The sequence below is a fragment of the Loxodonta africana genome, chromosome X (assembly GCF_030014295.1).
Source record: "Loxodonta africana isolate mLoxAfr1 chromosome X, mLoxAfr1.hap2, whole genome shotgun sequence".
Taxonomy (NCBI): Eukaryota; Metazoa; Chordata; class Mammalia; order Proboscidea; family Elephantidae; genus Loxodonta; species Loxodonta africana.
The window spans coordinates 93,400,018-93,472,106 of record NC_087369.1 but is presented as its reverse complement, the minus strand read 5'-3'; the positions used below and the strand labels follow the sequence as shown (position 1 = coordinate 93,472,106).

General features: G+C 37.3%; 1 long non-coding RNA gene across 1 annotated transcript; it reads right to left on the bottom strand.

The window, feature by feature from the left end:
• Positions 1–22,676: 22,676 nt before the first annotated feature.
• LOC111751385 (uncharacterized) lies at positions 22,677–46,071 on the bottom strand. Its single transcript, XR_002786443.2, has 3 exons — positions 45,953–46,071; positions 27,489–27,587; positions 22,677–23,509 (listed from the first exon to the last, which is right to left on the bottom strand). It is a non-coding gene; the product is annotated as an uncharacterized LOC111751385 (long non-coding RNA).
• Positions 46,072–72,089: the final 26,018 nt, after the last annotated feature.

Here is a 72,089-nt window from a genome sequence, read left to right as displayed (position 1 = left end):
GCCAGACTGATCAGGAAACAAAGAGAAAAGACACACAAATTACTGTTATCAGGAATGAGAAAGGTGACATCAGAATATACAGATATTACAAGAATAATGAGGGAATTCTGTTTAAAAAGAGACCACTTTAAATTTTTAAGAAGCAAAGATGACTAAGGTGCATCTGACACAAGCCATGGTGTTTTCAATAGCTTCATATGCAGGTGAAAGGTGAACAATGGAAAAAGACAAAGAGTTGATGCATTTGAACTGTGGTGTTGGTGAAGAATATTGAATATACAGTGGACTGCCAGAAGAATGAATAAATCTGTCTTGGAGGAAGTAAGGCCAGTGTGCTTCTTAGAAGGAAGGATGGCAAGGCTTCTTCTCATTTATTTTGGACACATCACCAGGAAAGATCAATCTCTAGAAAAGGATGTCATGCTTGATAAAGCAGAGGGTCATCAAAAATGAGGGAAACCCTCAACTGAGATCTATTGACATTATAATCAAAGCAATGGATTCAAACATGGCAGCAATAATGAAGATGGCAGAGAACCAGGCAACATTTCGTTCTGCCATAGCTAAAGTTGCTTAGTCAGAACTAATTCGACAGCACCTAACAAGAAAAACATGAAAAAATTATGCCAACAAATTTTGCAAGTCAATGAAATTAAAAAATTTCTTGCAAGGTACATACTACTAATACTCACTCAAGAAAAAATAGCCTGAAAAGCTTACGTTTATTAAAGAAACTGAATTTCTACATAAAAATCTTCCCATAAAGAAAACTCTTGGCCCAGGTGGCTTCACTGGTTAGTTTTATGAAACATTTAAGGAATAAATAATGCTAGTTTTACACAAACTCTTCCAGAAAATTAAAGAACAGGAAGTGCTTACCAACTCATTCTATAAGACTTGGCATTCCGCTGATACCAAAACCAGACAAAGAATACAAGAAAAAAAGACAAAGAGTACAAGAACAAAAAGCTACAGAAAAGTATTCCTCATAAACATAAAAGAAATAATTCTAAACAATATTTTAGCAAATCAAACCCAACAATATATAAAAAGGGTAAAACATAAAACCAAGCAGGATCCATCTTAAGAATGCAAAGTTGTTTAATATTCAAAAATCAAATGATGTAATTCATATTAACAAACTAAAAAAGAAAAGCTATATGATCATTCCAATAGATATAGAAAAGGCATTCGAAAAACTGCAAAACTGACTGAAGATAAAAATTCTCAGGATGTAGGAAAGGGAAATTCTTCAACGTGATAAAGAGCATCTACCAAAAATCTAAAGTTAACATCATACTGAAAAACTGAACATTTTCCCCCTAAGATCAGAAACTAGACAAGAACATCTGCTCTCCTCACTTTTACTCAACACTAGAAGTTCTAATCAGTGCACTGAGGGAAAAAAGAAATAAAAGACATCAAAATTGGAGAATAAGAATTTGATCTGTCTTCATTTATATGTGGCATGATTGTATATGGAGAAAATGCTATGGAATCAACAAAAAAGCTACAGGAACTAATTAGAGAGTTTTGCAAGATTGCAGGACATTAGATCAATATACAAAATCATGCATAGCCATAAACAAATGAAAGATGAAACTATAAAAAAAAAGCCCTTCATAATAGTAACAAAAACATAATATGTTGTTGTTAGATGTCGTTGAATCAGTTCCAACTCATGGCAACCCTATGTACAACAACACGAAACACTGTCCAGTCCTGAGCTATCCTCACAATCATTGTTATGCTGAAGCCCATTGTTGCAGCCACTGTGCCAATCCATCACTGAGGGCCTTCCTCTTTTTCTCTGACCCTCTACTTTACCAAGCATGATGTCCTTCTCCAGGGACTGGTCCCTCCTGATACCACGCCCAAAGTACGTGAGACAAAGTCTTGCCATGCTTACTTCTATCGAATATTCTGGCTGTACTTCTTCAGGGCAGATTTGTTTGTTCTTCTGGAAATCCATGGTATATTCAATATTCTTCACCAACACCATAATTCAAAGCCTTCAATTCTTCCGTCCTCCCTATTCGTTGTTCAACTTTTGCATGCATACCAGGTGACTGAAAACACCATGGCTTGGGTCAGGCACACCTTAGCCCTTAAAATGAAATATTTGCTTTTTAATACTTTAAAGACATCTTTTGTAGCAGATTTGTCCAATGCAATGTGTTTGCTTTCTTGACTGCTGCTTCCATGGGCATTGAATGTGGATTCAAGTAAAACGAAACCCTTGACAACTTCAATCTTTTCTCTGTTTATCATGATGTTGCTTATTGGTCCAGTTGTGAGGATTTTTGTTTTCTTTATGTTGAGGTGTAATCCATACTGAAGGCTGTACTCTTTGATCTTCATCAGTAAGTGCTTTAAGTCCTCTTCAATTTCAGCAAGCAAGGTTGTGTCATCTGCATAACACAGGTTGATAATGAGTCTTCCTCCAATCCTGATGCCCCGTTCTTCATAGAGTCCAGCTTCTCAGATTATCTGTTCAGCATACAGAATGAATAAATACAGTGAGAGGATATAACTCTGAGGCACACCTTTCCTGACTTTAAACCACACAGTATATCCTCATTTTGTTCAAATGACTGCCTCTTGGTCTATGTGTAGGTTCCTCATATGCACAATTAAGTGTTCTGGAATTCCTATTCTTTGCAATGTTATCCATAATTTGTTATGATCCACACAGTCCAATGCCTTTGCATAGTGAATAAAACACAGGTGAACATCCTTCTGGCATTCTCTGCTTTCAGCCAAGATCCACCTGCCATCAGCAATGATATCCCTGGTTCCACATCCTCTTCTGAATCCAGCTTGGATTTCTAGCAGTTTCCTGTTGATGTACTGTTGCAACTGCTTTTGAATGATCTTCAGCAAAATTTTACTTGTGTATGATACTAATGATATTGTTGGATAATTTCTGCACTCATCTGTCAATTTGTCGTACTGTAGAGGCTTGCGTATTGCTGTGATGGTGGAAGCTATGTCGCTAGTATTTCAAATACCAGCAAGGTCACCCACGGTGGACAGTCTAGGAAGAAGGATCTGACAGTATACTGTTGAAAAAATTAGCCAGTGAAAATCTTATGAATAGCAGTGGAACAAAAACATAATATATTGGGGTAAATTTGACAGAATATGTGCAAGACATGTGCACAGAAAACACTGGAACATTGCTGAGGGAAATTAAAGATATGAATAAATGAAGATATATGTCTTATTCATTATTCATAAGGCTCAGTATGATAAAGATGTCAATTCTGACTAAATTAATGTGTAGATTCAATCCAATGCCAAACAAAATCCCAGCAGACTTTTTTGAGTGGACGTTGACATGACCATTCTAAACTTCACAGGGAAATGCAAAGGACCTAGAACTTCCAAAATGACTTTGAAAAAGAACAAAGTTTAAGTTTTATCACTACCTGATTTCAAGACTTATTGTAAAGGTACAGTTAAAAAGACAATGTGATATTGGTATCAAGACAGCCAAATAGATCAATGGGACAGAATAGAGAGTACAGAAATAGACCTACATATGTGGTGAATTTGTTTTTGACAAAAGTTTAAGGCAATTCAATGGAGAAAGAATAATATTTTTTTAAAAGTTGTGCTGGAATAATTGGTTATCCTTATGCAATTATAATAATAATAAATGACAACCTTTATCCATACCTTGCACCAAATACAAAAATGAACTAAAAATGGGTCATAAACCTAAATATGCAATCAAAAACTACAAAACTTCTATTTTAAAAAAATGAGTATTTTTATGAGCTTGTGTTAAGCAAAAATTTATTTAATTCAACACCAAAAGCATGATCTGTTTTAAAAATATAATAAATTAAACATCAGCAAAATTAAAAACATTTTCTTCTAAGGACAATATTAAGAGAATGAAAACACAAGACACAGACTGAGAGAAAATATTTACAAAGCATATATCTGATAAAGGTCTTGTATATGGAATATATAAAGCACTCTAAAAACTAAATGATAAGGAAAAGCATATAAATAAGAATGACTTACGGGTTTGCACAGACACTTTGCCAAAGAAGGTATAATTAAATATAAAAGATTGACCATACCTGGACCTCTCATTCATGGATGGTGCAATTGTAAAATGGTAGAATCATTTTTAAGAGACAGTTTAGCAGTTTCCTAAACAGTTAAATGTACATCTGCCATTTGATCCAGTCATTCTACTCCTAGATATTTACCAATAGAATTGAAACTATAAAGACTTGTACACAAGTGTTCATTGCAGTTTTATGTGTAATAGCCCCAAATTAGAAACAACCCAAATGTTCATCAATATGTGAATGGATGAATAAATTGCCAAATATTTGTACAGTGGAATATCATGTACCCATCAATAAAAAGAATAAACTACTGTTACAACATGCCTGAATCTTAAAATAATTATGCTGAGTGAAAGAAACAAGACAACAAAGAGTGCATAAATTACAATTCCATTTATTTAAAATGGGGAGAGGGGCAGGGAGAGGCAGGAAGAAGCGATTACAAAGGGGGATTAAAAACCTTCTGCTTGGTGATATTTTCACAGGCGCATACACATGTCAAAACTTACCAAATTGTACATATTTAGTAAGTGCAGTTTATTGTATGTCAAACATACCTCAATAAAGCTTTTTTTAAATGTAAAAAAAAAATTGTATTTGTTACTGAGTTGGCTCCTAATTATTTGTTCCAATGTAAAGAAATGTGTTTAATATGATAAGCTTTCAGATGTCTCATTTTTTTTACTGCGGACTTACCAGTGAACAGAAAACTAACAACAGTGTAAATTATGCATGAAAGGAAAGAGCCTAAAAGGAAATATTCAAATTCTAATTGTAGAAGTAGTATGATGATTAAGAAAAAAAACAATACTAATTGTTTTTTCTTTATCGATACTTTCTTAATTTTCTCCAATGTGATTGTATCAGTTTTATTAATTTATAAAATTGGATACTTTCCAATTAATCTGTAATTTCTTAGTACCCAATAATATATACCAGAATCTAGGAGGAAGGAGAACAAGAAGGATTAGTTTGGGATTATGAACAGCTCCAAAAGTAAATAATTCACGTACTTCTAACCAATTCTTGACTACAATTCTTCTGTTGTTACAGATAGTCCCCAGAGTATAAATGAGTTCCGTTCCTAAATCTGTCTTTAGGTCGAGTTTGTACATAACATCAGTTTGTCAAATGTCTGTCTTGGTATATAGTATATAGTGTACATTTCTATGCATAAAAAAGTTAAAGAAACATTTCAGATACACTAAAACATATTTAACATAATAATACAGTAATAATAATGTTTTGATGCACATTGCAAAGTAGCACCCATTTGTTATTATGAACGACTTTATGTATCTCAAATTTTTAATATAACAGTTTTTACTGGGGTTAGTTCATAACTACAGGTTGTACGTAAGTCAGATATTTGTAACATGGGGACTGTCTGTATTTTAAAAACTGACAAGATTTCCTTTACAAATTATGTATAGATTAACTTCACATATCTTTTTTTTTTAAGATCTGAATGAAGATCTGACACCTTATACAAAATTTTAGAAGTTTACATAATCCATGTTTTTTAAGTGTCTACTGTGGTCCAGATGATTCATATATTCTCTTATAGTTTAAAAATGTTGGCTATAATCTTGGTAGTCTTCAGTCTACAGAACTAACACTAGGTTGAAAATAATGAAACCTGGTTTACAGTTTCTGCTTTTATGTTCTACCTGTATTCACTTAACAAATATTGATTAAATGCCAACCTTATGCCAGGCACTATGTTAGGTGCTTGGGGTACACCTTTGAACAAAACAATGATCTCTGCCCTCACAGAGCTTACAATCTGCTGGGAGGAAGACAAACAAGAAATGATAAACATCGCATTTCAGAATTTCTTGTGCATCACTTCTAAATCCCCTCAACCCGGGCTTTTATTCCAGCCACTACAGCAACAAACAGTTCCATGCAGACTTTGACCTGCTTCCTGCAGCTCATGAAGGCTTTGCCTCAGGCTTGGGCTTTATACCTCCTGATTCCTGCTCTGAGGCGTCTCTTAGGAATCTACCTATATCATGCGTGTATAACACACAAGGGCAAGGAAGTAAATAACTGGAGTCACCTTTACTAATATGCAACAGGAGCCAGTGAATAAATGTTCCCTGTGTTTATTTCATAATCTCATATAGAAAAGTTGAGCACAAGTTTTCTGTAATGATCTGATTCCATTTTTTGATGTTTGACTTGCAGACATTTTTAAATCTTCACCCCTCCCTTACCCTCTTTTGCTCTACATCTGGACAAGCTGATAAGAAAGCCCACGTCCTCCCTCCTTTGGCTCCAGCAGGAATTTCAAACCCTGGCGCTTCTGAGGGAACCCTCACCCAAGCCTCACCCTCAAATCATAAAAACCTCAAAACTTTCACTGCTCTTTTAGCCATTTTGGACATGCTTGGGGCACTGCCTGATTTCTACAGAAAGCCTCATTGTGATTAATAAACCCTTTTGTACTTTCATGACGCATGTGTGGCATCATCTGTCTCAATATCCAAACCACATTTTCTGTGTGTGTGTGTGGGAGGGGGCTCCATTCTGTCTCTGTAGAGTGACTGCAACATAGCCAATCTGATAAAACATCCTTTTATTGGCTTTCCCTCTTTTCCCACTTCAGTCCCTTTATCTTGTACTCCTGGTCCCTGAAATCACATTCCCATAAAACACAGGTAAACAACTAGAGAAAAGACACTAGGGGAGGAGCATGTCTAGCATGTTCATGAACAGTAGGGTGGACAGTGCAGCTGTTGTAAAATGAGCAAGAGTGCTAGCAGTACGACAGGAGGACAGAGAGGTGAGGGAATGGAGGTGGACCATATAGAACATAAGCTTTTCTTCTAGATGAAATTATGAGACTTTGTAAGCTTCTGAACAGAGGAATACCCTCATCTTCCTATGTGAGGGTATGGCAAGTGTAGAGGAAAGAAGACAGCTAGAAAGCTATTACAGTAATTCATCCTAGAGAAGAGAGGGTAATTTGGACCAGGGAGGTCTTACTTTGCTTCTCAAAAACTAAGTTTTCTCATCTATAAAGTGTCCAGTTCAAATTTTTTCATACAGATTTTTGTGGAATAGAAAAATGAAATAGGACTTGTAAAACTATGACAAGATAGAAAAGTAAAAATAACTAACTTACTGGGTGCTTGCTACGTACCGAATAACTTCTACGTGCTTTGATCATATTTACTGTAGTTACTACTGTGGTCCCAATATTATAAATAAGGAAACTGGGGCAATTTGCCCAATTACATAACCAGTGTCTTAGTTACCTAGTGCAGCTATAACACAAATACCACAAGTGGGTAGCTTTAAAGAACAGAAATTTATTTTCTTATACTTTTGAAGGTTAAAAGACCAAATCAGAGACTCAGTCATGTCAATTTTTTCCCTGTAGGTAGCCCCAATTGTTCCTTGATTCCTTGGCAATCCTCACATGGCATCTGTCTTCCCCAGGTTGTGCTTACCTCTGTGTCCAATCTACTCTTTTTGTAACTCAGAAGTGATCAGGTTTTGGAAACACCTACATTTATATGGCCTTATTAACATAACCAAGAAAACCCAATTTCTAAGCAGGATTACATCCACAGGTATAGAGATTAGGATTCCAACCATTATTTTGAGGGCAACCAATTCAATCCATAACAGCTAGTGAGAAAGAGAGCTGGAATTTGAACTTGATTGTCAGGCACCAAAGCCCATATTTTTCAACACCGTACTGAACTGCTTAGAATGTAAATGAAAATTATGCCTCCTAGTCACAAAGATAGATCATGTGATCATGGTGTTCCACGGATTTATAGGTTCATTCCTCACCTTTGTCAGCTACCATTCTTTCAGAACCTATAAACTGAACTTTATCTGGCTTATAATAAATCTGTTTTTATTGATAGATAAATCTTGTTTAAATGCATAGCTCATTATAATAATACAATATCAAGATAGATATCAATGACAAGTATTTCTGCTTCTGAATTGTTTAAGCCCATCAAAATTTGAGATACAGAATATAATGACAGTCCTTTATATTTGTAGAATAAAGTTTACACTTGCTGTTGTTGGGTGCCATCATGTTGGTTCCGACTCCTAGCTACCCTATGTACAATAGAATTAAACACTGCCCAGTCCTGCGCCATCCTCACAATCGTTATGCTTGAGCCCATAATGGAAGCTTGCGTTGGAAACATGGAAACAAAATTGAAGTTTACACTGTACATGTGTAATTTTATCCTTATGAAAAATAACCCTTGGGGATAGAGTAGAGATGTGATCCTCGCTTTTATTATCAATGAAACTACTATCAGAATAATTTATTTAAATGCATTAAATGCCAATTTTTTTTTATTATAGACCAGTCCAGTTTTCTCCAATTTCAAAATGCATTCCTATCATAAGATTCTTGCTTTCCCCTAGAACTCTCTAAAAAGAAATGTTGCCATTCTATTCTGTTTGTTTCCTTTTCTAGAAGAAGCCATATGCAACTAAGGGTTAAATGCCAGTAGCTAAGGGGTTAAATGTTATCTTCCCCAAAACACATATGTCTATTATAACATGGGCTGTTACTTTAAATTAAAGGTCACAAGTAATTTATTTTTAGTATACAGTTGTATGCTTAAAATATCAATTAATATAAAAAAGTTGTATTTATAAATTAACAGCCTCCCATTCTTCAGAAAATACAATATATTGATAAGAATGTAATTAAGCCTTTAATCATGTAATTTAAAATTAAATTAATTGGATGGCTAGTGAACCTCATTAAGCACTCATCATACAATCAATTTATATTTCATTATCACACAATACCTACCTTAATACCCCTAAATGAAACGTTAGTCCTTTGGGGCATAGCACAAAGATATAATTTTAAAATATTTTTGGGACTCTGGAAGCAGCGAGACATTTGTTCAATGTTTAGGCTCAATTTTCAGGAGAAATTTCCTTCTTTTCATTATTCAGTGGTTAAAAGAAAGTGGCACTGGGAAATCCCTGACTGAGTTCCAATGGGTCAGGAAAGAAATCAAATCCAGCCCTAACAAGGAGATAAGTAAATAACAAAATGGGAGGGATGGTCACTGATTCATTAACAGACAGGAGAGTCCCCTGTTCAACAATCATTTTTTGTTGAGAAGCTATTTTGATTTATTCAAAGTGTTCGGATTGCCTATGGGAGTGGCTATGCGATGCTGTGAACACCTAGTTCTCAAAAAGAGTAGGTATTAAGGAAGGAGAGTGCTGTTGCAAAGGGGTAATGGTGTTCACTAACCCTTTCAAGGAAATCCTGGTGATATAGTGGTTAAGAGCTACAGCTGCTAACCAGAAGGTTGGCAGTTTGAATCCACCAGCCACTGCAGTTCTACTCTGTCCTATAGGGTTGCAATGAGTCAGGATTGACGGCAATGTTGTTTTTTTTTTTTTTTTAACCCTTTCAAACCTCTGAAAAGTGGCCATTTCCCATGTGCAATAGAATACTAAGATAGCCTCAAGATTTCCATCCCCTCATGGACATACCTTATACAATCCCATCCCCTTGTGTGTGGTCAGATCGTGTAAATAAAATGGAATATCACCCCATGATTAAGTTATCTCGTATAACAAAGGTAAAAGGATTTTGCAGGTGCAATTAAGATTTCTATTCAGTTGACTTTGAGTTAACCAAAAGAGTCATCTGGGTGAACTTAATCTAATTATATGTGTCCTTAAAAGTGACTTGAACCATAAAGTTCTTGAAAGAAAATATAGGAGAAAAGCTATGGGACCTAATTTTCTCCAATGATAGATTATCAAGCACAACAAACGCATGAGTAGCAGAAAACAAAGAATGAACTGACTCCTCATAAAAACTAAATACTTATGTTCATCAAAAGAATTGATCAAAGGAGTAAAAAGGCAACCTAAAGACTTGGAAAAATCTTCAGGAACAATGTAACCAATAACGATCTAATATCTAAAATATGTATCAAACTTTTACAACTTAACAAAAAATAGACAAATAACACAACCAGAAATGGGCAAAGGACATGATCAGAGACTTCACTAAAGAGAATAATCAAATGGCCAACAAACACATGAAAAGATGCCCAACAACATTAGCCATTGGAGAAATGCAAGTAAAAACCACAATGAGATACGATTTTACTCCCAGCACAAAGGCTAAGATTTAAAAAAAGAAAAAAAAGAAAAACTGGAGAATAACAAATATAGGCAATGATGTGGGGAAACTGGAACACTTATCCGTTGCTGGTGGGAATGGAAAATGGAAGGGCCATTGTGGAAAACAGTGTGGCAATGCCTCAAAAAACTAAAAATATAACTACCATGTTATTGCCATTGTTAGGTGACATCAAGTTATCAAGTCAGTTCCAACTCATAGCAACCTTATGTACAACAGAACGAAATGCTGCCCATTCCTGCGCCATCCTCACAATCATTGCTATGTTTGAGCCCATTGTGGCAGCTACCATATCAATCCATCTCTTGAGGGCCTTCCTCTTTTTAGCAGACCCTCTACTTTACCAAGCATGATGTCCTTCTCTGGAGACTGGTCTCTCCTGATAAACATGTCCAAAGTACATGGAATGAAGTCCCACCATCCTCACATCTAAGGTGCATTCCAGTTGTACTTCTTCCAAGACAAATATGTTTGTTCTTTTGGAAGTCCATGGTATATTCAATATTATTTGACAAAGTCATAATTCAAGTACATCAGTTCTTCTTCAGTCTTCCTTATTCATGGTCCAGCTTACACAAGCATATGATACAATGGAAGATACCATGGCTTGGGTCAGGCCCTCAAAGTGATCTTTGCTTTTTAACAGTTTAAAGAGATCATTTGCAGCAGATTTGAACAATGCAATAGGGCGTTTGATTTCTTGACTACGGCTTCCATGGGTGTTGATTGTGGATACAAGTAAAATAAAATCCTTAACAACTTCAAAATTTTCTCTGTTTGTCATAATGTTGCTTATTGGTCCAGTCGTGAGGATTTCTGTTTTGTTTATGTTGAGATGTAATCCATACTGAAGACTATGGTCTTTGATCTTCATCACTAAGTGCTTCAAGTTCACTTTATTCTTAGCAAGCTAGGTTGAGTCATCTGCATGTCACACATTGTTAATGAGTCTTCCTCCAATCCTGATGCTCCGTTCTTCTTCATATAGTGCAGCTTCTCAGATTATTTGCTCAGTATACAGATTTAATAAATATGGTGAAAGGATAAAACCCTGTCACACACCTTTTCTCATTTTAAACTACACACTATCCACTTGTTCTGTTCAAACAACTGCCCCTTGGTCTATGTACAGGTTCTGCATGAGCACAATCTGGAATTCCTATTCTTTGCAATGGTATCCATAATTTGTTAGGATCCATACAGTTGAACGCTGAGTTGAAAACTCAGCTAAACACCTTTCTGTTATTCTCTGCTTTCAACCAAGATTCATCTAACATCAACTGACATCCTCTTCTGAATACAGCTTAAATTTCTGCATATGATATTAATGATATTGTTGGATAATTTTCACATTCTTTTGGATCCCTTTTTGTATGGATTGGGCACATATATGTATATCTCTTCTAGTCAGTTGTCCAGGTAGCTGTCTTCCAAATTTCTTGGCATAGATGAATAAACACTTCCAGCATTGCATCCATTTGTTGAAGCACCTCAATGGTATATTGTCAATTCCTGAAGCCTTGTTTTTCATCAACGCCTTCAGGGCAGTTTGGAATTTTTCCTTCATACCATTGGTTCATGATCACATGCTACCTCCTGAAATGGTTGAGCGTCAACCAATTTGTTTTGGTACAGTGACTCTGTGTATTTCTTCCATCTTCTTTTGATGTTTCCTGTGTCATTCAATATTATGCTCTTAGAATCTTTCAATATTGCAACTTGAGGCTTGAATTTTTTCTTCAGTTCTCTCAGCTGGAGATATGCCAAGTGTGTTCTTCTCTTTTGATTTTCTAACTCCAGGTCTTTGCACATTTCGTAATAATAATTTACTTTGTCTTATTGGGCCTCCCTTTGAAATCTTCTGTTCAGCTCTTTTACTTCATCATTTCTTCCATTCACTTTTGCTCTTATTATTTCAAAAGAAAGTTTCAGAGTCTTTTCTGACATCCACTTTGGTCTTTCCTTTCTTTCCTGTCTTTTTGATGACCTTTTGCTTTTCATGTATGATGTCCTTGATGTCCTCCTGCAACTCACCTGCTCTTTGGTCATTAGTGTTCAATGCATCAAATCTATTCTTGAGATGGTCTCTGTATTCAGATAGGATATACTCAAGGTTGTACTTTGGCTCTTGTTGACTTGTTTTAATTTTCTTCTGCTTCATCTCGAAGTTGCATACAAGCAACTGATGGTCTGTTCAATAGTTTGCCCTTGGCCTTGTTCTGACTGATTAATATTGAGTTTCTCCATAGTCTCTTTCTACAGATGTAGTCAATTTGATTCCTGTGTATTCCATCTGGCTAGGTCCACATGTATAGTTGCAGTTTGTGTTGCTTAGAAAAGGTACTTCCAATGAATATGTCATTTTTCTTTTAAAATTCTATCATGCAATCCCTGGCATCGTTTCTATCACCAAGGCCATATTTTCCGGCTACTGATCCTTCTTCCTTGTTTCTAACATTTGCATTCCAACCACCAGTAATTATCAATGCATCTTGATCACATGTTTGATCAATTTTCAGAGTCCAGAAATTGGTCGAATTCTTCAATTTCTTCATCTTTGGCATTACTGTTTGGTGCATACATTTGAATAATAGTCATATTAACTGGTCTTCCTTCTAGGTGTATGGATCTTATCCTATTACTGAAAGTGTTGTACTTCAGGATAGATCTTAAATTTTCTTTTTGAAAATGAATGCGACGCTGTTCCTCTTCAGTTTATCATTCCCAGCATAGTAGATCATATGTTTGTTTGATTCAAAACGGCCAATATCACCCCATTTTGGCTCACTGATGACCAGGATATCTAACTTCAAGCATTCTGTTTAATTTTTGACAACTTCTGTTTTCATACTTTGTACATTCCATGTTCCAATTATTAGTGTCTGGAGCCGTTTCTTCTCATTTTGTTTCATGTCACATCATCAAATGAAGATTCTGAAAGCTTGACTCTATTCACATTAGTAAGGTCAACTCTATTTTGAGGAAACAGCTCTTCTCCAGTCTTATTTTGAGTGCCTTTTCAACCTGAGGGCTCATCTTCCAGCACTATATCAGACAACGTTCCACTACTATTCCTAAAGTTTTCACTGGTTAATAACTTTTAGGAGTAGATTGCCATTGCCAGGACCTTCTTCCTAGTCTGTCTTAGTCTGGAGGCTCCACTGAAACCTTTCCACCATGGGTGACTGTGCCGGTATTTGAAATACCAGTGGTATAGCTTCCAGCATCACAGTAACATGTAAGCGACCACAGTATGACAAACTGACAGACAAGTGGTGGGCCTATATTTTTACAACAATAATAAAAAAGTTCATTGCAAGCCATTGTGATAACAGCTGGGTATATTTGGTGCTCTTCAAGTTGACAACAGGAACTAGTTCAGAATAATCTGATAGGAAAAAGGAATTAATAGAACAGTGGAAGAAAATACTAGGTTAAATAGCTTGAGAAGATGAGAACCAGAAAGCAGTAAAATGTGCAAAAGAGATGGCTGCTGCAGTCAGGATGAGATGACTGAAGCAAGAAAAAATAGCAGCTTCAGTGATATGTAGAGAAAAGCAGGGAGCTTACTTACAGTGGAGATGGAAAAAATAAGCCTAAAATGTCTCTACATATACATTTCTGCCTTACTAGGGAAATAAATGAGATTTTATTGAGCCACTGATAAGTACTGTGCTAGGAACCAAGAAATTTTTGGTATGGTCCTTGTCCACAGTTAAGTTTGTTTTGAAAGGCAGGACATGCTGATGAAACAGTTAGTGAATGAGATATCACACAACTTTAATTTAGGAAGGTGGGGAGCTAACTTTGTACCAAAGTCAGTTTAATCTCAATTAGATAGAGTCATGGGGTTGAAATGATGATACTGAGAAGTAACCAACCAAACACCTACCACAACAGTATGTCAGAAAACTGAAGCATAGGGAAAGTGTTTTACTTAATGGATTTATAGAGAGAAAAAAAAATTTAGCTTGGTGTTTTGAATATTGTGGTCTAAAGATGATAACAATCAGAAATCAACATGATGACTATGACCCTTTGATACACCATTACATCAAAAACTAACCAGACTTTCAAACATGATTTTTAAAAACCTCTAATAATTTAAAGTTCCTGGATAGCACAAATAGTTAAGTGCTCGAGTACTGGCTTAAAGGTTGTCAGTTTGAACCCACCCACAGGTGCCTTGGAAGACAGGCCTGATAATCTGCTTCTAAAACAGCACAGCCTTAAAAGCCCTATGGAGCAGTAGTACTCTACACATATGGGGTTGCTATGAGTTGGAACTGACTCCAAGGCAACTAACAGAAACAACAATAATTTAAAAGATTAGTGACAATTTTGCAGCCAAGTTCTTACCCACATTCAAAATTTAATAGTCAGATCTCTAAAACTGAGCTATTGCTAATATTTTCTGCCATTATCGTGGCTTGTCTTTTCATTTTCTTAACAGTGTCTGTTGCAGAGCATACATTTCTCATTTTAAAAAAGTCCAACTTATCAATTATTTCTTTTATGGATTGTGCTTTTGGTGTTGTATCTAAAAAGTCATCACCAAACCCACAGTCATCTAGATTTTCTCCTATGTTATCTTCTAATGGTTGTATAGATTTACTTCTTACATTTAGGTGTATGATTCATTTTGGTTTAACTTTTTTTAGAGAAGTAAACTCTGTAACTAGATTTTTTTTGCGTGTGTATGTATGTTCAGTTGTTCCAGAATCATTTGTTCAAAATACTTCCATTTCTCCAGTTAATTGCCTTTGCTCCTTTGTCAAAGATCAGTTGACTATATTTGTGTATGACTATATTTTTAAGATAGAACCTGTAAGGTTTCCTGACAGATTGGACATGAGTTGTGAGAGAATGAAGGGCGGTAAGGATGAGCTCACGGTTACATCTAAGCAACTGAAAAGATGTAATCGACATCAATGGAGATGGGGAAGGGTGTGGGTGAAGCATGTTTGGGGACAGAATAAGTGCTCAGTTTTGGACATGTTGATTTTGAGAAGTCTCTTAGATATCCAAGTAGGCAATTGTATATATGAATCCAGAGATCAAGGAAGTGGTCCTAGCTAGACAGATAATTTTAGGAAACATCAGAACATAGATGATATTTAAATCCATGAGACATGATAAGATCACGAAGGGAGTGAGAGTACCTGGAGAAAATGCCCAAGGATGGACTATGGAGCACGTCAACATTAAGAGGTGTTGGAGAAGAGGAAAAACCATTAAATGGCAAGGGACTTTTCTATAGTTTATCCATTACATTCTTAAATCAAATGTATAGGGTCAACAGATAATGACAAAATAAGGGTCAACAGATAATAACAAAATATGGACTCATTCTCTTGCTCCAAAGAATTTGTGAAGCTGATAGTGGCCTCATTTTTTCCTATCCTTATCAAAATTCTCCTGGTTTTGGGGACAATAAAAAAAAATACACACACATATATCATATATACATGATAATTACATTGACGATAATTTGAAAAATGACTTTTCCTTGTGGGTTGGCATTATGAAACTCCTTTACATAGGTATGATGGGTTGAACTGTGTCCCCCAAAAAAGATATGCTGAAGTCCTAACCACTGTTGCCCTTGAATGTAACCTTGTTTGGAAATAGGGTCTTTAATGATGTTATCAGTTAACACGAGGTCATACAGAGTAGGTGGTCCTAATCCCATCTGAGTGCTGTTTTTATGAAAGAAAACAGACAGAGGTACAGACAAAGGAAGGGTACTATTGATGCTGCAGCTGCAGACCAGTAGATGCCTGGCGTTATCAGAAGCTAGGAGAGAGTCACGGAGAAGATTCTTCCTAAAAATTTCAGAAGGAATCAACAAGGTAATCTCGGACTCTCAGTCTCCAAAACCATGAGGTAAAAAAATTCTATTGTTTAAAGACACCAACTTTGTGGTATTTTGTTATGAGAGCCCTAGGAAACTGATACAGTGCGTCTGACGAGGGGAAGTATACTTTCGATTCAAGAGGATTCCTTAATAAATGGTTAACTATTCCCCATATGTATAAGGCCCAGTCTAGATAATTTCATCATATATGCAAATAGAATAACCACTACACTAATTTAGAATTTATGATAAAACAAAGAGTTAGAGCAATGAAACTTGTGGGGAGGCTTCATCTGGGTTATAGCCCCAGGAACTACAACAAGCCACAAGGAAGACACGTTGAACCAAGACTGTGAGTACAAAACAAAATGGGCTTAATGTCAGGGATGTATTTGAAGACAGCCTCAGAAAGCAAGGTACTATCAGAAATATCAAGTCCAAAAGGGTAGTTGGAGAGCAAGAACTGAATCCAAAATAAAGAATCAACAACATTGATCAATCAATAGAAAATCGATGTAAGATTGCTTTTTTTCTATGCTTTCTGCATAAAAATAGGATTTATTAAGCAAATCTCACAGTATATGAAGGTATATCTAACCTCCTTAAGAGAACAAAGTTATTTAAGCTCACATTTTTTGGGGAAATAACTATCATGCCAATTACACGTTTATCTATCCATTAAAGCATCTTTTCTGAATGGAAATGTTATATTGTCCCACTAATGTAATAAGTGTAAAACTGTCTTTCTTCTAAAAACATTTTGCCGTCTAGGTCTGCATTAATCTCAAATTAAATTAATGAGGTTTATCTATCAATTCAACTTAGTCTTGCTCAAATAATATCACCCAAATCTTCTGAAGTGAGAAAACAGCATAGTTGTAGAGGAACTCAATTGAATTTCTCCTGTTCAGTTCCCTCAACACACCACTTTCAGTGCTACTCTCTTTCTATTTGTTCGAGTTGTAGGGTTAGGAACTGAATTCATTTCACATAATTTGCTATTGATACACACTCAGATGACTGGCTATTAGGTACCCATTCTTTCTTGAAATTTGTTTCCTGTTAATAGACATTAAGAGTAAGGTTATATATGGTTTCTATAGACATTTTATTATTAAAGGAAAGAAAATCATTCCATAGATACTATAATTATCAAGTGACTTTTCATGTTGGACAGAAAACAAAAGGTCTGTAATTGTGATTCCTTTTGTTAGATACATGGTGTATTTTACTCTTATTTTATCATATGCTTTTAAAATTTTTTTCTCAGGGACAAAATGGCAGAATAGACAGACACTTCCAGCAAGCCCTCTTACAAAAAAGACCCGAAAAAAAAAAAAGTGAAATGAGTACGTTTAGGACAAGCTAGGAGCCCTGAACATCAAAGGCAAAGTTAGAAAATGAAAAGAGTGGCAAAGGGAGGAAGAGATGGTTCACAAGTGCAGAGGACGTACCAGACCTGAATCATCAGGAGCACTCAGGCACCATTCCCGGGACAGGCTGCAGTGGGCTGGTACTAGCTTTCAGCCGCAGTTTCCTCAGATAGAAGCAACCAGCCACACAGCCTACTTACACCTCCAGAACCAAAGAAGAATGGTGTTCTCAGCAAAAGCTAAGTAGTTGTATCCCACCTTCGGCCCCCAAGCTGGGTTTAGCGACTGTTGATTTCCCTGGGCCTGAGATAGGCCCTGCTGAGTGCCTACAGACATCCTCCCAGCCTTGAAGAAGGAATAAATTCACAGTTGGGGAAAAAGATAATCTTCCAGCTCCACTAACATGTGAGGCTCAGGACAGAAGCACCTCCTGTCCAGACATAAAGGGTCCACAGACTTTGAGTACCTTTCCCCCCTGCATGGACTTGTGTGGGCCTATATCAGGAGAATAGGCCCCTGTTGTCAGACTACAACTGTTTCAGCTGTGCAGTGGAGAGGTGGGTGTTTGATGTTTGACACTGCTTTGCCTATTAAACAGGGTCCTCAACTACCTACATCAGGGGCCTAAAGACTTGTGGCTCCACTCAGTTCACCCAGTCACCAGAGACAGAGTTCCAAAGATAACTGGTACCTCCCAATCCTTACAACCAAAAACTTCGGGTGCCCATGGTCCATCTGCAGAATCCACCCACATGTACACTTTAGGGAATAGGGATGCACTTTCCTCAGAGAGACCTGGGGGACAATTCTCACCCCCCTGCCTTGTTAAGAGCCTGACCCCCTACTGCAACCAGATACCAATACCTACACCAATCACCCCTGCATCTCTAAGACTGTAGGACAGAGCCTGTACCACACACTTGATGACCAGCTACGTGGACACCTAAGCTGATCCATACAAGAAAAGTAAAAGGACTCCTAACTGATATACCTGATAAGAGCTCTAACCATCCAGTGACAGGACATCATATCTTCAAAGGTGAAAATAATCAACCTACCTCACTCAAGCAACCCATTTGGGCTTATAAAAACAAAGCAAGAACCTACAAAACACTAAGCAAACATAAAATAAACTAATACAATAACTTATAGATGGTTTGGAGACAACAGTCAGTATAAAATCACACAAAGAAACAGACCACGATTGCTTCAAAAATCTCTCAAAACAAAGAACCGAGGGATCTTCTAGACGACAGTGCCTTCCTGGAATTACTGGAAGCAGAACGCAAAAGATTAATATACAGAACCCTTCAAGACATCAGGAAGAAAATCAGGCAGTACGCAGAACAAGTCAAGGAAAACACAGATAAAGCAGTTGAAGAAATTAAAAAGATTATTCAAGAACATAATGAAAAATTTAATAAGCTGGAAAAATCCATAGACAGACAACAATCAGAAATTCAGAAGATTAACAATAAAATTACAGAATTAGAAAACTCAATAGAAAGTCAGAGGAGCAGAATTGTGCAAGTGGAAGGCAGGATTGGGGACTTGAAGATAAAGCACTTGGCACCAATATATGTGAAGAAAAATCAGATAAAAGTATTTTGAAAAGATGAAGCAAACTTAAGAATCCTGTGGGATTCTATCAAGAGAAATAATCTGAGTGATTGGAGTACCAGAACAGGGAGGGATAACAGAAAATACAGAGAGAATTCTTGAAAATCTGTTGGCAGAAAACTTCCCTGAAAGATAAGAAGATATCTATCCAAGATGCTCATCGACCTCCACATAAGGTAGATTTTAAAAGAAAGTCACCAAGACATATTATAATCAAGCTTGCCAAAATCAAAGATAAGAGCAGCTAGGGATAAATGAAAAGTCGTGTACAAAGGAGAGAAAATAAGAATAAGCTCAGACTACTCAGCAGAAACCATGCAGGCAAGTAGGCAATGGGATGACTTATATCAAGCATTGAGGGAAAAGGATTGCCAGCCAAGAATCATATATCCAGCAAAATTGTCTCTCAAGTATGAAGGTGAAATTAGGACATTTCCAGATAAACAGAAGTTTAGGAAATTCGTAAAAACCAAACCAAAACTACAAGAAATACTAAAGGAAATTCTTTGGTTAGAAAATCAATAATATTACTTAACAACCAAAGACCAGAACACTGGACAGAACAATCAGGTGTCAACCCAGACAGGGAAATCACAAAAATAAATCAAGATAAAAAAAAACAAAAACACTCAAAATGTATGTCAAAGAAGACAACATTAAAACAATAAAGAGGGACTAAGAAATGTAGTCATAGATCTTTCATATGAAGAGGAAGACAAGGCGATATAAAGAAATAAAAGTTAAGTTTAAATTTAGAAAAATAGGGGTAAATATTAAGGCAACCACAAAGGAGACAAACTATCCTACACATCAAAATAAAATACGAGATAAAAATAGAAACTCAGCAGAAACAAAATCAACAACAACAAATAAGAGGAAAAGACTATAAAGACAAACTATCCAGAACAAAAAATTAACTGGGAAAAAGAAACTGTCAACAACACACACAAAAAAGACATCAAAATGATGGCACTAAATTCACACCTATCCATAATTACACTGAGTGTAAGTGGACTAAATGCACCATTAAAGAGACGCAGAGTGGCAGAATGGAAAAAAAAAAAAACATGATCCACCTATATGCTCCCTACAAGAGACACACCTTAAACTTAGAGACACAAACAAACTAAAACTCAAAGGATGGAAAAAACTGTATCAAGCAAACAACAACCAAAAAAGAGCACGAGTGGGCAATATTAATTTCTGACAAAACAGACTTTAGAGTTAAATCCATCATAAAAGATAAGGAAGGACACTATATAATGATTAAAGGTAAAATACACCAGGAGGATATAACCATATTATTTATGCACCCAATGACAGGGCTGCAAGATACATGAAACAAACTCTAACAGCATTGAAAAGTGAGGTAGACAGCTCCACAATTACAGTAGGAGACTTCGACACACCACTTTTGGTGAAGGACAGGCCACCCAGAGAGTGCTCAATAAAGGCACGGAAGATCAAAATGCCACAATCAACCAACCTGACTTTATAGACATATACGGAACACTCCACCCAAAAACAGTAAAATATACTTTCTTTTGTAGTGCATATGGAGCATTCTCTAAATAGACCACATATTAGGTCATACAGCAAGCCTTAGCAGAGTCCAAAATTTCAAAATATTACAAAGCATCTTCTCTGTCCATAAGGCCATAAAAGTAGAACTCAAAAACACAAAAAGCAGGGAAAAGAAATCAAACTCTTGGAAACTGAACAATGCCCTGCCCAAAAAGGACTGGGTTATAGAATACATTAAGGATGGAATAAATAATTCATGGAATCCAATGAGAATGAAAACACATCCTATCAGAACCTTTGGGACACAGCAAAAGCAGTGCTCAGAGGTCAATTTATAACAATAAATGCACACGAAGAAAAAGAAGAAAGGGCTAAAATCAAAGAATTATCCCTAAAACTTGAACAAATAGAAACAGAGTAACAAAAGAAACCCTCAGGCACCAGGAAAAAGCAAATAATAAAAAATTAGAGCCGAATTAAATGAAATAGAAAACAGAAAAACGATTGAAAGAATTAACAAGACCAAAAGCTGGTTCTTTGAAAAAATTCACAAAATTGAAAAACCATTGGCCAAACTGACAAAAGAAAAACAGGAGAGGAAGCAAATAATGCAAATATGAAAAGAGATGGGCAATATTACAACAGACCCAACTGAAATTAAAAGAATCATAACAGATTATTATGAAAAACTGAACTCTAACAAATTTGAAAATATAGAAGAAACGGATGAATTCCTAGACACACACTACCTACCTAAACTAACACAAACAGAGGTAGAACAACTAAATAGACCCGTAACAAAAGAAAAGATTGAAAAGGTAATCAAACCCCTCCCTCCAAAAAAAAGAAGCCCTGGCTCAGACTGCTTCCCTGGAGAGTTTACCAAACTTTCAGAGAAGAGTTAACACTACTACACTAAAGGTATTTCAGAGCATAGAAAAGGTTGGAATACCCCCAAGCTCATTCTACAAAGCCAGCATATCCCTGATATCAAAACCAGGTAAAGACACCACAAAAAAGAAACACCGTATGATCCAGCAATCCCATTCCTATGTATATATCCCAGAGAAATAAGAGCTGTCACACAAGTACACATATGCACACCCATGTTCATTGCAGCATTATTCACAATAGCAAAAAGATGGAAACAATTTAAGTGCCCGTTAATAGATGAATTAAACAAACTATGGTACATACACACAATGGAATACTATGAAACAATAAAGAACAGTGATGAACCTTTGAAACATCTCACAAGGTGGATGAATCTGCAGGGCATTATGCTGAGTGAAATAAGTCAATCACAAAAGGACAAATATTCTTTGAGACCACTATTAAAAAACTCATGTAAAGTTCACACACAAAAAGAAACCATCTTTGATGGTTATGAGGGAGAGGCGTGGTAGGGAGGGAAAAACACTAAGTAGACAATAGATATGTGGTAACTTTGGTGATGGGTAAGACAGAACACAATACTGAGGAAGCTAGCACAACTTGACGAAGACAAGGTCATGGAAGATCCACAGAGACATCCAAATTCTCTGAGGGACCAAATTACTGGGCCGAGTGCTGGGGACCATAGTCTTGTGGAACATCTAGCTCAATTGGCATAACACAGTTTATAAAGAAAATGTTCTACATCCTACTTTGGGTATTAGCATCTGGGGTCTTAAAAGTTTGTGAGGGGCCATCTAAGATACTCTACTGGTCTCACCCTGTCTGGACCAAGAGAGAATGAAGAAAACCAAAGACACAAGGGAAACATTAGACCAAAGGACTAAATGGATCACAACTACCGCAGCCTCCACCAGACTGAGTCCAGCACAACTATACGGTGCCTGGCTACCACCACTGACTGCTCTGACAGGGATCGCAATAGAGGGTCCAGGACAGAGCTGGAGAAAAATGTAGAACAAAATTCTAACTCACACACACACAAAAAAAAGACCAGACTTACTGCTCTGACAGAGACTGGAGAAACCCGGGAGTATTGCCCCTGGACACACTTACAGCTCTGTAATGAAGTCACTCCTGATGACTCTTCAGTCAAAGATTAGACAGGCCCATAAAAAACAAGACTAAATGGGCACACCAGCCCTGGGGCAAGGACGAGAATGCAGGCGGGGACAGGAAAGCTGGTAATAGAGAACCCAAGGTCGAGAAGGGAAAAGTGTTGACATGTCATGGGGTGGCAACCAATGTCACAAAACAATATGTGTATTAATTGTTTAATGAGAAACTAATTTTCTCTGTAAACCCTCATCTAAAATACAATTTAAAAAATCCAACTCTCACATGCAGAGAAGGCCTGCCAATTAAAAAAAAAAAAGGGAGGCTATAAATGTTTATATCTGTGACCTAACCATTAAGAGATAAAGATAAATGATCAACACTACCAAGATTTTGGAAATAAATGTATACGTCGTTATATATGATCTTTCTAACACCCATCTGAGGGAAAAGTTCACATAAAAAACCATACAAAAAAGCAGGAGTTTATACAAATATGGATAAACGGCATATGCCCAATTCCCCAGTACTTTCCTTTATATTTTTTATTGTTGTAAATATAAAGGAAACAAAACATTTGTCATTTCAACATTCTTCACGTGTACAATTCAGTAACACTAATTATGTTTGCCTTCTTTTCAGTACAGTTTCTCGCATATAAATGTTGTATAAACACACGCATACACTCAGCTCTCTATTTACTAGTTTTTCCCCACATGATGATATGACAACTTACCCGATATCATCAGGAAGCCACCTCCAACTTTATAACTTCTGGCACTGGCAAAGGGTACACCACACACCAGCAGAAATGCCCCAGCTAGACCAGAACCAACACCTAATATAATAAAGATCGTCCAGAAGCCTCTATATACTAAAGAGTGAGAAGAAAAATACATATATTACAAAGTACAGTCAGTAAAATGCACTGAACTGCTGAAAGAAATCTAGCATTAGCAGTGGGCACTAAGTTTATTTGGGTTTCCAGCTTTACAGTTATTTAAATAATTGTCTAAAACACCCTTCTTCATTTCTTCACTTGGCTCTCTCCTACACATCTTATAAAATACAACTTATATGACCTCTCTTACTGGAAACCTTCCCTTACTACTATAGTCTCTCATAGCTAGCCTTATAAAGGAAATCTATTTATCATACTAGACTATAATCCCCTGTTTTCTTTCCTGCATTTTCAATAGGTAGAGTGCTCCTTGAGGGCGAAAGTCATTTTGAGTTTCTAACCGGTGCTGAACATGTATTAGACCTCAAGAGATATTTGTTACATTGAATCATATGCATTCACTCAGCCTCAGCCCTGGGGAGATAAAGGTAGGATTATTCTCATTTGTAGCAGGCTTCCTACCTCTAAATTCTCTGTGAACATTCATGACTTTAACTGACGGTGTGTGCAAAAAACTGTAAAGGAGAATTCCAAATAGAGTGATTAAAAAAACAACATTCCCGATTCTTAATCCTTGGACCATGCCTTGCCTCTCACTCCTTCCCACACAAAATTTACCAGCATCTGCCAGAATGTTTGTTTAACTTAAACCTGTACTGTTCCTCCTCCTGACATACAATTGTTCTTTTCCTTCCTCTAGCCTTTCTAAGTGGTTGAGTTCCTATATAGCAGGAGTGTGTGAGCAGACTAAATTTTCCTCACAAGTACTCTGTATAAGTATGTGAACTATAAAAATACAAATGAGCTCGCGCTTGCTTCCCTGAAAACCAAAAGCAAAGGATAATGGAGCTCAGCGTTGCATTTATCTAGCTCTTGTTACAGGGGTCCCATCTGAGAGAAAAATACTACATGGATATTCCTAATATATACAAAGTGAAGAGGAGCATTGAAAGAAATTATCTAGACTGTGAAGCACATCAAATAACAATTTCCATTTAAGGGTCTGGACTTTCATACAAAAGTAGAATATGGAGCCTAAGTTCTCCAGAAAATCTTTCAGTGCATTGTGTAAATTTTAGCTCTAATTTTTAAAATGCATTCTTCTGTCTCATTTTTTAGTGTTTTACCCTAGATCTGAAATAGCTTAAAGATGCTCCTTTATCCTTACAAAGCCTAGTAACTGGAAAGGGTATTTTAAATTAAGAGCTTCTAGCCTGGGAGAGCTATTTTGGGGCAGAGCAAGGAGTTGGATTGGCATGTGAAAACGACACTAATCACTCTACCTTGCACCTGTTCAGAACCTTAATCTCTTTCAAAGAATTTGCACAGTCCAATATCAACTATTTTGAAAATAAATGTTTTGAAGTGCCTGATGTTATGGAACCCAGGTCCATATTAAAGGCTGTACTCAACTATTTACTTGACTGTCAGTGATAGCAGCCTCTCCACATTAGAGTATACCCTTCTCCCTGAGGTAGAAATATCATCAGCAACAGAAAGGGACGGGAGAGGAGGGGACAATAGCAAATGTACTCCAAATGTTGTGATTAAGAAATGGATATTTCTTTTATCAATTTCCCATGAAAAGGTAACGTTAAATCCCAAGGACAAGGTCAGTATGTTTTTTCATTTCCCTCACTAAGCCTCCCAGAGTAAAATACAAGTTAAATTCACCAGTTGCTATGAAACAAACATCCAATCCATTCAAATATCAGTCAGTCCCAAAAACGGAACACTGAGCGAGAACGAACACTCTGTACATTGCTAGTATATGGGTATATAATCCCCCAACAATATTATTTACATGTGTTTCTTTTATTGGCAGTCATGATGCCTTTTGTGAATTTTCTGATCATCATCTGAAACTGCAATTTTCTCTAAAGCTGAGAGACCTGTGATAACTTATTTAACTTTTCTGAGTCTCAGTGTTTCCAGAAATAAAATAGAGACAATAATAACTCATAGAGTAATTGCGACAATGGAATAATAATGAACATGTAAAAACACATGGTGTTTAATAAATGTTGGCTAATTATCATTATTATTATCTTTATTATTGTAATCATAATACCATTTGATGGTGTTCTCTTTGAGGTTTAAAGTATAAGAATTCTGCAAAAACACAATTAAGCCAAAATGTTCCTTTAATTTTTCTTTAACTGAGGCTGCTAAAGAAATGAGCAATGGGAAGAGCACTGTGCTAGCCACCAGTAGGCCTGAATGCTTGTGCTGGCTCTGACCTATACTTGCCTTGTGGCCTTGAGCAAACCCCTGCATACCTCTAAGCCTCCATTTCCAACCCTATAAATTGTGTATAATAAGTTTTTCTTATCCCTTATCTCACAGGGAAATACAGGACAGTTTGTTGCAGGTGGTTTTATGGTAATTTCCTTAGCATGCAAATTAAATGCATTTATACATGTATCATTTAACTCAATGTCTGTCTCACAGTAAGTGTTCAATAAGTATTAACTACTGTCGTCTTGGAAACCCTGGTGGCATAGTGGTTAAGAGCTATGGCTGCTAACCAAAAGGTCAGCAGTTCAAATCCACCAGGCACTCCTTGGAAACTCTATGGGGCAGTTCTACTCTGTCTTATAGGGTCACTATGAGTTGGAATCAACTCGACAACATTAGGTTTTTTGGGTTACCATTATCATCTTTGACTGAGTTGTGCATTACTTGGACTGTGGCCGTTTTTGATGCTACCATAAAATGACCATATCAAAACGTAAAACTTCGATTTTATTACCAAACTATACGTGGAATAACTCCTTCATTACCTCACTTCACCATGGCCTCCCACCCTTTGTTGCAGAACTATGTAATTAGGGCATAAGACTCAGGAATGGGGTGAGATTCAAGGAGTAAAAATGCGTGTTTTGAATATTACTCAGAAAAATGCTAGATGACTTGTATTTTTTGTATTTTAGTCTAGGTAAAAATGGTCTATGTTGAAACAACACATAAAAAGTTACCTCAAAATGGCCACACTAAAACGGCCACATCAAAATCTCGTATACCCACAGAGCTCCATTGATGTCTATTGTGAGAATCAAATTAGGTAATGGATTTGAGAGATTATTACTAATGGTAGAACAGACATCTTATGTGCTTCTTGACTGCTCTTTAGTTTGTTTACAACCTGAAGTGTTTGTGGGTAAAATAATGTAATGTCTAGAATATGATTTACAATATCCCCTCCACCACCACAATGAAGGAGAGGAATACATGAAACAAGAATGGCAAAATGTTGATTTTTTTTAAGTAGGGTGCTGTTTACATGTGGATTTTGGATGCTATTTATTATCCTACTCTTTTTGTGCATGTTCAAATATTGTCAAACTAATGGTTTTAAAAAATCAAATGTAGTATATTTCAGATAGGAAGATGATGTCACCTACTCTTCAATGCTAGGGAATGGAAGTAGAATAAGATTCTGAATTTTTAGGAATAAGTTTGCATGGAAACATTTGAATTATCTTGCTGAGTTCTCTCTTGGGTCAGTGTAGTGTAATGAATAAAATATAGGCTTTGGAATAAAAGGTACTTTTTTTTTATTTCTTAATTTAACTTAGTTCTCAGTTCTTCTAATCTCTCTGAGCATCAGCTTCCTCACATGTAAAATGGGGCCAATAATAGCTAACTCACAGGTTCATTGCAAGGAGGAAAGAAGATAATTTGCACAAGGCTTAGCACCTAGCAGGTGTTCAAATATATGTTCCCTTTCCATTTTCCCTTCGTTTTCATCTAGTGTCACCCATTGTCAGGGTGGCTGCATGAAATCTCCTTTCTGGCTGGAGAACATAAGCAGAGCTGACCAACTTAGACCAAAATCTAGCACAAAGCCTTGGTTTTATTAGTACCAAGTAAGTCTTTCTTAAGCATATATTGACATGTACAGTGTGAGGTTATATACATCAAGAATCCTGGGGCTATATTCCAAACTTACCTGTGGTTGCATCAAAAGAAGGATGTGGGAAAGGTCCAACAGCAATTGGCATAGGAAAGAGATAGCCAGGAATACAGCGTTTGGGATGAGGCTGATTCACTGGAAAAGAACAAGGATAACTTCTTTTGAATTCCAAGACTTTGGACATTTAAACTTTGATCCTTTATGCAACTTATAAATCAACAAAATATTATAATCAAGGACTGAATAAATAACAAGTTGAAAATACTTCATCTTATAGATGAGAATGGTGGGCCACAGAGAGGGGAAATGAATTTGTGCAAGGTCACACATAGAAAAGTGGGGACTAGTGTCTAAGTGGCCTGACTGATATTCCGTGTCTTTTTCAATAGCCCTTTCTTCTTTGATATTTTGTGCAATTCAATACAACAAAATTTATTCAGCATCCTTTGTTGTGTGCCATGGAGTTGATTCCAACTATAGGGACCCTATATGACAAAGTAGCACTGTCTTATAGGGTTTCCTAGGCTATAATCTTTATGGGAACAGATCGCCAGGTCTTTTCTCCCGTGGAGTTGCTAGTGCGGCAGTAGGAGCCAAGCACTTAACCATTGCGCCATCATGGCTCCTGACTCAGCATCTACTGTGTACTAAAAAGAACTGAGGTTGATGCTATGGGGAATATTAAGTCTCCAGCTTCAAAGAGCTTCACAGTCTAGTGGTGAAAATAGGTATACATGTCCAAGGAACAATAATCCATTGTAGAGTGTTTAAAGGGACATTAAGTGTACTAATAATACTACTCTAAGGGTCTAAGGGAAGAGGGAAATTAACTGAGGGCTTCAAAGGAGACATTCTAAAAACTATGGATTTTGACTTTGTCTTAAATTATGAGCAGGAGTTTAATAAGTGAAAGTGGGAAGAAAGATATTCCAAGTAGATAATAGAGCCCAAACAGAGACAGTGATAGAGAATGTTTGGGGCAAGAATCTAGATTTCAGCAATGGAAGAGAAATGAAGAGATTTCCACTTTACACAAAGTTTGTCTAGAATTACAGGGACAAAACACATCTACATGTCTGGCAATACGACATACTGGTACCATTCTCATTTTATTTTCTAGCTAAGAAACAAGCAAAATCAACAGGAGTGTGAGATACCACCCTTCAATTATAATACATAACAGCATGACATGGGCCAAACCATCTGTAAGTAATTTAATTGCTTGGATGCCAGATGCCTGTAGTCAGGGTAGCTAATATGCTAAATGACACAATCAGGATGCAAAAAGATCTCAACAGTAGGTTGAACTTAGCATGATGAAATTTAACACGGATAAATGTAAAGTTTTTACCTAACCTCAAAAAGTAATTTGTGTCACACAGGATGAGAAACATGTTGATAAACAAAAAATAATGTAAAGCTAAAATAGGCCAATGGGATTGACTATAAACTAAATACAACCTCATTGTGCATTAGGCTTACCAAAACAGTAATGCCATTTTAGGCTGCATAAATAGAGGTAGAGTGTACAAAAACAAAAGAGAAAGAGAAGCAATAAGCCACATGTGGGTACTATGTTTAGTGGTGGGTTCCACACTTTAGAAGGCCACAAGCAAATTAGAGTACACAGAAATAAAAATGAGTAAACTAGAGACAGAATAGAAAATAATATCTGGCTAGAAACCATAGAAGGAACTTAGGATACGCCAGCATAGAAATACATGACGGGAGTGAGAATGAGGAGGGACAATTGATAACGCTCCTTAGTAACCTGAAGAGCTGTCATAGAGAGAGGTGTCTGGCTTATTCTGTGTGGTTTCAGAGGAAAGAATCAGAGCCCATGGTCAGAAGGTCCAAAAAAACTGATTTTTATTCAATAAAAAGAATAAATGTGTAACGATTACAGCTGTCAGATATTACAATAGGGTGCCTGATGAGAGAGTCAAAGCCCCTTTCAGTGGAAGTATTTAAGAATAGAATTGTCAAGATGTTAGAGAGGAGATTCATACATCAATCAGGTAGGAAGTTGGAATAGATAACCTCTAAGGTCTTCTCCACCAGTAATGTTCTCTTATTATGAGTCTATGAAAAAGCATGTCATTAAAATGGAAGAGCCATTATATCAAAATTAATACCAAGGTGTCTTGTCATGATTAATGATACTACCGAGAAAGTTAAATGCACTAAATGGAAAGACCACTTATTTTAAAGTGTTTTCTAGGTAGCAGTAACAATTTATAATAAGTGCACATTTGTCTCCACTTAAATTACTAAAGAATTCCCGTTGAATTATTACTGCTGTATGAATATCAAATTAATTTTCTATAATAAAAGCTTTTATGATTAGCATCAAAGGAAAAAATTAAGATTTGTCTATGCTCTAAAATTGTGAGTTATTAATGACAAACTGGTGTTTAAAACTTCTCGCATTTACTCCATTTGACATGCTTTATCCCCACCAAGCTTACTTCATAGGTCTGACATGTCGAGTATGTTAATCTAATTATATGTATCAAAAGCTATGAAGATGTTCACAAACATTGGTGAGGTGCAATGTACTGTGGGGAATATACAGTAAAACCTAGGAAAGCTGGAACCTATGTAAGACGGAAACCTGTCAGTGAAGGAAAACTCAAATATTTTCTACCAAAATGAGCCAGAAAACTAGCAAGACACGGAAAAAAAAGTCAGTCCCATTAAGTTCCAGCTCTCACAAGTTTCACTGTATCTCCAAAGGAAAAAAAATCAATAGGAAAGAAATACTTTGTATACAAGCATGTTTATAAGCATTAGTATGCATGTGACGGGAGAACAGAAACCATCCAAATGGCTAGCAACAGATGAAAATCAAAGATATATAAATATGAAGGAATTTTGGGTTATTTTTAAAATGACTAGTTTATGAATGATACCAATTTGAGACTTGGATATGAAATAATGATAAGCAGAGAAATTGCACCCCAAAATGGCAGAGGTTATCTACTACTATATGAAAACTATACATGTGTATGCCAATATGAATAGAAATTATTTTGATTACACATATATCCAATAATTAATGTAAACTATTAGAAAAAACAGATAATTTTTAAAAACCCATTAATGTAAATTCTAAAATCCCGAAAATCACTGCTAGCATTTTTCATTGTTTTACTGAGATATAATTCATTTCTCATACAATTCACCCATTTAAAGTTAATCCAGTAGTTTTTAGTATATTCAGAGTTGTGTAACCATCACCATAATTTAATTTTTAAACGTATTCATCACATCAAAAACAAACCCTGTAGCCATTTGCAGTCATTCCCCACCCCACCCCCAATGCTAAGCAACTCAAATCTATTTTTTTTATAATATTTTTGGACATTTTATATAAATGGAAAAATACGATATGTGGTCTTTTGTGGGTAACTTCTCTCGCTTAGCATAATGTTTTCCTTGTTGATATTTGTTGTAACAGGTATCAGCATTTTATTCCTTTGTTGCTGAATAATATCCCATTATATGGATATGACATATTTAATTTATCCATGAATCAGAGTATAAATAATCAGATTATTTCCACTTATGGCTAGTATGAATAATGCTGCTATGAACGTTCATGTACATTCATGTGCAAATATTTGTGTGGGTACATTTTTTCATTTCTCTTCTGTATATCCCTAGGAGTGGAATTACCAAGTCCTATGGTAATCCTGGTCCGCTATGAGTCGGAATCGACTTGACGGCAGTGGGTTATGGTAAACCTGGTGGCCTAGTGGTTAAGAGCTCACCACTAACCAAAAATGTCAGCAGTTCAAATCCACCAGCCACTCCCTGGAAACCCTATGGGGCGGTTCTACTATGTCCTATAGGATCACCGTGAGATGGAACCAATTCAACGGCAGGTAACAACAACAACAATGGTAATCCTATGTTTAACTTTTTGATGAATTCCCAGACTCTTTTCCAAAGTGACTTCACCGTTTTACATTCTCACCAGCAGTGTATAAGGGTTTCAGTTTCTCCACATTCTCCCCAACAGTTGTGATTATATGTCTTCATGATTATAGCTATGCTAGTAAGTAAGAATTGATATGACACTGTGATTTCAATTTTCCTTTCCCTGATGGCTAGTGATACTGAACATCGTTTCATGCCCTTATTGTCCAATGTATGTATTTTTTGGAAAAATCTCTCTTTAAATCTCTTACACATTTTTAATTGGATTATTTGTCTTACTGAATTTTAAGATTTCTTTTTATATTCTGGACACAAGTTTCTTACTAGATCTATGGTTAGCAAATATTTTCTTCCATTTTATTGTTTGTTTTTTTCACTTTCTCGATATTACTTGCATCATCAAATTTTTGTTTTGCCTTGTTTTTTCATTAAGTTCGATTTATCTATTTTTTTTCTTTTGCCACTTGTGCTTTCAGTGTCCTACCTAAGAAACTATTGCCTAACACAAAGTCATGAATTTTTTTTATTGTAAAAGTATTATAGTTTTAATTCTTACACTGTGATGCATCTTCAGTTTATTTTTGTGTATGGTGTGAAATAAAGGTCCGAATGCACTATTTTGCATGTGTATATCCCAGTGTCCCAGTACCATTTGTTGAAAGACTATTCTTTTCCCATTGAATTGTGTTTGCACCCTTGGGAAGATCAAATGACCATAAATGTAAGGGATGTTTCTGGACTCTCAGTTCTATTCCATCAATCTATATGTCTATCCTTGTGACAGTATCACACTTACTTGATTAACATAGCTCCAATAGCATGTTGTAAAATGCATGAGTCATCTAACTTTGTTCTTTTTCACAATGGTTTGGCTATTCTGGGACATTGCATTTCTGTAAAAATTTTATGATCAGCATGTCAATTTCTGGAAAAAGCCAGTTGCAGTTTTAATAAGGATTGTATTGAATCTATCAATCAATTTGGGGAATATTGTCATCCAAATATTATTAAATCTTCCAATCTAGAAACGCAGGTGTCTTTACATTTATTTAATTCTCTTTAATTTTTTTCAACAACATCTTGTAGATTGAATGTACAAGTCTTGCACTTCTTTTGCCAAATTCATGCCTACTTATTTTGTTTTTCATGTTACCGTAAATGGAATTGTTTTATTAATTTCATTTTGTAATGTTTAGTGCTCGCATATTAAAAATACAATTGATTATTGTATATTGTTGTATCCCGAAACTTTGCAGAATTCATTTCTTAATTATAATATGTTTTGTGTGAACCTCTTAGGATTTTTTTCCCCTCCCTTGGTCACCACTAATAAACTTTGGTCTCTATACATTTGTCTTTTCTAGGTATTTAATATAAGTGGGATCATACAATATTTGCCTTTTTGTGACTGACTTATTTTACTCAGCATGTTTTCAAGGTTCATCCATGTTGTAGAATGCATCAAAGCTTCATTTCTTTTTATGACAAAGTGGTATTTCATTACACATTTGTACCACATTTTGTTTATCCATTCATCTATTGACGAACATTCAGGTTGTTTCCAGCTTTTGGCTATTATAATAGTGCTTCAAAAAAAAATTTTTTTCAATAAACATTAGTGTACATGTATCTGTTTGCATTACTGCTTTTAATTCTTTTGAGTATATACCTAGAGGTGGAACTGCTGGGTCTTATAGTAATATAGGGTCGCTAAGAGTCGGAATTGACTCAATGGCAGTGGGTTTGTTTTTTTTTGTTTTATACTAATTTTATGTTTAACTTTTTAAGGAGCCTTCAAACTGTTTTCCACAGTGGCTATACCATTTTATAGTCCCACCAGCGATGGACGAGGGTTTCATTTCTCCACATCCTTGACAAAACCTGTTGTTTTCTGGGTTTTTGTTTGTTTGTTTGTTGTCATAGCCATCTTAGTGGAGGTGAAGTGATATCTCATTGTGGTTTTTATTTTCATTTACATAATAACTAGTGACATTAAACATGTTTACATGTACTTCTTAGCCATTTCCATTTCTTCTTAAAATGTCTATTCAGGTCTCTGGTCCATTTTTTTATTGGGTTGTTTGTCTTTTTGTAATTAAATTGTAGCAGTTCTTTAATATTCTGGGTATTAAATCTTTATAAGATACATGGTTCCCCAAAATTTTGAAAACCTTAGAATTTTTTATATACAGGATAATGTCTTCTAAAATAGAGATAATTTTACTTCTTTCACAATTTTTTCTTTGTGGGAAATTTTTTTTATTAATAATTCAATCTCTTTAGTTGTTATAGGCCTATTCAGATTCTCTATTTTTTTTTTTAGTCAGTTCCCCCACTTTCTTTCCTGAATTTAGTATTTTGAGTCTTCTCTTTTTTTTTTTTCCAGTCAGTCTTTCTAAAGATTTGTCAATTTTGTTGGTCTTAAAAAAACCAACTTTGGTTTAATTGATTTTTCTCTATTGTTTTTCTATTCTCTAGTACTTATTTCCTTCTTTTGCTTATTTTGGATTTAGTTTACCCTTTTTCTAGATTTTAGGGTGGAAGATTAGTTTATTTTTTTAAGATCTTTTTTATATAAACAAGTGCTTACAGCTATATATCTACTTCTTAGCACTGCTTTAGCTACATACCATAGGTTTTATATGTTGTGTCTTTTTGTTCATCCCAAGTAGTGTCTAATTCCCTCGTGATTTCTTCTTTGTCCTATTGGTCATTAAGGAGTGTGTTGCTTAATTCATATTTGTGGATTTCTCAAATTTCCTTCTGTTTTTAATTTCTAATTCCATTCCATTTAACTTTTTTTTTCTTTCTTTTAATTTCTAATTCCATTCCATTTTGGTAAGAAAACATACTATCTATGAATATCGTCCTTTTTAAATTATTAGGGCTTGTGTTATGGCCTAGCACATACTCTATACTGGAGATTCTTCCGTGAGCAATTAAGGATACATATTCTGATGTTGGAAACCCTGGTGGCGTAGTGGTTAAGTGCTACAGCTGCTAATCAAAAGGTCGGCAGTTCAAATCCACCAGATGCTCCTTGGAAACTCTATGGGGCAGTTCTACTCTGTCCGATAGGGTCGCTATGAGTCAGAATAGACTCAACGGCACTGGGTTATTCTGATGTTGTTGGGTGGAGTGTTCTGTACATGTCTGTTGGGTCCAGTTTGCTTATAGTGTTGTTCAAGTCTTCTATTTCCTTGTTGATATTCTGCCTCATTATTCTATCCATTATTGAAAGTGGGGTATAGAGTATACAACTATTATTGTTGCATTATCTCTTTCTCCCTTCTGTTATATCAATGTTTGCCTCATGTATTTTAGGGCTCTGTTATTAGATACATAAATGGTTATAATTCTTATACATTTCTGATGGATTGGCCCTTTTCTCATTATGAAATGTTTCTCTTTATCTCTAGTAACGTATTTTTGTTCTGTTTTAGAGCATCAGATGTCTGATATTAGTGTGGCCACTCCAGCTCTCTTAGAGTTGTTGTTTGAATTGTATATCATTTTTTATCTTTTCGCCTTCAACCTATTTGTATTTTAATCTAAAGTGTACTTCCTGTAGATAGTATATAGTTGAGTGTTCTTTTTTAATCCAACCTGACAATCTTCGGGTTTTTTTTTTCTTGAGTGCATTCCATTTGTGTTTGAAAGGATAACTCGGAGAGTGAGAATCAGAACAAAGCTGTTTCCTCTGAGGTGGAGATCAAATATATCCCCATTCTCCAACTTCACCATTTGTGACAGCATCCGTCACCCACCCCAATGGCACTCGAGTTTGATAATTCATTGGAACTGTCACAGAGAACTCATGGAAACAACTTAACTACAATAACAACTTTAATAACAGAGAAGGATATAAACAGAATCAAAGATATACAAAAGAAAAGATTAGGGAGGGGTCCCAGCACAAGGCCTCAGCGTCTAAACGGAGACCCTCTTATGTCTCAGAGGGGACCCATTTACCCTTGTTGAAGCAAATGTTCTTTCTCACCCATTAGGAAACTTTCTAACAGGAAACTCAATGAAGTCACCTGGCAGACTTTGGCATTTGATTGCTCCTCTATAGGGTCACTATGAGCCGGAATCGACTCGATGGCACTGGGTTTGGTTTGGTTTTTCTCAGCTCTAGGTGGAAGTTTGGTCTTACACTCTGATGGCACAGTCTGGGTCTCCTCATTGTCTCCACTCCTTCTGGTACCATCGTAGTTGCTGCCTCCATCGCCATCACAGGTTTACACAGTCTGAGAGGATAGTAGTTTAGGGACCTGTGTCCAAAGCATGCACTTCTCTCCAGGATCTCATCAATCAGGAGGCATAATCTGAGCCTCTGTGTTCTAGGGTTTTTATCAGTCTGCAGGTGGGGCCCTCCAGGCAATCCATGTAAAGGCCAAGTACAGGGTGGGGCCCTCCCAGCCAACCTCAGTAAAGATCAGACCAGGCGGGGCCCACCAGCCAATCCTGGTAAAGGTCAATTGGGTAGGGGTGCCCACCTACCTCCAGCCAATCCAAGTAAAGGTCAGTTCCTGGTTGGGGCTCCCCAGGCAATCTGGGTAAAGGTCAGACTATTCAGGTTTCCCGAGCCAATCCCGCTAAAGGTCAGGCCAGGTGGGGTTTTGGAACTAGCATCAAAAGGCCAAGTAGCTCTTTTTAGTAAGGTGATTCCACACCTTGCAATATGTAATGCTATTATAAGTATTAGATTTACATCTGCCATTTTGCTTTTTTTTCTATATGTCTCATATATTTTGTAGTTCTGTATTCTCTTTTATATTAAGTAGACATTTTCTTGTGTAACATTTTTATCCTTTAATAGTTTTTAAACTTTAGTTATTTTCTTAGATGTTACTCTAAAAATTATAGCACAAGTTTTTACTTATCAGAATCAACTTCAGATTTAAACTGACTTAGTTCCAGTGGTTAAGAGCTTGTCTGCTAACCAAAAGATCAGCAGTTGGAATCCACCAGCTGCTCCCTGGAAATGCTTAGGGGCTCTACTCTGTCCTGTAGGGTTGCTGTGAGTTGGAATCAACTCGACAGCAATGGATTTTTTTTACAAGTTTAATGCTATATATCTTCATTCTCTCCCCATCTTTTTTTTTGGAGGGGGGGGCTGTTACTCTTACATATGTATTATGTCCAAACATGTTAAGAACCCCAAAATTCATTGTTATAGTTATTACTTCAAGTTTTTTAAGAAGTTGATAGAAGAAGCACTAGTATATATTTATATTGTTGTTAGGTGCCATCAGTCGATTCTGACTCATAGCAACCCTATAGGACAGAGAACTGCCCCAAAGGGTTTCCTAGGCTGCAATCTCTGTGGGAGCAGATCATCAGGTCTTTTCTCCCACAGAGCTGCTGGGTGGATTAGAATCGTTGACCTTTTGATTAGCAGCCAAGCGCTTAACCACTGTGCCACCAGGGCTCCTTCATTTGTATTTACAGAGTTTGTTATACTAACTTTCATTTTATGATTTCTGATTCTCTTCATTTCTTCCTTGAATTTGAGTTACCATCTGGTAAAATTTCCTTACTCAAATACAACTATGCTTCCATCCACCTCCTTTGTGCTGTTATTGTCAAGTGTATCACATTTCTGTATTTTATAGGTTCAAAAATACAATTATATTATCTTCTGTACTTACCTACATATACCTTTAACTAGTACTCTGTTTTTTCATGTGGATTCAAATTACTATCTGTGTCACTTGTTTTCAGCCTGAAGAACTTCCTTTAGAATTTCTTGTAAGGCAGGCCTACTAATGACAAATTCTTTTGTTTTTATTTATCTAAGAATGTCTTTACCTTGCCTTCATTTTTTGAAAGATAGTTTTGATAGATGTTAGATTTTGGTTGACAGTGTTTTTTTTTTGTTGTTTGCTTTTTTAACTTTCAACACTTTGAATATGTCATTCCATTATTTTCTGGCCTCAATTGTTTCTGAAGAGAAGTTAGCTCTTAATATTTTGGATGTTCCCTTGTATACAGGAAGGACACCTGGTGGCTGCTAACTGAAAGGTCAGTGGTTCAAACCTACTGGCTGCTCCATGGGAGAAAGATATGGCAGTCTGCTCCCATAAAGATTACAGCCTTGGAAACCCTATGGGACGGTTCAATTATGTCCTATAGGGTAGCTCTGAGTCAGAATCAACTCAAAGGCAATGGGTTATTTGGTTTCTTGTACAGTTATTTTTCTCTTGCTCCTTTCAACATTTTCTCTGTCTTTAGCTTTCAACATTTTGACCAGGATGTGTCTGAGTGTGAATCTCTGTGTTTTTTCTACTTGGAGTTTGTTGAGCTTCTTGATGTGTAGATTAATGTTTTTCTCTAAATTTTGGAATGTTTATGTCATTATTTCTTCTAATATTTTTCTACCCTTTTCTCTGTCTCTTCTCCTTCTGGTACTCTATAATATTTATGTTGCTGAGGTTCATGGTTCCAAGTCTTCTCCACACCCTGCTCTGATTGTTCCCAAGTAGGTGCAACCTAGCACATATATACAGCCTTCACTTACCCTAGAATTGACCATGCTCCCAGGAGGGATCTTATTGGCTGCTTTTCTCCTGGCTCTATTAAACTTCTGGCTGCTTTTTTGCTTGTGCCATGAAGTTACCCATAAAAAACTGTTGCCATTGAGTCAATTCTGACTCATATTGACCCTATAAGACAGAGTAGAATTGTCCTATAGGGTTTCCAAGGAGTGGCTGGTGTATTCGAACTGTTGACCTTTTTGGTTATCAGCTGAGCTCTTTACCACTGTGCCACCAGAACTCCACAGAGCTACCAGACTCCTCTTAATTGCTCTCTGACAAGACTTCTGTTGTTTTTTTTACAACACTCATAGGCATGGAGTTCTCCACTTTTTGTTTCAAATAAAATCCGTTCTTCAGGCAGAGGTTTGGAGCTCTTTGTTCCTATGGCCTGTGGCTCCTGCCTGCCTTTCATCCTGGGAGGAAACCCTGCACTATTACACCAGGCCTGGGAATGGAGCTACTTTTTCCAGAATGACACCCCAACTCTATGAGATGGGGCTGGGAGGGTAGGTGGTAGCCTCTTATTTTCTTGGCTTGCCCCACCCAGCTTTGAACCTCTTCCATTATGAGCAAACTGGGACAGGGACAATCATGGCACACTATTCTCACCCTGCTGCACCTGAGGTAGAGCTTTCACCCTATGAGTGGGGCTTAGTCTGGGAAGGGAGACCCAGTCCTGTCTGCTGCATTCCCAGAATACAGCTTCTGCAACTCGTGGACAGGAGGTGGAGAAGAAACACCAGCAGCTTACTTCTCCTGGAATGAAAGGGATGAAATGATAGCCTCAGATTGCAAATTGGGGGGGGGGGAAGAAACTCCTGTATTTTTGGCTACAGACAAATGATGTGGATCTTCTGTAACACAGAGCTGGGCAGGGATGTAACGGAGTATTGTTTCTGTTGTATGCCATTGAGTTGAATCTGACTCTTAGCTACCCTACGGGACAAAGTAGACTGCCCCATACCTGTTAAAAACCAAACCCATTGCCATTGACTTGATTCCGACTCATGGCAGCCCTGTAGGACAGAGTAAAAGTGCCCTGTAGAGTTTCCAAGGAGCGCCTGGTGGATTCAAACTGCCAACCTTTTGTTTAGCAGCCGTAGTTCTTAACCACTATGCAACCAGGGTTTCTGAAGCATGGGTCAAGTGCAACAGAGTAATATTGTTATTACCATGATTAGTGTATATTTGTGAATAAATATTTATCTATTGGCTGTATGCCCATACAACAAATTCCAGAGAGTTTGAATATTTTTTAATAATTTTTGTCAGTTAAATTTTTTGCTTGGGAAAGTGTCTGCCGAGCTCCTTACTCCATTCAGTCCAGAAGTTCCACCTAACTAAATAGCACTTTAGTATATATGATTTCTGATCTTTCCAACTGATTGTAAAAGAATATAAAATATGTTCATTTTTTGTCATAAAATTATTCAAAACACCTGATTTTAAAAAAGCTTTTAGTAGAGCTTACACAGCGTATTAAATGAAGATATTTTTAATAAAGGCATTGTACTCCCAGATTTGTTTTTTCCAACTGCTGGTCATTCATGGTTCTTCACTGTCTGACCTGAATCTATGATTCAAACCTGATCTCCAACTACATCCCTACATGAACCTTCCATGGCAATCAGAGTGATCTTCAGATACACAGGAAAATGTAATCACCACAATTCTTATTTATCCCTCTCTTTCCTATGAAATTGCAAACATTCAATGCCTTTATAACTCATAGTATATAGTCTATACCACCTTGTGACATCACCTTCATCCTGTCTTGTGTTTTCATATTTGTTAAACATGTTTATGCCTTGACCCCAATTATAAGTTATAAACTCTTAGAGGTCATGAATTGTATCCAAAGACTTGTTTGTATCTATCTTAGCCTTAAAACAGTGCAGTACTACAAATACATGCTGCACTTGCTAAGTATTTCCTTGAGTAAATCTGCTCCCTGATGAATCCTTAAATATTTTAGGACTCTATTTGTATCGAAGTAGCTTTGGTGGAGCAGTGGTTAAAGTGCTTGGCAGCTATTCAAAAGCTTGGTGGTCCAAACCCACCAGCCACTCCACGGGAGAAAGGTGTGGCAGTCTGCTTTGATAAAGATTTACATCCTTGGAAACCCTGTGGAGCAGTTCTATTCTGTCCTATAGGGTCTCTATGAGCAGCAGTTTTTGTTGCTTTGTATTGACATTATAAATACATTACTTATTGTAGGAAGCAATAGCCTCTTAGACACATCAGCAAATAAGATGCCTAGATTATTGGATCATTAAGAACAAATAGTACTAACGCCTTCATGTGTATGTTCTAGTGTTACAGCAGTGACCAAGAGTGTCTAAAGGAGTAGTATATTAGATTAAGATTCTACATGCTAATTTTAAGAGCTCTTATGTGTCCAAAACAGTTAGTTAGATATGGTCTGTGACCATGTCTCAATTCTAATTTCCCTTAGAACCTAAACTCATAAATTGCTATTAATTTGATTTGCAGCTCAATGGAAGGAGAGAATATGTAGAAAAAGAGAAAAAGGCAGGGCTTATTTTTTTAAGAACCTCCCTGGTTGTGTTATTAAGTTAACATTAATAACAGGTTGGCAATCATCATGATAATGAAGAAATAAGCAACAATTGGTTAAGCAAATTACCCAAAGTAACAAAGTAGCAAAGCTAGGACTGGAAGCCCTGTCTCCAGTGTATAAAATCATTTCAGCAAGTAAGTAAAATCTTGGTCAGTTCTTAAAAATATTATGATTCTTGTAATAATTTAGGATAAACTAAAGAAGGACCTTAAATTTAAAACTATGTTGCAATTCTATTGACTTTAATTCCACCTAGCAAGTTATAATCATAGAGAAAGACGTTAATAGCTTTCTAAGACAACTGTTATCTTGGAAGAAACATGGATGATTTTATGTCTCACTCTAAGCCAAATATGATCTGATGGCTTCAAAATAACCATTTGCCTTCTAAACCAAACACCAAATAAAAATAATAACCCCATTTTGGGCTTTTCAAATTTAGTATACGTCCCTGGTAAGTGTTCCCTCCAATTTTTATATGAGATTATTTTTGAAATTGAAACCATGACTTTAAAATACCACACAATAGCTTCTTATTTCTAATACTCACTAAACCAATATCTCCAGACTGAAGTCTGTGAACCATCTCCAAAGAACCAACACCTCCAGAAGAAGCCTTCATGATGGTATGTTATGGACATTTCCTCATAGTCTCTCACATCTTCATCATACTATGAAAAAAGAAATACTTAAACTTTTGAAATTCTGGTTCCACAAATGAAGTCTCGTTTTGCACAGAATTCCACAACAGGTGAGATACTATGTGTCTGCAGGGTAGGAAGAGCATTTATAGGAAATGATCCCCAAATTTTAATGTGCATACAAATCAACTAGGGATCTTGTTAAAATGCACATTCTGGTTTATTACATCTAGGGAGAGGCCCAAACTTTGGCATTTCTAACAAGCTTCCAGGCAATGCCATTGCTGCTTGTCTGTGGACTGTATTTTGGTTAACAACGCTTTATATTACTTGAAAAAATAGAATGGAAAAACGGTGATATCTTTGAAGTTTGGTGGTGGGTAGATGGGTGATCATTACACTACTCAATTATTATTTTTGAAATTCTGCCTTAATAAAAAGTTTTAAATATAGAATTTTTTTAAATAAAGAATAAGCACATGTGGATACACAGTGTTAGGCTTAGAACAGGTTCTATACATATCTTTGCTTCACTGGTTGCCCAATCAATAGCAATTTAAATGGAGATCATAAGTTTCACCTACCCCTGAATTGTAGAAGAATCCAAGAACGAGCCCATTCATTTTGTGCAATGTGACCAATGGATTAGCACTCCAATCCTACACTAAGGTACACATGATACAGTTTAAAATTTTTATTTTCCTTAAAGGTTATATATTTCTTCTATATGCCTAGCCATATAATGTCTTAGAGTACCATTGCAACATAAATTTTGGCTAATCAATCAGAGCACAGACGGTTTCCATGCTCACTGCCAAGGGGTTGTGACCCATAAGTGTCATTGTTTGTTTATGTTGCTCATTTCAATTAGTCTAACTGAACAAAAGGTCTCTGAGGGACAGAGGTGCATCGAAAAATATGGCAACCAGGACATCTCCACTGTTAGTATTTTTCAAAAAGATGTGACCAGGAAGATAGGATTTGAGCAGTCAAGCCTCACTTATTCCAAAAAGTACCGGGTAAGGTCAGAATGTCTAGTATAATGACTAAATTAAAAGATTTATTTTATTACATTTGATTGTGTTGCATAGTTATTTAAATTAGATTTTTAAAAGGCATTGCCTTCCAGAAGTTCTCAGGGAGCTCAATTTAATTAATAGGATAGTTTTTGTTTTTGTTTTCTGATGTAAATGCATATTTCTAAAATGTTTGATGGAAGTTCAACAGTTTCTTCTTTTAAGTTTTGTAAATATGCTTGATGCTTATACCGTCTCTTAATTTGCAATGGCTATACAGGAAATTATATTTTTTTAAAAAAGGAAATTGCAGCCCAGCTTCTACTGATCTATATTAAAACCAAAAACCAAACCCTTTGCCGTAAAGTCGATTCCGACTCATAGCAACCCTATAGGACAGAGAGGAACTGCCCCATAGGGTTTCCAAGGAGAGGCCGGTGAATTCAAACTGCCGACCTTTTTGGTTAGCAGCCATAGCTTTTAATCACTACACCACGAGGGTTTCCAATTAGTAGAGACCAAATGAATGTGACTGTTTTATATGCTAAATGTATTTGGCCAATGTAGAGATAACTTTCAACAGTTCTCCAAATCACTTCACGATATAATGGCTATGTTCTACCACCTTCAATTTTCATATATACATTTTTGCTGTATGTAATATAGAGCAGTATTTAGGATCAGAATGTTAACAACGTGAATGCTAGACTCGGACTTATTGACTCAAACTCTGTGGGCAGTAAAGGCCAGGAAACTACATTTTTAACAAATTCCCTCAGGGAATTCTACAGCATGTGGTAGTTTGAATACTCTTGAGCTCTACAGTGGCCAACCAACAAAGAAATTGAGGATGAAATTTGCCAATTTTTCCGTTTGCTAACAGCTGTGTAATATGAGAGTAGAATGTAAGTGTGGGAATTGCTAACCAACATGAGATAGAGGATTAGCTGTGGACCAGCATTTCTCTCTCCTTTCTTCAATTATCCTCACTCAACAAGAGTACATTATATGATGATGAGTAGCAAAAGTTAATACATAAAACATCATGTCTTTATTCTGTTCTCTGCTTTCTCCACATACATGTAACTCTACCTTCTCATCCCATGTAATTCCATATTAGGAAACAAAACTAAATGCATTAAATAAAATCTAAGTATTCAAAATTTTGATTCATTATTTTTATTAGTTGCTTATTTCCAGCAAGTTCTATTTATTCCAAAAGCTCAATATATATGCAGTCCAGAATAATAATTACCAACATTATCAATAGGTTCTTTTTACCCTTCCGTTATTAAAACAGTTGCTAGCTTAAAAAATATTTTTATGCCTTGCTTACAAATGTAATGGAAAAATATTCTATGCATCTAAATGCTAGGAAGTGCATGTCTATGAAATCCACAAACACAAACCCATTTTTTCTCTTATTGGAAAGCACTTCTGCTTTTAATGAATTAGAGATGCCTTTATTCAAGCAAATAAGTTATTACAGGGACAAGCCCTTGCCTCAGTTATCCTCACTCAACAAGAGTACACTGTACGCTGGTGACAAGCAAAACTAATATGTACATCATGTCCAGGCCTATCTTCTGAAGCACCGTTGAGTCTGTTTGAACCATCAAACTTTTGGCTGTAGATGTGATCTTTGCTTCTTACAAACATGCAGTGAATGTAAAATGTAGCCTGAAGTAAAAAAATCATCAAGAAACAGTGGACAGAACATTGCATTGAGATGCAGGAAAATGTTAGGTTCTCATGTTTTTCAGCCACTAGTTCTGTGAGCTTGGGTAAATCACTTTCTCTTTTTGGACATCAATTTCCTCATCTGCAAAATTCATTCAGTAAATGTTAACTGAGAGCCAGCTATGTACAAGCCAATGTATTCGCGGCTGTATATACATATTTTGTAAGCTATGCCATCAGCTTGCTGTTGTTGTTGTTAGCTGCCGTTGAGTCGATTCTGCCTCATGGAGACCCTAAGTGTGCAGAACTGCTTCATAGGGTTTTCAAGGCTGTGACCTTTCAAAAGCAGATCATTAGGCATGTCTTCTGAGGCACCTCTGGGAGTCTTTGAATGGCCAACTTTTTGGCTGGTAGTTGAGCACTTTAACTGTTTGCACCACCCAGGAACTGCCATTAGCTTAGGCTTACGAAAACAGCACAAGGTGGAGAGTGAAACGACTAGCCCTTATAACAACTTGGACTAGATGATTTCTAAGATTTTCAGCTCTAACATTCTAGGATTATATTTGTTGTCTGCAAGTGCCGTTCATAGATATCTAGCACTGTTCTCTAGGGAGAATCGGCAGTTTCTATCTAGGGCTTGCAATTAATGATAAATGCAGATGGAGTAGGTGGCAGCCTAAGTACTATGATATTACACTTGCCAGGGAAGTATTCCCTTTAAAAATATCTCTCTGGCCAAGATTACTGCAGCCTGAATCTACCATTAGAGATTTATTTCTTCAATCTCTTTAAAAGGCAAATACCCTTGGGAGTAGTAGCACTTTAAGCCTAATCCATCACCTAGGGATGGATAAGTATATCACCATTTTAGCTGGCAGCAGGTTTTTAATAACGCTGAGTGGAGTAGTGAAGAGCATGGAATAGTTGAGAAATGCAGAAATGGAATCCTCTCAGAAAGGAAAAATGGCAAACCAAACAACAAACAATGGCATGAAAGAAAACTTTAATCAGCCTCTGAGTTTTCTCAGCACCAAGACTTCAGCATTTCTACACTTCTCATACAGGACAATCTGGAGCAGTTTGATTTGGGGAGCTCTGAGGTATTGACTGTTTCTTCAGAGGAGCAACAGCTTTCCTTCTTTACTGGAGAACCCCCTCAAATGGCTAAATATATATATAAATACATTTTTTTCCATATGAAGACATTCTAAGACAATAAGGATGGTTTAATAAAAGATGATGAATATTGTTTTGTAACATGATTATATTTGAATTTACTAACATTGAAGCTTGAGAAAAAAAATTTAGTTCGTATGTAAATTTATCATAAAATACCCTTTTCTACTGGATTAAAGGTATAACTAAACAATGCAACTATCAGCTGTCCTGAAAGAGAAATGTTTTCCTCATGAGAGCCCAAGTCTAGACAAACATGTTTCAAATTTACTTAATAATTGGATAGAAATATTTGTTTTTATTTTCCTCCTCAAATCTCTACATTAGCTTTGTTTTTCCTATGCGTTTATATATATATATATATATATATATACTTTTTTTATGTATATACTCAATGGCACTGGGTCTGGGTGATACATATATATGCATATATATATACATAAAAATAGGCCTGTATATATATGTATATATAACCAACAACTAAGTTTTAAATAACAAAATAATTAAAACACGATCACAACAATAAGAGCATTATGCAAACTAATATACAGATTATTAGGCTTTAGTGTAAGAATAACATTTCCGAAACATAAAGCTTCAATAATTTGCATCCAAAGTGCTTGCCTCACTTCCCACCTCATATACCTGTCTTTTCTATGAGGTTCATTCTGTATTTCATATCTCACCTTCAACTTCATATACAAGTCTTTTCTATGAGTTTCATTCTGTATTTCATATTTCAAATCCACAAATAAGCCCTGGAAAATATTTTCTATGTTTAAAAAAATTTTTCTAAAATGAAAACCCAAAGGTTCATCTTACACTGCTAGTATGTCAATTTGTTAAAACATAGGTTTCCTTTACGGGCAATTATTTTAAACATCATACCATTTTAAAAGTACGTTAGCTATATTTTTACCTCTTCTTCAATGTCCAAAGTTCCATTGTTAGAGTCAAAACTTTCACATATCTCTGTGGCAAGTAACCAATATTCTGTTCCAAAGGCTGCAAGAAACAAGATAATGCCAATAGTACCGACAATTCCTGCTATGAGAGCAGCAATTCCAACCTTCATGATAAAACTGGTAGATTTGTTGCCCAAAATTATGTGCAAAAGAAGCACTGAAATGCCAGTTGCTAAAGCACAGTCTGTGGGTCTTGACAGAATGCACTATTTTAAGACTAGGATTAACATCTCTTTGTGACTGGCCTAGGTTTCACTGGGCTGTGAGAGAAGAGCTATTAGAAGCAGATGATCTGGTTCATTGGGCTACCCACAAAAACGGTCCAAAGTGTCCTACAGAAAAATAAGCCCCCATTCCTCTGTCCCCATCACACACACACACACACACACACACACACACACACACACACTATACTCATCAATTTCACAAAGTAACTATAGAAAGTGGAGTGAGGAAAAAATATGAGAGTAGCTTCTATCTTCCATGTAAGTTGAGTTAGCAACATCTATAATGGAAGTATGTGGCTACCCAAAGTGAAGATCACCAATAATTGTAATTATTATTCAATCACTTGCAATAATCATATTATTAAGAAGAGTGTGGAAAACCCTACACAGAACATAATATTAAGGACAGCATTTAGAAACTAGACTTGAAGACTCAGGAGAGAGGCTATGAGCACTCCTTCTGGAAACTGATATAAAAATTAAAAAATTCACAATTAAAAAAGACATGTTGCCATTTTTTCTTTCATTGATACCATGTTTTACCTACAGATTGGTGCAAGAATTGGGCTGGACAGGTATCAAGGAATATATGTAAAGCATAATTATGATTTATTTAATCAGATTTAAGTGCATTTAGAGAACAGAGCATCTTTATATAAAGTTCGTGGGATCAGAAGTGCCTGTTTGTTCATGATGGTGGGGAAGTGAGTGGCAGTATATTGTGTTGAATGAATAATGTTTACACTTAGCCTGGGTTTGAATCTCAGTTATTCTATTTTATGACTTTGAGAAAGTGTCTAAACTTCAATTTCTTCACTATTATAAGGATGGTAATAATGGTAACTAATTTATAAGTTTCTCTTTAAGATAGAATGCACACAAAGCATACAATTTCGGACATATTGTAAGTCAAAAAGTACATTTTTTGAGCACCTACTTTGTAAGCAGTCCTATGTGAGGCCTCTCAATATAAAAGAAAGCATAGACTGTAATACCTACCCTTACGTAACCTATTATTGATGAGAAAAGTAAAATGTTCACATGTAAGTCAAATGAAAATAATACAGCATACACACTCAAGTGTTAACAATCATTAATTGAGAGAAGAGATAGATATTTGAATACTCTCTATGTGCTAAGTACTATGTAATGTTTTATGCAGCACAGAATATTGTATAAGACCTGGTCCTTAATATTAGGGAAACCAGTCTTAGCAGGACTTATTTCTCTCCCTCTCTCAAACTCTCTCTCTCTCACACAGACACGCACACACTTTAAAATGTGATACAGAGCTTTAGGTGAAGGGAAGGACAACACTCAATACATGGAAGGTCAGCTCAATTGGACTGGACCAAAAGCAAAGAAGTTTCCAGGATAAAATGAATGCTTCAAAGGTCAGCGGAGCAAGGGCGGGGGTTTGGGGACCATGGTTTAAGGGGACTTCTAAGTCAATTGGCAAAATAATTCTATTATGAAAACATTCTGCATCTCACTTTGAAATGTGGCGTCTGGGGTCTTAAATGCTAACAAGCGGCCATCTAAGATGCAGCAATTGGTCTCAACCCACCTGGAGCAAAGGAGAATGAAGAACACCAAGGTCACACGATAACTCAGAGCCCAAGAGACAGAAAGGGCCACATGAACCAGAGACCTACATCATCCTGAGACCAGAAGAACTAGTTGGTGCCCGGCCACAATCGATGACTGCCCTGACAGGGAGCACAACAGAGAACCCCTGAGGGAGCAGGAGATCGGTGGGATGCAGACCCCAAATTCTCATAAAAAGACCAGACTTAATGGTCTGACTGAGACTAGAGGAATCCCGGCGGCCATGGTCCCCAAACCTTCTGTTGGCACAGAACAAGAACCATCCCTGAAGACAATTCATCAAACATGAAAGGGACTGGACAGTGGGTGGGACAGAGATGCTGATGAAGAGTGAGCTAATTATATCAGGTGGACACTTGAGATTGTGTTGGCATCTCCTGTCTGGAGGGGGGATGGGAGGATAGAGAGAGTGGGAAGCTGGCAAAATTGTCACGAAAGGAGAGACTGGAAGGGCTGACTCATTAGGGGGAGAGCAAGTGGGAGTACGGAGTAAGATGTATGTAAACTTATATGTGACAGACTGACTTGAATTGTAAACGTTCACTTGAAGCTCAATAAAAGTTAATTAAAAAAATGTGATGCAGAGTTCACAGAGTGTTATAAGGGCTCAGAGAAGCAAAGGTCATAAAGAATTTGGGCAGGTGGCAGGGCTGAGAAGTGGCAGATGGAGGGACTTGAGAGGCTGTCTCAGGAAGATAGACTTTGTCCAATTGTTCTGGACGGCTTTCGAGCCAGCTTGTAACCAGCATATTGTATAAAGAAAAGAACGTAAACCCTTCCCAAAACCTTCAGGCCAGCCAGCTAAAGGCATAGCTCTTTAACTGAGTGAAAGACAGCTGGGAAAGCCATATAAAAAGAGAGTCCAAATATCCTCCACTTGGCAAAGTTCCCAAGGCCAAGAGAAAAAATTGGGGTGAATTGAAACTTTTCTGCTTATTTTTCAGGGAAGTTACCATTCTCAGCATTAAAGGAGAGACTCCTATGAATATTTTCCTTGAATGAAGAGTATAATCATCTTTATTCCCAAGGCTTTCAACAAGGTTTAAGTTTAAGTGCTCTCTGGGTAAAACTGATGTACTTAGAAAATTCAGGAGTTCATAAATCAACTGTGGACTAGAATCTTGTGTAGGTGAGCTTGTGCTGCCACATTAACGTTGCCCATTAGCTTTTATAAAAAGAAGCTGTATCAATGACAAACAACTGGTAACTAAAATAAGAAAATGAAGAGTAAGTAACTGACAGTATGTGAAGAATTATACAGTGAGATCTGATATCTCTCTAGTTTTAGAAGCCAAGGACAGTGCTTAAAGCAATAACAGTTATTGTGATCACTAAATATTTAGAGAGATGAGCACCCAGCTGAACTATGGATTTCACATTTTGAATCCTAATTAAATTATTGCAAGGGGGATATTTTCTTCTTATTAAAATTAATTTTAAAACACAGCAGCTCTCTCAATTTCTATGTTTTCAAAATTGGTAATATAACATGAGGATCCCTCATGTGGAAGAAGATAGTATCATTATTTAAAGAAATATGGGGCAAGATCTTGTCTAATTAGATACCAACATGTTGCAAGTGAATGATTTCAAGATTAAATGCAATTTTGTTATGCATCAGCTACATATAAAATGTGTGGTTACGAAGCAACCATATTATAAACCAACATTTTAATGATTTCACCTCAAACAGTATCTCTGACATATTCTTTTTTTTCTATTAACAATTCACAAACAACTTTAAAGATAAAATCTGTTGTTAGAATCATTATTGAGCAAAACAACAACAAAAAAAACCAAACCCATTGCTGTCGAGTCTATACCTACTCTTAGCAACCCTCTAGGACAGAGTGGAACTGCCCCACAGGGTTTCCAAGGCTGTAAATCTTTTTTTTTCTAATTTTATTGTGCTTAAAGTGAAAGTTTACAAATCAAGTCGGTTTCTCACACAAAAACTTATATACACCTTGCTACTTACTCCCAATTGCTCTCCCCCTAATGAGGCAGCCCGCTCCCTCCCTCCACTCTGTCTTTTCCGGTCCATTTCGTCAGCTTCTAAACCCTCTGCCCTCTAATCTCCCCTCCAGGGAGGAGATGCCAACATAGTCTCAAGTGTCCACCTGATCCAAGAAGCTCATTCCTCACCAGCATCCCTCTCCAACCCATTGTCCAGTCCAAACCCTGTCTGAAGACTTGGCTTTGGGAATGGTTCCTGCCCAGGGAAAACAGAAGGTCTGGGAGCCATGACCACCATGGTCCTTCTACTCTCAGTCAGACCATTAAGTGTGGTCTTTTTATAAGCACTTGGGGTCTGCATCCCATTGTTCTCCTGCTCCCTCAGGGGTTCTCTGTTGTGTTCCCTGTCAGGGCAGTCATCGGTTGCAGCCGGGCACCATAGAGCTCTTCTGGGCTGAGGCTGATGTAGTCTCTGGTTTACGTGGCCCTTTCTGTCTCTTTGGCTCATAATTACCTTGTGACCTTCTTCTTCGTTCTCCTGTGATCCAGGTGGGTTGAGACCAATTGATGCATCTCAGATAGCCACTTGCTAGCATTTAAGACCCCAGACGCCTCTCTCCAAGGTGGGATGCAGAATGTTTTCTTAATAGATTTTATTACGCCAATTGACTTAGATGTCCCCTGAAACCATGGTCCCCAAACCCTCGCCCCTACTACGCTGGCCTTCGAAACATTCACTTTATTCCAGAAACGTCTTTGCTTTTGGTTTAGTCCAAGTTGTACTGATGCCACCTGTATTGTGTGTTATCTTTCCCATCATTTAAAGTAGTTCTTATCTAAGATCTAATTAGTAGATACCCCTCTCCCACCCTCCCTCCCTCCCTCCCACCCTCTCGCCCAATCAAAGAATATTTTCTTCTCTGTTTAAACTATTTCTTCAGTTCCTATAATAGTGGTCTTATACAATATTTGTCCTTTTGCAACTGACTAATTTCACTCAGCACAATGCCTTCCAGATTCCTCCATGTCATGAAATGTTTCACATACCCATCACTGTTCTTTATCAATGCATAGTATTCCATTGTGTGAATATACCATAATTTATTTATCCATTCATCCGTTGATGGGCACCTTGGTAGCTTCCATGTTTTTGCTATTGTAAACAGGGCTGCAGTGAACATGGGTGTGCATATTATCTGTTTGTGTAAAGGCTCTTATTTCTCTAGGATATATTCCAAGGAGTGGGATTGCTGGATCATATGGTAGTTCTAGTTCCAACTTTTTAAGGAAGCGCCAAATCGATTTCCAAAGTGGTTGTACCATTTTACATTCCCACCAGCAGTGTATAAGCGTTCCATTCTCTCCACAGCCTCTCCAACATTCATCGTTTTGTGTTTTTTGGACTGATGCAAGCCTTCTTGGAGTGAGATGAAATCTCATTGTACTTTTGATTTGCATTTGTATAATGGCTACTTATTGTGAGTGTTTCCTCGTATATCTGTTAGCTACCTGAATATCTTCTTTAGTGAAGTGTCTATTCATATCTTTTGCCCATTATTTAATTGGGTTATTTGTCTTTTTGTAGTTGAGTTTTTGCAGTATCATGTAGATTTTAGAGATCAGGTGCTGATCGGAAAAGTCATACCTAAAAACTTTTTTCCAGTCTGTACGTAGTCTTTTTACACTTTTGGTGAAGTCTTTGGATGAGCATAGGTGTTTGATTTTTAGGAGCTCCCGGTTATCTAGTTTTCCTTCTGCATTGTTAGTAATGTTTTGTATACTCTTTGTGCCATGTATTAGGGCTCCTAACATTGTCCCTATTTTTTCTTCCATGATCATTATCGTTTTAGATTTTATATTTAGGTCTTTGATCCATTTTGAGTTAGTTTTTGTGCAAGGAGTGACGTATGGACCTTGTTTCATTTTTTTTGCAGATGGATATCCAGTTATGCCAGCACCTTTTGTTATAAAGACTGTCTTTTCCCCCATTTAACTGTTTTTGGGGGCTTTGTCAAATATCAACTGCTCATATGTGGATGCATTTATGTCTGGATTCTCAACTGTGTTCCACTGGTCTATGTGTCTGTTGTTGTACCAGTACCAGGCTGTTTTGACTACTGTGGCAGTATAATAGGTTCTAAAATCAGGTAAAGTAAGGCCTCCCACTTTGTTCTTCATTTTCAGTAATGCTTGGCTTATCCGGGGCCTCTTTCCCTTCCATATGAAGTTGGTGATTCGTTTCTCCATCTCATTAAAGAATGTCATTGTAATTTGGATTGGAACTGCATTAAATGTATAGCTCGCTTTTGGCAGAATAGACATGTTTATAATGTTAAGTCTTCCTATCCATGAGCAAGGTATGTTTTTGCACTTATGTAGGTCTCTCTCGGTTTCTTGCAGAAGTGTTTTGTGGTTTTTTTTTTGTATAAGTCTTTTACATCTCTGGTAAGATTTATTCCTATGTATTTTATCCTCTTGGGGGCTACTGTAAATGGTATTGATTTGGTGATTTCCTCTTTGATGTTCTGTTTGTTGGTGTAGAGGAATCCAATTGATTTTTTGTATGTTTATCTTGTATCCCGATACTCTGTTGAATTCTTCTATTAGTTTCAGTAGTTTTCTTGAGGATTCCTTAGGGTTTTCTGTGTATAAGATCATGTCGTCTGCAAATAGAGATAATTTTACTTCTTCCTTTCCAATCTAGGAAACCTTGGTGGTATAGTGGTTAAGTGCTACGGCTGCTAACCAAAGGGTCAGCAGTTTGAATCCGCCAGGCGCTCCTTGGAAACTCTATGGGGCAGCTCTACTCTGTCCTATAGGGTCGCTATGAGTCGGAATCGACTTGACAGCACTGGTCTGGGGGCCTTTCCAATCTGGATGCCCTTTTTATTCTTTATCTAGCCTAATTGCTCTGGCTAGGACCTCCAGCACACTGTTCAATAAGAGTGGTGATAAAGGGCGTCCTTGTCTGGTTCCTGATCTCAATGGGAATGCTTTCAGACTCTCTCCATTTTAGGATGATGTTGGCTATTGGCTTTGTATAAATGGCCTTTATTATGTTGCGGAATTTTCCTTCTACGCCTATTTTGCTGAGAGTTTTTATCATGTATGGGTGTTGAACTTTGTCATATGCTTTTTCTGCATCAAATGATAAAATCATGTGGTTCTTATCTTTTGTTTTATTTATATGATGGATTACATTAATTGTTTTTCTAATGTTGGACCATCCCTGCATACCTGGTATTAATCCCACTTGGTCATGGTGAATTATTGTTTTGATATGTTGTCGAATTCTTTGGCTAGAATTTTGTTAAGGATTTTTGCATCTATGTTCATGAGAGATATAGGTCTGTAATTTTCTTTTCTTGTGGTATCTTTACCTGGTTTTGGTATCAGGGATATGCTGGCTTCATAGAATGAGTTTGGTAGTATTCCATCCTTTTCTGTGCTCTGAAATACCGTTAGTAGTAGTGGTGTTAACTCTTCTCTGAAAGTTTGGTAGAACTCAGCAGTGAAGCCATCAGGGCCAGGGCTTTTTTTTACTGGGAGTTTTTTGATTACCTTTTCAATCTCTTCTTTTGTTATGGGTCTATTTAGTTGTTCTACCTCTGTGTTAGTTTAGGTAGGTAGTGTGTTTCTAGGAATTCATCCATTTCTTCTAGGTTTTCAAATTTGTTACAGTTTTTCTTAGTAATTTGATATGATTATTTTAATTTCATTTGGCCTGTTGTAATATCAACCATCTTATTTCTTATTTGGGTTATTTGCTTCCTCTCCTGTTTTTCTTTTGTCAGTTAGGCCAAAGGTTTATCAATTTTGTTGATTTTTCTCAAAGAACAAGCTTTTGTTCTCAGTAATTCCTTAAATTGTTTTCCTGTTTCATTTAGTTCTCCTCTAATTTTTATTCTTTTTTTTTTTCTTCTGGTGCCTGAGGGTTTCTTTTGTTGCTCTCTTTCTGTTTGTTCATGTTGTAGGGATAATTCTTTGATTTTGGCCCTTTCTTCTTTTTGGATGTGTGCATTTATTGTTATAAGTTGACCTCTGAGTACTCCTTTCGCTGTGTCCCAAAGGCTCTGATAGTAAGTGTTTTCATTCTCTTTGAATTCCATCCTTAATGTTGTCTATAATCCAGTCTTTTTTGAGCAGGGTGTTGTTCAGTTTCCAAGTGTTTGATTTCTTTTCCCCCCTTTTTCTGTTATTGATTTCCACTTTTATAGCCTTATGGTGAGAGAAGATGCTTTGTAATATTTCAATGTTTTGGATTCTGCTAATGCTTGCTTTATGATCTGTTACGTGGTCTACTCTAGAGAATGTTCATTGTGCACTAGAAAAGAAAGTATACTTGGTTGATATTGGGTGGAGTGTTCTGTATATGTCTATGAGGTCAAGTTGGTTGATTGTGGCATTTAGATCTTCCATGTCTTTATTGAGCTTCTTTCTGGGTGTCCTGTCCTTCACCGAAAGTGGTGTGTTGAAGTCTCCTACTATTATTGTGGAGCTGCCTATCTCACTTTACAATGCTGATAGAGTTTGTTTTATGTATCTTGCAGCCCTGTCATTGGCTGTATAAACATTTAGTATGGTTATATCTTCTTGGTGTTTTGTCCCTTTAATCATTATATAGTGTCCTTCCTTATCCTTTATGATGGATTTAACTTTAAAGTCTATTTTGTCAGAAAATAATATTGCCACTCCTGCTCTTTTTTGATTGTTGTTTGCTTGATATATTTTTTTTCCATTCTTTGAGTTTTAGTTTGAGCCTCTAAGTCTAAGGTGTGTCTCCTGTAGCTAGCATATAGACGGATCATGTTTTTTTAATGCATTCTGCCACTTCCTGTCTCTTTATTGGTGCATTTAGTCCGTTTGCATTCAGCGTAATTTTGGATAGGTATGAATTTAGTGCTGTCATTTTCATGTCTTTTTTTGGGTGTTCTTGACAGTTTCTTTTTCCCACTAATTTTTTGTGCTTAGTAGATAATATATTGTCCTTTCCTCATTTTCATTGTTGTTGATTTTGTTTCTGCTGAGTCTCTAATTTTTTCTTGTATTTTATTTTGATGAGTAGGATAGTTTGTCTACTTTATGGTTACCTTATTATTTACCCCTATTTTTCTAATTTTAAACCTAACTTTTATTTCTTTGTATCGCCGTATCTTCCTCTTCATATGGAAGATCTATGATTACATTTCTTAGTCCCTCTTTGTTGTTTTAATGTTGTCTTCTTTTATATAATAACATTGCTGTTACCATGTTTTGAGCTTTTTTTAATTCTTGCTTTGTTTTTTTCGATTTCCCTGTCTTGGTTGAGTTCCGATTACTCTGCCCAGTGTTCTAGTCTTGGGTTGATACCTGATATTATTGATATTCTAACCAAAGAACTCCCTTTAGTATTTCTTGTAGTTTTGGTTTGGTTTTTATGAACTCTCTAAACTTCTGTTTATCTGGAAATATCATAATTTCACCTTCATATTTAAGAGACAGGTTTGCTGGATATATGATTCTTGGCTGGCAATTTTTTTCCTTCAATTTTTTGAATAAGTCATTCCATCGCCTTCTTCCCTGCATAGATTCTGCCGAGTAGTCCGAGTTTGTTCTTAATGGCTCTCCTTTGTAGGTGACTTTTTGTTTACCCCTAGCTGGTCTTAAAATTCTCTCCTTACTTTGGTTTTGGCAAGTTTGATTGTAATGCATCTTGGTGACTTTCTTTTAACAACTACCTTATGTGAAGTTTGATGCATATCTTGGTTAGGTAGCTTCTCATCTTTCGAGATATCAGGCAAATTTTCTGCCAGCAAATATTCAACATTTCTCTCTGTATTTCCTGTTATTCCTCCCTGTTCTGGTACTCTACTTACTTGCAGGTTATTTCTCTTGATAGAATCCCACATGATTCTTAAGGTTTCTTCAGTTTTTTAAATACTTTTTTCTGATATTTCTTCAAATATATTAGTGCCAAGTGATTTATCTTCGAGTTCAGAAATTCTGGCTTCTACTTGCTCAATTCTGCTCCTCTGACTTTCTATTGAGTTGTCTAATTCTGTAATTTTATTGTTAATCTTCTGAATTTCTGATTGCTGTTTGTCTATGGATTTTTCCAGCTTATTAAACTTTTCATTATGTTCCTGAATAATCTTTCTAATTTCTTCAATTGCTTTATCTGTGTGTTCCTTGGCTTGTTCTGCATATTGCCTCATTTCCTTCCTGATGTCTTGAAGAGTTCTGTATATTAAAGTTTTATGTTTTGCCTCTGGTAATTCCAAGAATACACTTTCATCTAGAAGATCCCTGGATTCTTTGTTTTGAGAGCTTGTTGAGGTGATCATGGCCTCTTTCTTTATGTAACTTGATATTGAGTGTTGTCTCTGAGCCATCTCTAAGTTATTGTATTAGTTTATGCTTGCTTAGTGTGTCGTAGCTTCTTGCTTTGTTTTATTTTGTTATGCCCAAATGGGTTGCTTGAGTGAACTAGCTTCATTATTTTTGCCTTTGGACCTCTGACATCCTGTCACCAGATGGCTAGAGCTGTTATCAGATATATCAGTCTAGGAGTCCATTCAGTTTTCTTATATGAATTCTGCTCAGGTTTCCAGGTAGCCGATCATCAAGTGTGTGGTACAGGCTCCATCCTGTAGCCTTAGAGGGGCCAGGGTGATTGGTCTATATACCAGTATCTGATTGCAGCAAGAAATCATGCTCTGAACAAGGCAGGGGGCTGAGAACCAACTCCCGAGTGTCTCTGAGGAAAGCACATCCCTGTTCCCTAGAGTGTGCAGATGGGTGGGTTCTGAAGATGGACCATAGGCACCCAATTTTTTTGGTTGTAAGGACTGGGAAGTACCAGTTATCCTTAGACCCATGTCGTTGGCAGCTAGGTGACCTGAGTGGACCTTTCAGTCCTTAGGGCCCTGACATGGGTAGGTGACAACCCTGTTTAACAGGCAAAGTAATGTCAAACGTCAAACACCCACCTCTCCACCGCACAGCTGAAATGGTTGGAGTCTGCCAACAAGACCTATTCTCCTGAAATAGGCCCACACAGGTCCATGCAGAGGGGAAAGGTGCTCAAAGTCCATGGGCCAATTATTCCTGGACAGGAGCTGCTTCTGTCCTGAGCTCCCCCAGTTAGTGGAGCTGGCAAATTATCTTTTCCTCCAATTGCAAATTTTTTCCTTTTCCAAGGCCTAGAGGATGGCTGTAGGTACTCAACAGTGCCTGTCTCAGGCCCAGGGAATTCAGCTGCTGAAGCTAGCTTGTGGGTGGGGGGGTGCACGTTAAAATATACGCAACTACTTAGCTTTTGCCGAGAGCACCATTCCCTGGTTCCGGAAGTGTGAGTAGGCTATGTGGCTGGTTGCTTCTTCATGGGGAAACTTCGGCAGAATGCTAGTACCAGCCCGCTGCCACTGCTCCTGGGAATGGTGCCTGAGGGCTTCCCGTGATTCAGGTCTGGTAACTTCTCTGCTTCTGAACTGTCTCTTCCTCCCCCGTCCCTCTGTTTGTTTTATAAGCTCCCCTTTGATGATCAGGGCCCCTGGCTTGTCATAAATATACTCATTTCACTTGTTTTTTGGGGGTCTTTGTTGTAAAGAGGGCTCCCCAGAAGCATCTGTCTATTCCGCCGTCTTGGCTCCACCTCTCTGATGTATTCTTGATAAATATTTCTAAGTTTGTTGGCATTTTGTGCTCATTGGAAGGCATATATATAAATTAAAATATTATTGTTTTTTATTGAAATTATTCCATAAGAAAGAAATAATAAGGCTCCCAAAGTATAATGCTGGCTTCATGTGAATTATACATAGTTACCAAAATTCAATTGACCTTTTTCCTTTAGTACAACATTCATGTCAATTTGAAAATTGTTTGGCATGTGTTCATTTTTGGAAAAATTATCACATTTCTTTTTTCAAATATTGAAATTAAATTTCTATGTTTAGTGCAGCCATGGTAAAATCAGTGCTGCTTAAATCAATCCATAATTGATTTTTTTTGTTAAATCCTAAATATTGACTTTAAAACAACATTTTTCTCAATTGTCAAAGGACGAAAGTTTGATATGCTCTATTTTCTATATGCAAAATGTATAATTTCCATCAGTATTTGGCACTATTTTTTAATCTTTGCAATGTGTCATATAAGTTTATTTTTAAACAGTTGCAGTTCCCCCCCTTCAGATTCACAGTCTTACAGGCAACACAATGGTATGTGTGGAAATAAAATACTGGAGATTCAACCACCCAGTGTTTTCCTGGACTCTTCTTTATAGATTGGCAGAAACAGTCTTCCAGTTTGTAGAATGAGAAACGGAATTTTTACTGTCAAACTTTTCAATTTATTATCTTATCATTCTTGACAGTGCCCTATGTTAAGACATTAATAACTAAGATTCAACATTTTCCTGAGTGGTATCAAATAATTTATTGTATCTTTTTTTTTTTTTTTTTATAAACACTCAAATATCACTTCTTGTTAAAACCTTTCTTTTTTATGTACGGCAGAGGAGTATTTTAGTAATTCATCTCCTTGGGAGCTGTTACTTTTCCTGTTTCCCTACTAAAATATACAGGCAAATTTTATCTCATTTTCAATTATATTGGTGCACAACAAATAAATATGTCATTTCATAGTGTAGTTAGAAAGAAAAAGGACACTTTAAAAAATGAAATCCCTACTTCCAGAATGAGTTTTTCTCTTCCCAGGGAGCTTATCAGTGGGATTTCAAGGAAAATGGTGGTAGAGCAGGTCTAAGATCCTGATCTGCTCAGATAACCACCAAATAAAGGCAACGAGAAATCTGTAAATCTCAAAGCCGTAGGAACTCTGAAAAGTATGTGGAGGATTGCAGCAACAAGCCACATGCTATAAAAAAAATTGCTACCTTTAAATAGTTGGAATTCTTTTCTACTGTTTCCACCTCTCTCCCAGTGTGGTGGCCACAGGCTCTGTTGCAGTGCAGGAGGAGCATGGTTTGCATTCTTAAAGGGGGCTGGTCTCTGGCTCTGGAATGAACAGTCCAGACTTTTCTGAGGGACAGTTCAATGTGCCTGTTCTGATCTGTCTGGGAGTTTCTTGAAGAACTGAAGCCTCCATCTGGCCTGAATAAGAGCTGTCACAAGGTTGGGTGAGCAAAGACTGGATACTATGACTAACAGTGTTTCTTGAAAAACTTAGTGCTTTCAAAAGGCCACGTATATGCTGGATTTAAAAAAGCCACACACATGTCCATAGCCAATACTTTTTAATATTCTAATGTCTCAGATTCAACAAAAAAATAAGGCATACAAACAAACTGGAAGTAATGGCCAATTTAAAGAACAAGTCAGGGGCGGAGTCAAGATGGCAGACTAGTCAAACACACTAAGCCATCCTGCTGCAACAAACACCCCCCAAAACAAGTAAAACAGATGGAGACATCGATCCTGGAACTCAGAACCTTAAATGAAGTGATAAATTATTACATCAGAAACCTCTGAGAAGAAACTGATAGAAAATAGCAAGAGTAGAAATATGGAGTGGGGGTTCCTGGCCAAAGAGCATGACTCAGCATGGATATCTTGGGATAAAGCTAACAACTCAGCACACAGAAAGGCGCCTCCAAAGAATTCCCGATAGAAGACAGAGGTACAGTGTGGAACACCCAGGGCTAGGTAAGATCACGTTTGCTGGCTGCAACTCAAGAAGGATCCCAGACTGTCTCACCCAGTGATCACAGGAGAATGTTCCTACAACCCCCACCCCTTCAGTGAATAGTGGCAACAACCATCTTATGCTGGCAGCCTGAGCTTTTGGGAACCACAGGATTAACTCACACTAACGCACTACTCCATCTAGCCCTTTCTGCCCCTGTGTTTGCCCTCACAAATGCCTCTCTCAGCCCCACCAGCCAAGCCCTCAGATCCCTCAGAGCCTACTCAGCCCCCACGTTGCTGCCCTCTGCTGCCTCAAGAGGGAATTGGCCCAGACACCCAGATCCCTCCTGGCTGGCTCAGTGCCCACCTTGTTGTACTCTGTGGCCCTGAGGAGTTCCAACCCAGATCTACATACCCCTCCCTGCTGCCTGTGTTGACAAGTCCCGTGGCCCCAAGGTGACCCGACCCAGACCTCCAGACCCCTCCTGGCCAGCTCAGACCCTGTGTTGGCACACTTTGCAGCCCTGAGAGGAACTGGCCCAGACCCCCAGACCTCTCCCTTCCAGCTTGGCCCCTGCATCACTGCACACCACAGCCCCAAGTGGAACCAGCCCAGACATCCAGGCCCCTCCCAGCTGGCTTGGGCCCTGCCTCATCATGCTTTGCAGCCCTGAGAGGAACAGTCCTTGCTCACCACAGGCCCTATTCCAGCCCCCATTCCCAGCCTGGTTCATTTCACAGACAAACAACCCATCTCCACCCCTTCCTCCCTGCTGGACCTACCCTGCTGCAGCATAGCTGAGTGACCAGCCCTGCACACCTAGACAAGATGATGAGAACTACTGTGCCCACAAACAAGCAAGCAACAAAGTATGCCCAGCTCATCTGCCCAGACATATCCAAACAAAACAAAAAAGCAAGATGAAACAAACATGGCTACGATAAATAAATAAATACCTGAATGTCTCAGAGACAGCAGACAATAACAAAAAATATATTTTTTAAAAAGGGGCAAGATGGCTGCAGTAAGTGACCAAAATAAATCACCAGATGACCTTCTGCCAGAAGAAGAGATGCCTACCTGATAGGGAATTCAAAAGTCTAATATTCAGGGCTCTCCAAGAGATTAGGAAAGAGATCAAAGAAAACACAGACAAAATCATGCAGAAAACAGACAAAACCAGCTAAAACAAAGGAAAACACAGACAAAGCAACAGAAGAATTCAGGAAAATAGCAACAAAATGTCAAAATAAATAATTAGAAATAATACAAAAACAGCAATTAGAGATCCAAAAGATAAACAACAAAATTTCAGAAATGGACAACACAATAGAAGGTTTTAGGAGCAAATTTGAAACAATGGAAGACAATCCATGAAATTGAAGACAAATCCATGGATAACACTTTGAGGAAAAGTCAGAGAAAAGAATGAAGAAAAACAAAGAAACCTAAGAACTATGTGGGTACAATCAAGAGCAAAAATTTGTGGGTGATCCGAGTTCCAGAACAGGGGGAGAAAATGGAAAACACCAGAAAGATCAAGATTTGCTGACAGAAAACTTCCCTAATATCATGGAATAGGAAAAACTGAACATCCAAGAAGCTCAATGAACCCCATATAAGATAAACTCCAAAAGAAAAACACCAAAGCATATTGTAATCACACTCGCCAAAACGAAAGACAAAGAAAGGTTCCTGAGAGCAGCTTGAAAAAAAACGAAAAGTCACATACAAAGCAGAAACAATAAGACTAAGCTTTCATTACTCAGCAGAAACAATGCAGGCAAGAAGGCAATGGGATGATACATATAAAATCTTTAAAGAAAAAAAAATTGCCAACCAAGAATAATATTTCTTGTAAAACTCTCACTAAAATATAAAGGCAAAATTAGGACATTTCTAGACAAACAGAAATCAAAGGAATATGTAAAAACCAAACCGAACTTACAAGAATTATTAAAGGGAGTCCTTCAGTTAGAGAGCAAACAACATCAGGCAACAACCTGAATCTAGGACACAGGCCAGTATCAGCCAGATACCAACCTAGGTAATGAACTCTCAAGGGTAAAGTAAAACTAAAAGACAGAAGACAGGGAACTAGAGTTGTCAATCTCTAAATGACAGCAATGTCAGAACAAATAAAAGGGGGAATAAATGGTGCAGGTATAGAATATCCAAATGGAGAGGAAGTCAAGGCAATATCAAGTAATAAAAGTCTGGTTCAAACTTAGTAAGGTACAGGAAAATTTGAAGGTGACCACAAAGAAAGGTACCAAACCTGCTCATCAAAATAAAGAAGAAAAACATAAACTCTCAGTATACACAAAATCTACAAAAATGAAAGAAAGGAAAAGAAAATCTACAAACAAAAGGAACTCAGTACAGGACATGAACACTTCGGCACCACACACACACACAAAAGCACTACAAAATGACAGCAATAAACTCACATCTAGCGAGAATTACTCTGAATGTATATGGCTTAAATGCACCCATAAAGGGACAGAAAGTGACAGACTGGATAAAAACATGACCCCTCAATATGCTGTCTATAAGAAACACACCTTAGACAAAAATAGATTAAAAATCAAAGGGCGGCAAGAAAATATCAAGCAAACAGCTCCCAAAAAAGAATCAGGACTGGCAAGACTAATCTCAGATAAAATAGATTTTAAGTCAAAATCCATCATAAAGGACAAGGAAGGACATGATATAATGATTAAAGGGACAATCCACCATGATGGCATAACCACAATAAACATCTATGCACTGAATGACAGAGCTCCAAAATACATAAAACAAATTCTAACAGCACTGAGAAGAGAAATTGACGGTTCCACAATAATAGCAGAAGACTTCAAAAAATCACTGTTGGTGAACATCTGGAAAGAAACTCAGCAAAGATGCAGAAAATCTAAAGGTCACAATAAACTGTCTTGACCTCATAGACATATATCAAGCACTCCAACCAACAGCAGCAAAGTATACATTCTTTTCCAATGCACATGGAACATTCTCCAGGATAGACCACATCTTAGGCCACAAAGTAACCCTCAACAAAATCAAAAACAAAATCAAAAACCTTGAGATAATATAAACTCCTCCTCTGAACACAGTGCCATAAAAATTGAAATTGAAAGGAAGAGCAAGAAAAAAATAAAAAGCTTAGATACTGAATAACTCCTTCATTAAAAAACATTGGGTAACAGAAAAAATCAAAGATGGAATAAAAAATTTCTGGAATCAAATGAGAATGAAAACACATCTTACCAAAACCTTTGTGACTCATCGAAGGCAGTGCTCAGAGGCCAATTTATAGCAACAGTCACACACATCAAAAAAGAAGGGGCAAAATCAAAATGTTCACCCTACAACTCTAACAAATAGAGAGAGAGAATAGCAAAAGAAGCCCACAGCCAGCAGAAGAAAGGGAATAATAAAGATCAGAGCAGAAATAAATGAAATAGAATAACGATTGAAAGCATCAAATAAATCAAAAGTTGGTTCTTTGAAAGAATCAACAAAATCGACAAACAGTTGGCCACATTGACAAAAGAAAAACAGGAGAGGAAGCAAACAACAAAACACGAAATGAAATGGGGGACATTACACGGACCCAACTGAAATAAAATGGATCATAACAGAGTACTATGAAAAACTGTGCTCCAACAAATTTGAAACCTAGAGGAAACAGACAAATTTCTAGAAACACATTACCTACCTAAACTAACACAAACTGAGGTAGAAAATCTGAACAGACCCATAACAAGAGAAGAGATTGAAAAGGTAAAATAAAATAAACTCCCAACAACAACAAAAAGAAGTCCTGGACCAGATGACTTCGCTGAAGAATTCTGCCAAACATTTAGAAAAGAACTCACACCAGTACTACTCAATATATTTCAGAACATGGAAAAGAAAGGGATACTTCCGAATTCATTCTATGAAGCCAATATAACCCTGATAACAAAAGATGGCAAAAAAACCACAAGAAAAAAAAAATTATAGACCAATATCTCTTGTGAATGTAGATGTAAAAATTCTCAACGAAATTCTAGCCAGTAGATTTCAGCATCATATAGAAAATAATACACCACAACCAAGTGGGATTCCTACCAGGTAAGCAAGGATAGTTCAACATTAAAAAATCAATCAGCATAATCCACAACATAAATAAATAAAGAAGAGAATCAAAACCATTCAAAACTACCACAACCTCAGCCAGACTGAGCCTAGAAGAACTACAAGTCAAAGGGAGAAAAATCAACTCTATGGAAGCCCAGATACAGGATAGAAGATTTTAAAACAATAGTATTAAACATACTTAAAGAACTAAAGGAAAACACAGAAATAGAATTAAATGAAATAAGGAAAACAACATATGAAAAGTGAGAATATCAATAAGGATATAAAAAAGGATATATACACTATAAAAAGAAATAACTCAACATTTCTGGAACTGAGAAATAAAATAACTGAATGAACAATTCATTGGAGGTATTCAACAGCAGATTTGAGCTGATAGAAGACAGAATCAGCAAACTAGAGGATAAGACAATCAAAATTTTTGAGTCTGAAGAGTAAAAAGAAAACAGGATCAAGAAAACTGAGCAATGTCTAATGGGGTTATGGGAAACCACCAAGCAAACCAACATATGCATCATGGAAATTCCAGAAATAGAAGAGGGAGAGAAAGGCTCAAAAATAATATTTGAAGAAATAAAAGCAGAAAACATTGCAAATTTGACAAAGGACATGAAATCTACAAATTCAAAATCTCAACAAAATCTAATTATCCTTAGAAACCTTGGCAGCAAGAAGGCTGAAAGGAAAGAACAGTCAACCAAGAATTCTATATCTGGCAAAACAATCTTTCAAGAATGAGGGCAAAATTAAGCTGAGAGAGTTTGTGAAGCACAGACCTGCTTTACAAGAATTGCTAAAAGGAGTTCTTCAGATAGATCTGAAAGAACACTAGACAAGAACTCAAAGTCATAGGTAGAAAAAAAAAGTTCTATAATTAAAGAAAATTCATGGTCAAGTATAAGGTTGGTTTTATGATATTTTTGGTTTTTAATTTTTATAATTATGTCCTACATGATAGCAAAAGACAAATACATAAAATATAATTATAAATTTATGTTATTGGGCACATAATGTACAGAGATGTAACTTTGGATAAAAACTACATAAAGACAAGGAAGAAGCAGTATAGGAATAGAATATTTGTATGCTACTAGTATTGGGGCCCTGGTGGTGCTGTGGTTAAGAGATGCAACTGCTAATCAAAAGGTTGGCAGTTGGAGAGGCGGGGCCAAGATGGCGGACTAGGTGGACGCTACCGCGGATCCCTCTTGCAACAAAGACTCGGAAAAACAAGTAAATCGATCACATACATAACAATCTACGAACTCTGAACAACAAGCACAGACTTAGAGACGGAAAACGAACAAATACGGGCAGACAGCGATCGTTTTCAGAACCAGGAGCCACCGTACCAGGCAGGTGACCTTCAGAGCCCGATCTGGGGCAGAGCCCAGGGGGGCAGATGACACAGACAAGGGGCCCAGCCCTACCCCCCCGAACCCATCCCAGGAGAGAGTCTAGCTGGTTGGCGCGGGCGGCATAGTGGCGCAGCGGCGCAGCCGGAGGGAGAAGTCCCTGGGAGGCAGTGACTGATCTTGGAGCGGGGAGAGCAGCATCCCAGCAGGGGAGCCGTCCCGCCAGGAGTTTGGCAGGAAGCGGGCGGGGCGCGAGCAGGGGGGGATCAGCTATATTTCCCTAAAGCGACCCTGGGGCGGGACCCACACGTTCGTGTGCGGGGAAGCCCACCCAGTTCGCGCATGTGGCGCGGCGCACCGGAGGGAGAAGTCCCTGGGAGGAAGTGACTGGTCTCGGAGTGGGGAAAGCAGCGTCCCAGCCGGGGAGCCGTCCCGCTGGGATTTTGGCAAAAGCGGGTGGGGCGTGAGCACGAGGTCCAATTATATTCTCCTGAATAGACCCTGGGGGCGGGCCCACCCGTTCGTGCGGGAGACGCCCACCCATTTCGCGCAAGCGGTGCCGTGCACCGGAGGGAGAAGTCCCCGGAGGAAGTGACTGGTCTCGGAGCGGGGAGAGTAGAGACCCAACCGGGAAGCCGTCCCGCCCGGATTTTGGCGGATGGGGGCGGAGCGTGAATGCGGGGATCAGCTCTATATTCTGTGGTGCTACACTCCTAGCTCTCTGATCCCTCCCCCACCCTCCCCGGGCGGCTCCATTAACATCCAAATACCTGGAGCCAGAGGGAGAATTCAGATAGGGATCTGACTGCATTTTTTTAACTGATTACCTGGAAAATCTAGTTTCCCAGTGATGGCTTGGAGACAGCAGTCCATATCAAACCACATAAACAAACAGACCATGACAGCTTCTCCAACCCCCCAAACAAAAGAATCAAAATCTTTCCCAAATGAAGATACAATCCTGGAATTATCAGATACAGAATATAAAAAAACTAATTTACAGAATGCTTAAAGATATCACAAATGAAATTAAGATAAATGCAGAAAAAGCCAAGGAACACACTGATAAAACTGTTGAAGAACTCAAAAAGATTATTCAAGAACATAGTGGAAAAATTAATAAGTTGCAAGAATCCATAGAGAGACAGCATGTAGAAATCCAAAAGATTAACAATAAAATTACAGAATTTGACAATGCAATAGAAAGTCGGAGGAGCAGACCTGAGCAATTAGAATGTAGACTGGGACTTCTGGAGGACCAGGGAATCAACACCAAAGCAGCTGAAAAAAAATCAGATAAAAGAATTAAAAAAAATGAAGAATCATGTGGGACTCTATCAAGAAGGATAACTTGCGAGTGATTGGAGTCCCAGAACAGGGAGGGGGGACAGAAAACACAGAGAAAATAGTTGAAGAACTCCTGACAGAAAACTTCCCTGACATCATGAAAGACGAAAGGATATCTATCCAAGACACTCATCGAACCCCATTTAAGATTGATCCAAAAAGAAAAACACCAAGACATATTATCATCAAACTTGCCAAAACCAAAGACAAACAGAAAATTTTAAAAGCAGCCAGGGAGAAAAGAAAGGTTTCCTTCAAGGGAGAATCAATAAGAATAAGTTCAGACTACTCAGCAGAAACCATGCAGGCAAGAAGGGAATGGGACGACATATACAGAGCACTAAACGAGAAAAACTGCCAACCAAGGATCATATATCCAGCAAAACTCTCTCTGAAATATGAAGGAGAAATTAAGATATTTACAGATAAACACAAGTTTAGAGAATTTGCAAAAACTAAACCAAGACTGCAAGAAATGCTAAAGGAGATTGTTTGGCCTGATGACCAATAATATCAGGTACCAGCACAATACAAGGTCACAAAACAGAACGTCCTGATATCAACGCAACTCAAACAGGGAAAGCACAAAAACAAACAAATTAAGACTAATTCTAAAAAATAAATAAATAAACAAAATAATACACATAACAGGAAATCATGGAAATCAATAGATAAACGATCACAATAATCAAAAAGAGGGACTAAATAAAGGAGGCATTGAACTGCCAGATGGAGAGTGATACAAGGCGATATAAAAGGATACAAGTTAGGTTTTTACTTAGAAAAATAGGGGTAAATAATAAGGTAACCACAAAAAGGAATATCAATTCCATAACTCAAGAAAAAAGCCAAGAAAAACGTAACGATTCAACAAACACAAAGTTAAACATGATGAAAATGAGGATCTCACAAGCTACTGAGAAAAACGTCTCAGCACAAAAAAGCATGCGGAAAAATGAAATGGCCAACAATACACATGAAAAGGCATCAAAATGACAGTACTAAAAACTTATTTATCTATAATTACGCTGAATGTAAATGGACTAAATGCACCAATAAAGAGACAGAGAGTCACAGACTGGATAAAGAAACACGATCCATCTATATCCTGCCTACAAGAGACACACCTTAGACTTAGAGACACAAACAAACTAAAACTCAAAGGATGGAAAAAAATATATCAAGCAAACAATAAGCAAAAAAGAAGAGGAGTAGCAATATTAATTTCTGACAAAATAGACTTTAGACTTAAATCCGCCACAAAGGATAAAGAAGGACACTATGTAATGATAAAAGGGACAATTGATCAGGAAGACATAACCATATGAAATATTTACGCACCCAATGACAGGGCTGCAAGATACATAAATCAAATTTTAACAGAATTTAAAAGTGAGATAGACACCTCCACATTTATAGTAGGAGACTTCAACACACCACTTTCGGAGAAGGACAGGACATTCAGTAAGAAGCTCAATAGAGACACGGAAGACCTACTTACAACAATCAACCAACTTGACCTCATTGACTTATACAGAACTCTCCACCCAACTGCTGCAAAGTATACTTTTTTTTCTAGTGCACATGGAACATTCTCTAGAATAGACCACATATTAGGTCATAAAACAAATCTTTGCAGAATCCAAAACATCGAAATATTACAAAGCATCTTCTCAGACCACAAGGCAATGAAGCTAGAAATCAATAACAGAAAAACTAGGGAAAAGAAATCAAATACTTGGAAAATGAACAATACCCTCCCGAAAAAAGACTGGGTTATAGAAGACATCAAGGAGGGAATAAGGAAATTCTTAGAAAGCAACGAGAATGAAAATACTTCCTATCAAAACCTCCGGGACACAGCAAAAGCAGTGCTCAGAGGCCAATTTATATCGATAAATGCACACATACAAAAAGAAGAAAGAGCCAAAATCAGAGAACTGTCCCGACAACTTGAACAATTAGAAGGTGAGCAACAAAAGAACCCATCAGGCACCAGAAGAAACCAAATAATAAAAATTAGAGCTGAACTAAATGAATTAGAGAACAGAAAAACAATTGAAAGAATTAACAAAGCCAAAAGCTGGTTCTTTGAAAAAATTAACAAAGTTGATAAACCATTGGCTAGACTGACTAAAGAAAAACAGGAAAGGAAACAAATAACCCGAATAAGAAACGAGAAGGACCACATCACAACAGAACCAAATGAAATTAAAAGAATCATTTCAGATTACTACGTAAAATTGTACTCTAACAAATTTGAAAACCTAGAAGAAATGGATAAATTCTTGGAACAATACTACCTACCTAAACTAACACATTCAGAAGTAGAACAGCTAAATAGACCCATAACAAAAAAAGAGATTGAAACGGTAATCAAAAAACTTCCAACAAAAAAAAGTCCTGGCCCAGACAGCTTCACTGCAGAGTTCTACCAAACCCTCAGAGAGGACTTAACACCATTACTATTGAAGGTATTTCAAAGCATAGAAAAAGACGGAATACTCCCCAACTCATTCTATGAAGCTACCATCTCCCTGATACCAAAACCAGGTAAAGACCTTACAAAAAAAGAAAATTTTAGACGTATATCCCTCATGAACATTGATGCAAAAATCCTCAACAAAATTCTAGCCAATAGAATCCAACAACACATCAAAAAAATAATTCACCATGATCGAGTGGGATTTATACCAGGTATGCAAGGCTGGTTTAATATGAGAAAAACCATTAATATAATCCATCACATAAATAAAACAAAAGATAAAAACCACATGATCTCATCAATAGATGCAGAAAAGGCATTTGACAAAATTCAACACCCATTTATGATAAAAACTCTTACCAAAATGGGAATTGAAGGAAAATTCCTCAACATAATAAAGGGCATCTATGCAAAGCCAACAGCCAATATCACTCTAAATGGAGAGAACCTGAAAGCATTTCCCTTGAGAACGGGAACCAGACAAGGATGCCCTTTATCACCGCTCTTATTCTACATCGTACTTGAAGTCCTAGCCAGGGCAATTAGGCTAGACAAAGAAATAAAGGGTATCCAGATTGGTAAGGAGGAAGTAAACCTATCACTATTTGCAGATGACATGATCGTATACATGGAAAACCCTAAGGAATCCTCCAGAAAACTACTGAAACTAATAGAAGAGTTTGGCAGAGTCTCAGGTTATAAAATAAACATACAAAAATCACTTGGATTCCTCTACATCAACAAAAAGAACACCGAAGAGGAAATAACCAAATCAATACCATTCACAGTAGCCCCCAAGAAGATAAAATACTTAGGAATAAATCTTACCAAGGATGTAAAAGACCTATACAAAGAAAACTATAAAACTCTGCTACAAGAAATTCAAAAGGACATACTTAAGTGGAAAAACATACCCTGCTCATGGATAGGAAGACTTAACATAGTAAAAATATCTATTCTACCAAAAGCCATCTATACATATAACGCACTTCCAATCCAAATACCAATGTCATATTTTAAGGGGATAGAGAAACAAATCACTAATTTCATATGGAAGGGAAAGAAGCCCCGGATAAGCAAAGCATTACTGAAAAAGAAGAAGAAAGTGGGAGGCCTCACTCTCCCTGATTTCAGAACCTATTATACAGCTACAGTAGTCAAAACAGCCTCGTACTGGTACAACAACAGGCACATAGACCAATGGAACAGAATTGAGAACCCAGATATAAATCCATCCACGTATGAGCAGCTGATATTTGACAAAGGCCCAGTGTCAGTCAATTGGGGAGATGATAGTCTTTTTAACAAATGGTGCTGGCATAACTGGATATCCATTTGCAAAAGAATGAAACAGGACCCAAACCTCACACCATGCACAAAAACTAACTCCAAGTGGATCAAAGACCTAAACATAAAGACTAAAACGATAAAAATCATGCAAGAAAAAATAGGATCTACCCTAGGAGCCCTAATACAGGGCATAAACAGAATACAAAACATTACCAAAAATGATGAAGAGAAACCAGATAACTGGGAGCTCCTAAAAATCAAACACCTATGCTCATCTAAAGACTTCACCAAAAGAGTAAAAAGACCACCTACAGACTGGGAAAGAATATTCAGCTATGACATCTCAGACCAGCACCTGATCTCTAAAATCTACATGATTCTGTCAAACAAAACTCAACCACAAAAAGACAAACAACCCAATCAAGAAGTGGGCAAAGGATATGAACACACATTTCACTAAAGAAGATATTCAGGCAGCCAACGGATACATGAGAAAATGCTCCCGATCATTAGCCATTAGAGAAATGCAAATTAAAACTACGATGAGATTCCATCTCACACCAACTACACTGGCATTAATCCAAAAAACACAAAATAATAAATGTTGGAGAGGCTGCGGAGAGTTTGGAACTCTCATACACTGCTGGTGGGATTGTAAAATGGTACAACCACTTTGGAAATCTATCTGGCGTTATCTTAAACAGTTAGAAATAGAACTACCATACAACCCAGAAATCCCATTCCTCGGAATATACCCTAGAGATACAAGAGCCTTCACACAAACAGATACATGCACACCCATGTTTATTGCAGCTCTGTTTACAATAGCAAAAAGTTGGAAGCAACCAAGGTGTCCATCAACGGATGAATGGGTAAATAAATTGTGGTATATTCACACAATGGAATACTACGCATCAATAAAGAACAGTGACGAATCTCTGAAACATTTCATAACATGGAGGAATCCGGAAGGCATTATGCTGAGCGAAATGAGTCAGTTGCAAAAGGACAAATATTGTATAAGACCACTATTATAAGATCTTGAGAAATAGAAAAAACGGAGAAGAACACATACTTTTGTGGTTACAAAGGGGGGAGGGAGGGAGGGAGGGAGAGGGTTTTTTATTGATTAATCAGTAGATAAGAACTGCTTTGGGTGAAGGGAAAGACAACACTCAATACAAGGAAGGTCAGTCTAATTGGACTGGACTAAAAGCAAAGAGGTTTCCGGGATAAAATGAAAGCTTCAAAGGTCAGCGGAGCAGGGGCTGGGGTCTGGGGAACTTGGTTTGAGGGGACTTCTAAGTCAATGGGCAAAATAATTCTATTATGAAAACATTCTGCATCCCACTTTGAATTGTGGCGCCTTGGGTCCTAAATGCCAACAAGTGGCCATCTAAGATACATCAATTGGTCTCAACCCACCTGGAGCAAAGGCAAAGGAAGAACACCAAGGTCACACGACAACTAAGAACCCAAGAGACAGAAAGGGCCACATGAACCAGAGACCTACATTATCCTGAGACCAGAAGAACTAGTTGATGCCCGGCCACAATCGATGTCTGCCCTGTTGGGGAGCACAACAGACAACTCCTGAGGGAGCAGGAAACCAATGGGATACAGACCCCAAATTCTCATGAAAAGACCATACCTAATGGTATGACTGCGACTAGAGGAATCCCAGAGACAATGCTCCCCAGAACTTCTGTTGGCACAGGACAGGAACCATCCCCGAAGACAAATCATCAGGCATGAAAAGGACTGGTCAGTAGGGGGGAGAGAGATGCTGATGAAGAGTGAGCTAATTAAATCAGGTGGACACTGGAGAGTGTGTTGGCAACTCTTGACTGGAGGGGGGATGGGAAGATAGAGAGAGAGGGAAGATGGCAAAATTGTCACGAAAGGAGAGACTGAAAGGGCTGACTCAATGGGGGAGAGCAAGTGGGAGAAGGGAGTAAGATGTATGTAAACCTACATGTGACAGACTGATTGGAATGGTAAATGTTCACTTGAAGCTTAATAAAAATTAATTAAAAAAAAATCACCC